Raw genomic sequence first — 72,089 nt, 5'->3', positions numbered from 1 at the left:
TTTTTTCTTTTTTTTTCCTCCATGTCTTTTTGTAGAAAAATCTTTTTGATAACCTGGATTTCAGTATCCTCACTATACACATTTTATTGTCAGTCGTTAGGAGACCCAGGCTGTGTATATACTTTTCCCCCTTGCGTGCTACATGGCTTTGATTGCGTCTGAGTTCAGTATGCTGCAGAATCAAAAAAAAAGGATGAATTTAGTCTACTTAGGAAATAAGAAAGCTTAACAAGTCAGTACTGATCCTGAGTGCATTTCAGAAAATACCTGGTGCGTTATATAATGGAAAAGTAAACTCACCTACAATTTAAAGGCAAGAGGTTCAGAGCCACGAACTGCAACACATGTCACAGCGGTACAGGTTTAATGCCTGCAGTTATATCATACAGAAGAATCAATGAGCATTTATCACAAGTTAACCCAGTAAAGTAAGATAGAAAAACATATGACTGGGTGACCTTTGTAGCTTGCATGATGTCTTTCATCTGGGAGTCTCCGAGGACTGTAAGTATTGATGAGCAATGAGAAAATGCTTTCACTTGGAACTCATAGAATTTAACACAACTTGCCCAGTCAGATGAGAAATGAAACCCATAATTCAAGTCTCTGGATTTCCACTCATATTTTCATTACTAGGCCATGTTTTCTTTCATTCAAACTTTATACAAGGCTCTCCCTCGCTAGTCTTGGGTGAACTTTTTCCTTAAATTACTTTGTACCTACTCAGAATAAAAACATAAATGAAACACAGGGCCTCTGAAAGCCAGACCTCTTTACTGTGAACTGTTAAAACCTGTACATACCCTGTATCAGAATGAAATTGTCTTCACTTGATTGATGGAGAGATGTACCATATCCATGAAACCATCAGATTAAAAGTCTAAAACTCCAGAGAAAAGTGAGTGGAGTGGGAATTTGTGCTTTGGGGTATGAATCACAATTAAATGGGAAAAACTCGGGGAGCTTTACCTTGTAATATGGGGGCAACTCTGAGTGGTGAACTCTGATCCCTGTCCTAGGGAAAGGATGTCTTATGCCAGTTTTATGATCAGAGAAATCATGAAATAGGAGAGGATAGTGTGGAAATATTTCTGAAGGTACAGACAAAAGGAAGATGTCAGGAAAGGTTCAAGAATCACTAAGAGCTTTTTGCAGGGTGACTTTTTTCCTACTTTCCTGCCACTAAACTTAGCAGGTTTAAGCCACGACCAGTACACAAGGGGATAGCCTGGAAAGACTTCCGCTATGTTTTCTGTTTTAAAAAAAGAGAGAGAGAGATGATAAAAGAGTTTTCATTCTAGAAAGAATGGTCATTTGAACTTTTTCCACACACCAGTTTGCAAGGGAAGTATTGGAACTAGACATGAGTTCTGGCACACTTAAAAGTCTCACATAACACTTTGGGGATATTGGTTATAGCAGCTGACAAATCAGTACACCACCTCTCTGCCACACTCTCTGAAATAGCTGAGACCCTCCTGAATGAAAAGTTCACTTACATTAATTCCTTCCTGGTCCAAACAGTGGCTTTAATTTATTGTGCATTGCAGGCTCTGGACAGCTGTCACTGGCATCAGACTCATAGGAGTGGCGTGGATTGAGGTTTCCCTCTCCCAGCAACTTCAGCTTAATGCCCCCTTCACCAGCAGGGCAAGCTTATGACTGAATGCTTATGAAGACTTATGCTCTTCCCCTTCTCTGACAGATGGGTCCCATCAGCCGAGGTTTCTCAAAGTGAGTACCATGGTCTAAGCAGCCAAACCCCAGATTCACCAAATTCAGCCGGGCTTTTTAAAACCCCTTCCTTTGGACTAGGTGGATTGATAGAAAAGCTGTCTTCCCTCTAGAGTCTCTTACTGCTGCTCCCAGGGCTCTGTCATCCTTCTTGATACTCCTCAGACTGCTTCTGGCTGTATCACTGATGCCCACATGAAACAACAGCAGCAGATAAGTCATTGGGCTGTATGAAGCTTGATAGTCTCTTAGTGGCACTCCTGATATGAGACCCCAGTGAGCAGCACACTTCTCTAGAGAGCCACTAGGCACATCTCTTAGAGCAGAGTCAGCTGCTACTACACCCATTGCCTTTTCTTAATTGTGCTGGTTGTTATACAGGGAGTAGATGGGGCTGCCTTGATAGCCATCAACTTAGAGTAGGTTATGGGATTTTTAAAAGTTAATTTTATTTTTTTTTCCGTAGTCACAAGTCCCAAAAAGGTGAGTGCCATGTATTGCTGTTCTCGGTATTTTGGATAAATCATGCTAGAGTATTGAATAAATTTACAGAGGTTGTCCTATGGCAGTGCTTGCAGTAAGTGAAACCATGAGGCTCTACACAGGAAAACAAGACCTTCAAGAAATCTATGCATATATGAGTATTTGTGTATTTGTTCGTGTGTGTTTGCAACCTGTAAGTTAAGCACTGTGGTATGAGTGGAGTTCCCAGGTGAGGTTGGTGGGGGCCATTAAGTGCTTCAATCCTGCTGGTACTCTCAGGGCCCTGACTCTGAGGTATGCACTGGCTTACGTTGTTTGGGAGACCTAACCCTACAGTAAGAATTTTTTTTCCCCAATTTATGTAATTTTATGAAATGAGATCAACTCTGTGTCTCTATGATATGTTTAAATACACTGAAGACAGAATGGCACTCCACATTCTGTACTTTAACAACCTTAACATGTAGGGTTTTTGGACATGAAATCTTTCAGTAGGTATTATTATAGCATCTCTATTTGTTTATAATTGTATCAACTGCCATTTAAACCCCCTCTGAAGCAGCAATGGAATGTGGGTTCCAAATTCAAAGTGGAGCAGATACACTGAGTGGTTGCGATGTAAACAGCAAGGAACAAAAGTTCCTGGGAGACTCCCCTGGGGGAGGGGGAACGGAAGGAAAAGCAAAGCAGTAGGGAGAAATAAGAAACAATTACTATGACTTCATCTTTGAAAATTCGAGTTTACTGAAAGGGAAGGTGATTGGGAGACTTGTTTTGAAAACACACTTCTGATCTGTACTCAAATGCTAAAATAGAGACATTAGGGCTAACTTGACAAGAAAAAGACTGTACTAGGATATGAAATTTAAAGTGAAAAACTGAGAATACAAGTGAAGTTGAAGTTCATGACTACTTATGTACATTTTCTGTTGCTCTGTGAAGACAAAGGAATATTAGGTCTGATTTGATAGTGGGGTTTATGTACTTTTCATTTTAGTAATAGTCACCAAGTAGTCATGGTCTGAATTTATTTTAGAGCTAGCACAAGACACAATTGCTTATATAAAAGACCATTAATATAGAGATATGCATTTGTCTTAGCTGATACTTGCTGAAGAAGGCAAATGTAGGAGATTAGAGGACATTCTGAAATGCTCACTTTAGATTTTTTTTGCAAATTAAGTTCAAACAAACTCTACCAGGTAATTACTTTTAGTTATTTATTTCAGATCCAGCCTTCTTCACCTACTTTCAATTGCTCTTCCTATAACAAAGTTGAAAGGTGGGGATGTGAAGTCTTCCCCTGACTAGATAGAACAAAATGTTTTTCATTGACTTCAGTGGGCTGGGCATTGAATGCCAATTCTCAAAAATAAGGAGTTTGATGTGCTCTGAAAAGCAGTTCTTTTTCAACCCTCTCAGGTTTTGTACCTGTACAGGACAGCACTCATATTACTTGCTGTTCTTCAAAACTGTGGCCTTTAAACTTTTAAGTGAAGTAGGTTGAAGATTCCATGGGGATGTTAATTAGCAACATCCTTCGTTTGTGTAATACAATACACTCCATTTAGTTTTGGAATTGAGTAATAGACAAGTTGCGTTTAAACGGATTTTCTTCAAACAACCCAGTTTATTTCCATTGACACTCAATGGATAATCCTTTGTTTAATAGGGATATTAATGTATCTAAATGGGATATAGATTTTGTGATGACACCCTAACCTGCTTTAAATCACAAGCAGAGGTAGCTCTTAATCTTTGGAAGTGCTTTAGCTTATGTATTAAGCTCTATCTTAAGCTACTTTTACAGTGTATTGTGCATGGGAAACTTAAGCTGCACTCTGTATCACAAACAATCCAACCGGAACACTTATGGTTGTGTATAGAGACTGTTTGGGTCCTGCTTTCCATTTGATTATTTGGCTATTGCATGTGTGTTGAGGAAAAAGAGCCTGCACTCATTGGGATGTGTAATTATGCAGATCTGTACTGCTAGGGGTAGAATTTTGCCCTCTTTGATCATCCCTTTTATTGATCAGCTTGCCACAAAGGTTAAAGGGAGCTCTTTGCTTTGAAAGCCTGGAAACAGCTCATCTGACAAAGTGTAGTACCTTTATTTGTTAAAAGCTTTTCAAGCTTATAGACCTGGAAGAGCCCCAGTAAAATCAATGAAAAACTATCCAAGATAAACAGACTTACAGATGAATAAATGCTCACTACTATTTTTAGTCTGAGCTCACAAAATCTCTTCCTGACTGCCTGGACTTTTTCTCTAATAAAACAGCTAATTCTCCAAATATTAATAGAGGTGTATTGGCGGATTTGGGGCTCGCACTTCTTCTTGAGCTTAAATAGAGGGAATGAAGCTAGACAAAACCTTTTCCAAAAAGGGTCTGTAAGTATTTGTTTAGGAAAGTTTCTGTCTCGCCAAGGACTGCTCTTTCTACAAACTCTAAGCAGCAATGCATTAGGGAAATAGCAACACTGCAGCAAATGAAAGCTTCACTCATTCATTACTTTAGCCAGCACAGGAAGGATTTCTGTACAAGTAGACATAAAACAGTCCTCTAATTTACTAGTGCAATTTTTCCAGAGCGTTGAGCACTCAGGGCTGTGGTAAAACATATGGTTTAAATGAAGCTTGGAAGACCATAGGAAGAGATTGTGGAGAGTCTCTGGGACAATCAGACCTCTTACTCAGACCATGTTTTCTCATCTGCTTTATTGCTTATTGCTTATCACTTTACATAGATTTTTTTGTGCTAGATACAAAAACCTCTCCTGTGTTAAGGTGTTGGATGTATCTCATTTGAATGACCAGATGTACCAACATGTTCTGCACTGGAAGTCTTCATTCTCCTCTCTTGGGTGGTTCAGGGCAACAGGATGCTACTGGGCATTTGTTTGCGGTTGTATCTTCCTCTTGCCCTATGTATCAAAAAGCATGGGGTTGAGTATCTTTTTAAACTACCTTGCTTTGATGTGGAAAACCCTAAGCCTGCAGAATGCAGCTCCCTTGCTGTGGCACAGAGTCAAATGTATATTTGGAAATTTTGCTCCTCTTTGAAGTGGGTATAATTTTGCCTTACAACATAGCTGTTTTTACTTGTATGTCCCTTTGTACTGAAGTAATTTGATGGTCTGATGATACGCTAGTGTGATTTTAAGGAAAAGTCTGCTATAGGGGTGCACTGTGACTGTGCTCCATCTCCCATGACCAGAATTGAGACATCTGTGAGGTACCAGCGTGGTTAGGTTGCCCTTGAACTACATGTAGGTTGGACTTCTACCTGTTTGGGTAAAAGCCAGAACTACCTTTCTGGATTTGCCTAAGCCCCTATGGTCTTGTCCGGCATTCTTGCTGGATGCAGAATGTCAGGGTTTTGGGACTTCAGATTTTTTCTTGTTCTAGAAGGAAAGGTCTGGTCTGAGGCCCTTGGTCTTTGGCATATCTATGGGAAATTGGCCAGAAAGAAAGGAAGAGTGTGAAGACAACGTGATGCTTGCCTCATCTTTCACACAAAAAAGCTTCTCTTCGCAACTTGCATTTTGTGGAGTCTTCACCTCATATCCAGGCAGCCTCGACCCTGCTTTCATTAAATGGGTGGTTTCATGATACCTCAAGAATGTATGTCGTTTTGACTAGGAAACCTATTGCTGTACTGATGGTTTATATTTAGGCATGTGCTTCTCCAAAGATTATGCACCATCTCGTCCTATAAGGATGAGGAACAGTTATGGGGATCAAGAAACTGATCTCCCTTTTGTGGGGTCTCAAGTGAGGTAGCTTGCAGGGCTACAGCAAGACAGCAGATGGGAGTAGTAGATCATAAACTGAAATGACACCTTCAGCACTGTTCCAGAATTGTGGAGGGAGGGGACAGGATTTTGGCATGAACCTCTGCACTGAGCTTCTTGTCTGGACCAGCATGAAGATAGCCTGGAAAAAAGTAACATGAATAGGAAAGATGACTCTGCCTGATTGCCTGGAGCTGTGCTGTGGTTGGCAGCCAGAGCAGGGTCCTGGAGCCTCAGGCCTTCATGGTGAAGCTACCAGCAGTCGTCTAGAGCAAGCAGTAAGTCTGCTTGTGCTGGCTGTTAGGGGATGCTTAGAGTTAATGTGTGGCTTTGTTCCTGGGATTGGTTGTCATCATCTTGGGCAAATGTGAACAATGAGAGTTTAGACTCAGCTCAGTTTCCTCCATGTAACAGCTTCATCAAATATATGCACAGAATTTCAGCTTTTCCATTTTTCTGCCCATCTTATTCCTTTTCTGGATCCTAAAGTACTATTTTGTCACCATTTCACTTTGCATCTCTGTCACGTTTCTCCATCTGACTTTATTAGCTGGCATCCTAACAGTCATAGGCTCAGAAGAAGACTTCCTTAACAAAGATGTCTCTTACAGGGCAGAAAACCTTGTATGAGCAGTCCATAGCATCTGCTGCATGATAGGGAGGGATATTAATAGGTACAAGTTTGGTAAGGCTGCTCTCCAAGGTCTTGCACAAATTTGTGTATCAGTAAATCCCAGTCATTTTCATAAATGGCTTTTAAAAAAATTTCATATTCTAAAAAAAAGCTTTAGCAGAAATGTAACTCTTGAAGGTCTTTTAACGTATTAATCCCAAACCAGTTCATACATTCTCTGTGAACTGCTTTACCTGTGTTACTTGCAGCAGAAGTAGGCACTGTATTAAAAAACACAAATCATGTATGTTTTCTCCCTGCTACCCCCTCCATTCCTTTGCTACATCATAACAGCCAAAAGCTCTGTGCAGGGCAGCACTGATGCTGAAGGAGGTTCAGGACTTTCCTAGTTACTATATAAACTGAGTTTCAAGTGTAGGCGTCTCATAGGGCAGGGTCACCTTTTGCCTGAGGGGGAACAGGGCTCTCCAAGTCCTGCACTATGCTAATAAACACTTGTCTCTTGGTTGTTGACAGCTGAGCATTACCTTCACTGTCAGCCTGGCATGAAGGCCTGGGTGTAAGGTCAGCATTTATGAATTAACTACCTCAATAGTAGTGATAATAACCGCTTGTTGCTCTGGGGGAAATCCCATAATGTAGATGAGCCCTATGCAGTTCTGGTAGTTCTGTGATGCTTTTCCTTTATCCTGTTGACAAAAAATGTGCCAGAATGTATGTAGCAGTAAGAGAACCATATCTGTGATGGTTGAGCTTCACTAAGGTGAGGTGCACAGAGATTATATGGCTGAAACTTGGTTTTGTGCTTGGTGACCTAGACAATGTTCAGCCGCAGTTTACTGAACTACGAATGCTCTCAACCCCATTTTGCACATACAAACTTTTCTCCTTTTTGGTGCAAAAAGAGCAAATGCCAGCAACACAGAGTGGGAGGGAGAGAGATATGTATTTCTGAATTTTGAGCTGCTTTGTTTTCATTGTGTTTTGTGTGGCTGCAGGTCACGAAGTTGTGCAAAGCCATTTCTGTTGAGAGCTGCTGAAAGACAAAGCTACAGTAAGACAAAGACTCAACATTTAAAATATAAATTTTCCTGCTATTCTTTTGTACTTCCAGGTGTCAATCAGTTGTTAAGTCCTTATGTTTCTGACTATAAATATCTGCATTTTGTGGCAAATGTTATTTTGATTTTTAGTGATACATCATGAAACAACTGTAAAATTAAAAGGGTTTGGTTTTTTTTTCTTTTTTTTTTTTTTAGTAAACAGATTTAGAAACAAAGAAAAGCAGTGAGAAGAGTATTCTGATAATGTGTGGAGACTGTTTTCCTCCTTCAGTATCACTAGCTCTCATGGACTGAATGTCTCATCACAGTGTGCTGGGTAGCAAACAGGAAAGATGCTTCTTAAAAGCATACTTTTTGGTTTGTAAAAACACTTACTTAAGACAAAGAGAACTCTTTACCGAAACACTAAAGCCATAAAGTGAGGAATTATGATGCAAGTCTTCAAAGGAAAAACACTGGGCTACAGGCAACACAGTCGGAAGCACAACAAAGGACTTCTGAGGCTTAGCAGAGGCACGCAGGATATGGGTTGGCTTGCCTGCCTGCATGGGGTTGGGAGAAAGGGTATTGGAACAAGATTAAAACATTGTTCTTAGTAGGATTTGTCCACAGTTTGCACAACCGACTGGGAACGCAGAGCAGGCCCAGGCTGTCGCCATTTATCTCTTTCCCCAAGTGCTGCTGGGGTGAGGAGAGTGGGAGGGCTGCTGCTGAGATGTGTGGCCAAGAGGTGTGTGCTGGCTTTGCAGCTCTTCACAGGAGGATATGTGCTTTTAAATATCTGCTCATGAATTCCTTGCAGTTATATGAGCACTTCTGCCTTCATTTAAAATTTCTGGAATATGTAATACTGTTTAGACAGTACCTTCTGTAATACATAAAATGGAAGGCAACATGGGGAATTCCTGTGTCCCTCCATAGTGTCAAAATAGATTGTGAAATGAAAAAGTACAACTGCTAGTCTGAAGAGACTTTTTTTAGGCCCTAAACCTGATGCAGTTATTGGCTTGAATGCAATTTAAACTTGGAGTCAACAGGACAACTCACCTGAAATTGCACGTGTCCTGTTCTGCAGGACTTTTCAGAGAAAAAACAGGGTTGGTTTATGTGCATAAAAACCTAGCACAGGGTTATGTCAAGATGGTGTTTCTGAATTTATCTTTTAAATTGTTTTCTCCTTGAAATGGGTACATTCCACAGGTATAAACTCCTAATCCTACAATGGTACTGATACTTCAGTACTGAGATACCTTGTCTTCTCTGTGTGAGCATTAAAATGTGCATCAGTAAAAGCTGTTTGAGCTTCTAACAACTGTTTTCATCACTGTGCTGACAGCATTCTTGAAGCAAAGACCTCTGAGCTACTGTAGTGTGAAACTTCACCCATGATCCTGATCACCTGTTGTCACTGAAAATTCATTAATATTTTTCATAGCAGGAAGTTTACTAACTCTGATGTTTGGATAATTACATCGTGGCTACATGAAGTATTACACCACAGTATTTTCTGTTGGTAACTCTTTCCCTTCTCATCCTAAAATACTCTAGGTAGTCACAGTTTTTTCTAAAGTATTTAAATGTACTTTTATTTGCTTCAGTAACTTTAAAGTGCACAATTAGTACATGCCCATCTTAGTGGGTTGATTGGGTGTTGGCACTGGGTAAAGCTACAGTGTTTGTTAGATTGAGAAATGGGCTATCTGGAGAGAGTGGGCGCTGTGAGGCATGTCCCATGACTTTTGTTGAGGTGTCACAGCCCCCTTTGCCTCTTCTTCTGAAGTTAGTCATAAGTGCCTTTGAAATTCAGTCTTGAATTGGTGCGGATGTGCCCAAGAGCGAGAGAATTATTCTTTTTCACCGCTTCCCCATTTCAAGTTTTAGTCTTATGACTTGCTTCATTAAATCAGGTTGTGCAGTTAACTTATCCGTATCCTGCCTTCACTGAAATGTCTGTGACCATGTTGAGGTACCTTAAGCACAACAGGAGTGTGTGATGATTTTTGAAAACTGATGTTGAGTATCAGTGGCTGTTTCTTGAGTTTACGAAATCTAAGGCCAGCTTCCACTGTAGTGTGTGATGATTCAGAGAATGACAGGGTGACTTTGTGGTTTCATAGCAGGAACCGAGACTACTTCCTTTTCTGAAAGAGTGATTGTCTCATCTTAATTGCTAAATCTGGAGCAGCTCCAGGCTATCAGAATTCCTATGAAAGAAGGAAAACTGAGGTGGTGTTTGCAGTGATTGAAACAACACTGGAACCAGTGAAAGCTGTTGTTAATGATATCTGCCTACTTTTTATCATGAAACAACATATATTTGTGTATTGTGCTCAGGTGTTGCTGTAGGTGAAAAAAATAGTTAAAATTGTGGGTGCTAACAAACAACAGATAACGAGTATATGTGGGTGAGTGTCTCAACTTCCAGAGTCAAACATGCTATTCCCTTGAAGATGATGGAGGGTTGGATTAGGATCATGTCTGTGTGAAGAATCTAGATTCACGATAGTATTTTCTCTTTTAAGCCTTTTCTGGTGTGGCATTAAACATAAACATTAAAGATAGGCCTTGAACATCCAACAACTTGATGAACATTGGTTTCTAAGCCTCCTTTTCCTGAGTCTGTATTAATTCAGGCAGGCACACCCAGTCTTAACAGGCCCTCTTCTTCCCCCAGTGTAGTGTTTGTGTGTGGCCTTCAAATCTGCTCAAACTCAAAGGGAAAATCAGATAAAATAACTGATGGAAAAGTGAAAGTGTAGCATGATTTAAATGCACTGATAGAAGAAATACGCATGAAAATATATTTGAGAGGTGTTCATAGTAAGTCTGTACTTTAGACTGTGCAATGGCTTTGGCATTTGCTGTTAGAGAAGAAATATCAGGAAAAGCAAAGAAAACAAGGTCTTTTCCTCAGAGAGGAGAAACAAAATCCAATTGACAGTTATCCAGCTGTATGGATGGATAACCAAAGCCAGGAATTAGGAAGGAGAGAGATAAAGAGGGAAGAGGGACGATTAATTTTAAAAATATGGAATAAAATCCAGAAGAAATGCTGGTGAACATAAGGGTGAGGAAAGGCACTTGGATGTGAGGGGGAAAAAAACAGACCTGAAAAGACATTGAAGAGCTTCTGATGCAATTAGTGTGCTGTAAAATGTGTATTACTAATTTCTGCCATCTGACTCTATCATATTTGAAATCCAAATGGCAAAAAAGTTGTTTTACTTTTTGTAACCTTTGTTTAAGGCAAATGGCTGTGCTGTGTTGGGAATTGGAGAACAAGCAATTCATCAGTGTGTATTACAAACTGTTACGCTTTTACACTCTCCATCAAGACCAGTCTATTTGTCACTCCCTGAACAGAAGATACTAGAATACTTCTGCACTTTCTAGTGCAGTGATAGCACACCCTGCTTACACCAAGCAAGGAAATTTGTTTACATGGCACATATATAGAATATGCTTCAGATTCTACTCTCAGTGTACTTCAATGAGGACTCTTTTTAACCTAGCCAACTGGCATCTTATCTTCTTTTTTTTTTTCTTTGTTATTCTTTTTAATTTTTTAGCTTCAGGTTCTTCAAAGTGCATCCTTTATCTTTTATTCCTCCAGCTGCAAACAAAAGGTATGGGAATTTTTTTGTGGGGCAGTCCGAGCTAGCACAGTTTTCGTATAGCACATTAAATGTACAGATTTCCATTCCTGATTCCAGTGACCGTTTGCCTGATACAGACACAACTCCAACGCAAGCTTCTTTAGTAATAACTGTTTGGCTTACAAGCAGCAGGATCAGGTTTGGACACGGTGGAGTGGCGGTGCTTTCTAGTAGTTGTAATTATGCTCTCAGAGAAGTCTGTCACCTGCAAAGCAATAGGAAAGTGGATTTTGAGACCAGTGAGGACATGTATGACTAGATCAATGTCTATCTGCTGTCCACCACTTTCAGTGGCACTAGTGTGTACCATTTGCATTTTCCTCCTGGGGCAGGGATAACTCATGGAAGGGGCTGGAGGCTTGAAGTGAGATGAGGGCAAATGTAAAGAGCTGGGATATGCCAAAATCACGGGGACAAGCTTCTCTTTCCCACAAATACAGAAGTGGGAGAAAGAAGAAAGAGCACAGGTAACTGGAGACAAAATCTACATCCTCATAAATCTACTTCATTCCATCAGGGACACTTCTGTTCCTTGCTGTAAATATTTACCTCTCTCCTTTCTGTGCTGTTGTATTGCTGCTCTCTGGTTTGTTGCTGGTCTGTGTAGCAACTCAGGAAAGTGACTTGCAGGCCAAAATATTGAGACCTGGCCCAAGGATAAGACATCCATCTGGTAAACAGCCTCCAACAGCCCCCAGTGTGACAGGTATTCAAACAAAATGCTGTGATTTATGCAAATAAACAGGCTAGATGATGCTAAAGTGGAGCTCACTCCAGCAGTGGCTGGAATTTTCCATCCCTTAAAGAAACTGGGAGATCCCGTTAGATTTGTTTTAAAGTTATGCTGTAATTTCTGGGGAAAACTCTTGTGTAAGCTGCTGTTTGTGGCCCCATGACTTCTCAGTAGCTTTCAGGACCTGTTTTTTGGGGACTCCTGGGCTGCAGTTGTTTCTGGCACAGCCATGTCGAGGTAACTCACACAGCGCAGGGAGCCATGTCAGCATCACAGGTCAAGGAGAGAATTTGAAGAAGTCCTCTTGTCCCTCTCGCTGTCTGCTTTCCATTCCCTCTTAGTCCAAAGGCAAAGACTCAAGGCTGGGGAAGCTCTAGGAGAAAATGTGTGGTGCCATATGAATTTAGGGTGATCAGAATCTTGCGGAAATAGCAAGAAATTTGTTGGATATCTAAATATGGGAGGCAGGAAAGAGATGTTTGGAGGGAAACCAGCTTTCTGGTTTAATATGTCTGTAACAGCCATTTAAAAAGTGTTTTTCCATACTCAGGAGTCAACATGTTTTTTCTAACCTAGGTCTTCCACAAATGAGGAGCTCTGGATTTTCAGTAGTTTCTTGCTACCTTTTGGTCTCAGAGGAGTGGCAGACTTCTACTGGGGGGTTTAATGCAGTGCAAGCTCTCCTGGTGAAGTCCTTAGCTCACTTAAAATACATGGCTCCCATGAGTGAGAGGAATGGGACTACTCTGCTTTTGCTGGCTGAACTTTATTTCATTGCACAGGACCCACCAAAATCTTCATATTCCACAACAGGCTGGAGGGCACGCAGTGCTTTCCAATGTATTGAATAGACTGAAGAAACTGACATCTGATATGTTTCAGGTGAAACAGATCCCTTAATATGGGGTGTTTTTTTTTCCTCAGAACTTACTGGACATCATTCTGAAAAAAATTGGGAGGGGGGTGAGAGAAACCATTCCCTTGTGCTGGGGCTATAAATATATTTCAAAGGTAGGTGCCTTTTAGAGATGTTTTTAATATCTGATGTTAGGGTGATTGTTATTTGTGGTTTTACTTAGCCCTAGAGGTGTAATACTTAATGTTGTCAGAGCAAGAGCTTGGATTCCACCTCAAGTCTGAGCCTGTAGTCTGCCTTTCCTACTTTGTGTTTGGGTTTTTTTTAAATCCCTGTTTGTTTTGACCTGCACAGGCAATTAGTATGACTCTTGTTAAAAGTGGGGCGTGATGACTTTGTCAGGCTGGGTGCAGCATGGATCACCACACTTTTCCTTACAGCTGTAATACAGGGGTCAGTTTCAAATCCTCAGAGAAAACTTGTCATGATATTTAATAGGCTTTGCTTATATGAACAAAAATGACTCATTTAAACCACTATCAACATGATGGCTTGGGCTCTGTTAACAAGATGAAATAATCAGATCGTAATCAGGAATTTAGATGTATTAAGAGACTTCTTTTTAGAGTCATGTCATCAGACAATATATTTAGGAGTCTAACAGAGTGAGTCTAGCATAGAGGTATGTAGCCAGCTTTTTACTGCATTGCTTTATTTTGAAAAATATGGAGAAAGAAATAATCCATAAAATCTCAGGCTATATCTTTGGCATATGTTGTCATTCGCAGACGTGGCCACCCAAGCTGATGATTCTAGCTGGTAATAAAACTATCCTCCTAAGCGTAATTTTTGACTGTGAGCCTATAATAGCTCTCAAGAAACTGGTGCAAAATCTTTGCTATTGCTTGCCTTTTTTTTTTTTCTTGTCTACAAAAGATAAGAACAAAAAAAACCCGATTCTGACCTTTCCCTGAGTATTAATATTCCAGTCCCAGTGGCAGCACTGTGAACAGGAGCCAAAGCTGGCAAATAGCTCCTGCTTTGGAAGAGAAATACACCAGCCCCATATCTTTGAGGCTTCCCCTGGTTTCAAGCCCTCTGGTACAGTCTCCACCAAACTTGCATTTCCTGTAAATGTCTACAGAGTCCTTCATCCTGCAACCATGTTTAAGACCGTCCCAGTCTTTACAGTGCTAAATAACCAATGCCACATCCCTTCCAGAGGCCCATCCTGCCTCACATGAAGATGTTGCGGCAACCCAGGTGATGTTCCTCTTCCAGCCAGCTCTTTCACATACTATTATGACCTTTTGTGGACCTGTTAAAATCTTTCAGAAGAACAGTTTTTTAGATCTGCTACAACAACAACAAAGTCCCATCCTCTGATGCCCCTGCAGAAGGAAGCTTCAAAAAGAGAGGACATAGGAACCAGAGTGCTTCTAAGTGACTGCATGATTTGAATTTTGTTTTTCTCTAGTAGAAAATGAGGATGCATCGCTTACATGCACAAACAGAAATGTGGATGGTTTCCTGTAAACTTTTTTCAGGAGGCAAACCATGCTGGTTTTTGACACTGTACTTGAAAATTTTCTATGATTAATGTGACTTCCAGTTATTATTTATGCTATATTTTATGCTGCATGCTCACTTGTGCTGAGTATATTCCTCTTTACATCATTAGGATTGCTCAGCAGACGTAGATCTGAACTGCAAAATTGTGTTGCTGTTTTCTTACCGAGTAACCGCTAACACACGTGCTCTGAGGACATAGTGACATCAGGGTACTAATGTTGATTACATACCACCTCAAAGCCAATTGTAGCACTTGAAGCTGATGTAGTCACTGGATAGAATCAGCAAATGCCTCCTTTCCATGCTTTGGTGGAATACATCATAGGACACTCAGTGTATTGTCAATACTGAAATTTAGCATGAAAAAATTATGAAGACCAAGTATGTAAACATATAAAGGCATGTTTTGCCTTTTCTATTCAGTGTTTTTTGTAGCCCAGAATTATAATTATACCTCGTGGTTCCAGGTATATCTAATACTATGTCATGTTGCGTTTGTGAAATGAAAATGAAAAAAAATCACAAATTAGGGACAGTTGCAATTTTTAAATAAGAAGAGGCATGAAAGTGAATAAAAATTAGCACCTCCAAAATCAGTCTTCTCCTTGACTGCTCCTTGTGACTTGTGTGATTGCAGTCCTGCAGGAGCTCTGGCTGTTCTCAGATGGGTTGACATCACCCTTGGCATCTCATCCTCTCCCTTGCTGTGTACTTGAAAGTGCACATTGTCCAGTTCACATGAGGTATTAGTGGTATGGAGCAGTGTGTGAAGTTTCCCTTCCCGTCCCCCTTCCCCCCGCCAATATAAAAAGGCAAATAGCTGGGCTGGGTCCTAATGTTTTGTTGTGTGACCTTCTCTTGTGGTAATCTATCTTCAGAGACCTTCACTTGGAACCCCCTGATTGTCCATGGCCCACAGCCCTCTCTGAGATATCTTCAGAAGTGTTCCCATCCCTTTCCTCCCTGCAGCTGGACTTGAGCTGTCTTTGCCTACCTCTGATCCCCTTCCCATGCTGAGACCCTCTTGGATTTCTTTTCTTTCTCTTCTCCAGGTAAGAGGACAAAACATAGGAGGTATTTTTATTTTGAATGGAACATTGGTGTACTTGGCAGTGTTAGCTTTACAGCTGGACTTGATCTCAAGGGCCTTTTCTAACCTGAATGATCCTATGATCCTATGACTTATTTAAAATCACCCTGAGGGTTTGGCGCTGTGCAAGAGCTGCAGAGGTGGCAGGCAGGACAGCAGCACAAGGCTGCCGGTCATGCTGACCTATTGCAGTGATCCTCACCAGGGGACCGTTGTATGTCCAGGAGCTGGTGACCCACATAACAGCTGCCTTTGGTAGGCACAAGCTTGTGCTGTGCTGTTAGAGTGCTTGCCCAACCTGGCCTTCAGGCTGTGCAGTGCTGCACAGACCCATTGGAAACAGGATCACCTCAGTCTGCTCATGGCACTGAAGAAGCCTATGAGTACCTCCCACTCAGAACCACCTGCCAGGCCTAGCCTTGCCTTTAAATATGCAACAATGAGTTCTCAAGCCAACATCCTTCTTGTTTGACGCCAGAAATGATGAAGAGGTTTATTTTCTTTTAAGGAAATTATATAATAGCTAAATAACCAGAAAGGAGGAACCTCTCTCAATGGATGGTATCTATAGCATGGGAAAATCCACCCAGGATCTGTCTGATGCTGCATGAATGTGGGGTTCTCAGAGTCTTAAGAGTCACAAGACATACTTGCTATCTATATCTATATCTTTTTGCTCAATCTTATTAAACCAGTTATTTTATTAAGCCATTTGTTGCTGGACCTTCTTGCTATGATCCAGAAGGAGCCCTGCGCCTTACCCCCATCGCTGAAGACCTAGGCAGCAGAGCTTGAAGTCATGACAGTGTGAAAGTGTGGGTGTTGTGGGATTAAACCTGGGGGCAGCTGGCCTTTGGCAGGAAAAAAGAGCCTATGGCTGAAATGTGGGTCCAGAGTGCGGTTTTCAAACACCTGCACCTGATGTATGCCTTGTCTGGGTCCCCCTCCCTGCGCTGTGGTTTCCTTGGGAATGAAATGTGGGTTAGTTGGCAGACAAGGAGTCATGGCACACTCCAATCATATCCAGTGATTCCAGTTGCTCCCATGACAGGCAAAGCAGTACTACAGAGCCTGCTGCAGATTGCATCCGCTTCTCAGTACAAGCAGTTGTGACTGCAGTGGGGTTTTGATGATAGCTACCTGTTAGCTGAGGGCTGGTGGCTTTTAGGGAGATGATATTGCTGATCTAAAATATATAAAATGTAGTTTTGCTGGCTTGATCTGAATTTGTGACTGTCCACGCATAAATCTCTGATAAAACCTGTGTTAGTCTGTGAAGCTTTGTGCCCATAAGCTAGAGCTGAAATGTTTGAAATGGGTATGCTGTGACCTTTATCAGTCATAACAATGACTCATTTTTTAAATATCATCAAGGAAGTGCTGAGCTTAGGTGCTTGGTATGCTTTTCCACACATGTTCATGAAGTGCGTGCAGCAATTCTTGTTCTGTTTCCAGCTATCAACATGATAAAAAACAATTGTCTAAACCCTCTTATTGTCATGTGCTCTTTTTCATCTTCATTCACAGCCTGTACTTCATGTAAATATTCCTCGGTTAGTAAAACACGTGGAAGCATTAGTTACTTTTAGATCTCTGCTTGCAACAAGAACGTGAGGTAATGTTTATAATGTTCCACAAATTCGGTGTGATGTTACAAGCAGAAGCGTGGGGTGTTTTTTTCCCTGTGTTAATGCTTTGCATTCAAACTTTACAACAAACACAAAATCTCAAACTAGCAGGAAGAATATCTTTTAAAGCTATGTTGTCTCATCTTGGTAGGGTTTTCTGACCGAAATAATTATCCACTTAATGAGATTTTAGAGTAAATGCCACTATAATGGGCCAGTAACTACTTTTTGGCATCAGATTCTGGTGCCATCCTCTTAGGCACTTTTGTGACTGTATAAAATTTTACTCTGAGGAATATTTCTAACCCTTAAGATTCCAAATTTAGAACTTTGTTTTAAATGTTTAGAACTTGATAAGAATTGTGCTAAATATTTGCTTAGATTTCACTGAGATTGTGTCAGATTGGATGAGATCAGAGTTGTGTTGAAAAGCCGGTGTGTAATTCTTAGCTTCTCAAAAGAACTAATCATTTATATACGTTTTTCTCAACTGCATCTCTTACTTCTCTTAGTTTTCCTATCTGGGATCCCTCACCACTTGTGCACAAACGCAATAGTTTGTGAGACTACCTGTAGGAGATACCGACCAGAAAACTGTCCAAAACCCAAGGTAATGATACCCAAAAAGCTGAGATTAGTGATTCAGGTTACTGCATGATCCACCAAAGAGTTATAAGGGGTGGCATGACTAAGGGGAGGGCCTTTGCATGGGGTGAGCAGCAGGAATGCCAGCTGGGGGTCAGGACTTCTCCACAGCCCACATTGCCACCATGGAAGGCAAACTGTGTCCTCACAGTTCAGTGGATGTCGTTGTGCATTTTTATGGGGTTGAATATTGTCCTCGTAATTCTTGGGGTAAGCTACTGTGGAAGTTGTTCCTCTTGTTTTACACAGAGGAAAGAAGACCATGTCAGTTTTTGTCATCAAGAGTATTTTGGGATTTTATAGGCTTCAGACTGCTGGCTCATGTAAGGAAGATTTCATACCCTAGCTTCACATTGCAGTTGATCAGAGCAATTTTGGAGTTATGAGAGAAAATTCAGTATCTGCATATAGTTTTGGATCTGTGACAGTTTAGGTTGGCTCACATGTTGAACTTGAGAAAATGAGATGGGCTTTTCTAGGACTCTGGGTGTGCTTTTGCATGATACTGACATAGAGAGCAGGCTATGGTACTAGCAAGTATCACAATGAGACCATACACACTTTACCAATAATATCCAGTCTGTTGTTTTGGGTGGGTTCTGGGAGTTTCTCTACGCTCTGCTTTACCTCGTACTCCCCAAATAACCCAATCTCACAAGTAGGGGCTGAGAATGAAGCTCAAAGATTTAATTCTTTGCTGGAAGCTGGACCATGCTGTGACAGTGGACCGCCACCCTTTTTCCTAGCTTTCATAGGAGACTACTCAAATCCCTCTTCTCAGGACACACAAAATTTATGCATATCACACAGCTTGGGATACTGAGACAAGACTGCTGAGCTGGTGGTACCATCAGTGTTATTAATTTGTGCATAATTTTGTATTTCATACATTGAGAAATTAAGTACCACCAGACTGACAAATACCTAGAAGTAATAAAGAAATTACATCATATATGTATGGGAATCACGCATGTCCTTCTTACAAAAGAACCTCAGAAAGACCGTATGGGAACAAAGATCAGATGGCATTGTCTTGAAGGAGATTTGCCTTTTCTCTCTGTTCCAGGTAAAATGTTATTGTTGTGACCCTGCTGCAAGTTGTGTCATGATATGTTGCCTCAAGATGTGTTGCATTTTATTTAGAAGGCAAAGTTGAGGCAATATAGCCATAGTCTCAAGCACTGGTTCTGCAGTTTTGCTCAGACCCGTTTAAATGAGGTTCTTCTAGGGATGCAGAAAAGCTCATGTGGGGGTATTGTCTCCCGAGTGGCTCAATTTCTACTGGGAGAAAGGTCAAGAAAGCCTTGAAATGTGGTGATTTTTATTATTTCCTGTAATTTACACACTTATTTCCTGTACCAAGGTATGTTTTGCCATCTGTTTCCAAGGTACTTGACTGAAATGACTTATTCACCTGCTACCATTTTAACATGAGTTGAGGGGTAATTGGTTGTTTTTACTTAGCAAGTTTAACTTTTTTTGAGTCTAAGAATTACAACAATAATATCACTGCACATTTATTTTATGATAGAATAATTGAATGTTCAGTGGCTGAGTTATGAGGCTGGAGAATAAGTAGTTTATCACAACTGAATTGGACTACTGCTTTGCAGAACACAGGGGCAATGATGTTATCGCTTAATTATACACTTCTAAAACAATCTCCTCAGCCTTTCTTGTTTAGCTTCCTGAGGCACAGGGCCAAATGTGACCTTGAGATCTATTGCTTGAGAGCACCACGGACTCCTGTAATGCATTTCCAGCTCTGTGCTTTGTATTGCTTTCAAGAGATGCCGCTTGTCCATAGAAAATAACAGTCACTTATTTTCGTAATTTTATTGCTGGGAACAAATGAGAAAATGTTTTATGCTCACAAAACTGTTATTAAACAGGGGATAAGTAAAAGCTGAGATGGGCTTGAATTATCCACTTCCCTTAAAAATTGAGAAACATTTGAGATCTGTTGGAATTATGGTATTTTGAAGGGGAAAAATATTGAAAACTTGCCCCACTGACATTCAGAATTAATGATGGAAAAAAACATGTCCTTAAAAGAGAATGTAAAGTTTTTCTAGGTTATTATTACTGTCACTTTATATGAAGAACTATGGATGCACAGACATCCCCCCACGTGAATGATTATTAACGTTAACAGCCATAGTTAGTGGTATGCAGTCGCTTTCCTTTTAAGTGTCTTCCCTTAAAGTTTAGCTACCTTTTTCTAATTTCCCTCACCTGTAGATATTTGAAATATAAGACAATGGTTGTTTATTCCAGAATAAATGTATATTAAAGAATGTAATAGAGAAATTTCTGTTTTCAGACCAGATATAGTAGAATAGTAAGGCAAAATCAGTTTGGAAGGAGATGTCATATTTTCATATACATCACAGGGACAGATGCAGTCATAATATGCTATGGAGGGTGGTGGAATGGAATGTTCGCTGCCCTCCCTCTTCTGCCTCCTGCCAAACTGTTTCTGCTTTATCAGTCAAGGTTCTCTTTAGTTTGGTGTAATAACTCAGGGTTCTCTCTGAAATATGTACAAGCATGCTTGGCAGCACACATGGTTGTACAGTGACAGTGTGGAATCATGAGTGCATGGTGGTTCATAGTCATGGGTATACTTTAGAAAGAGAAGGAGAAGGAGAAGTATTTGAAAATTCCTATTTCATCTTTGGGTGCATTTTTGGAGCTGCACATCTGCTGCAACTGCCCCCTAGAATGAAGGATGCTATGAACAGGGATGTTGTGAAGCTAACCGATCCTGGTTTCTGAGGGTTACGCTACTCCTGCATAGCCTGACAAGAGCACCTTCTGATCAGCTTGTCAGCAGTCTCTGAAACAGCTGTTTGATGGCATTTGACACTGTGTCAGACTTCTACAAGTAGCATTTTTGCAGCACGCTATTTAGGCACTTCTGCTTTCCAGAGATGTGTCTGGGTGTCTTCATTAGTATTTTGTGTGCAGTGTTATGTGATATGACTTCTCTCTGTAGGTGGGGAGCAGTGTAAGCCCCACAAGCTTTAGAAAGGAAAGGCTGAACACTCATCATGTGGGATCTGCCTTGCAGGTAGGTATATGTTGGTGATGACCTGGGGGAGCAGAATATTGATTATTACAGATTCCACTGAAAGCAGCCAAACTGGCCAGTCCAAAATTTTTCCGTAAGTGTCATCTAATGAAATTCTTATCTTTTAGTGGAAGGATCGGGGGACACTGGTTTCTATGTGGAGGCTGAAACGTAGGAGAAATGAACAGATTTAGTAGCTATTGTACAGCAACTGTTGCTTAGAAAATTTATAATGTTACACTATGCAAACCAGATCAGATTGTACTTGTGCATACAAACCCTACTTAAATCTTCTTTTAAGCAGTCTGAATCTGGGCGTAATTTATTGGGGTTTTGTTTGTTTGTTTTCCCCAAGTATTATGGATTGCCTGGTTAATAGTACCTGGAACTCTGCCAGCATCAAGTATAAACTGCACATTCCTTTTAACTGGCAAATTTATAAAGATTTACAGACTTGTTTGATGACAGCTAGCAGAATTTTCAACAAATGCATTCTATTTTGAATTTTTTCTGCTGCATGTTATTAACTTGAAAGGATTTCACAAAAAGACATTTTCATCTTATTTAATTCCTGGAATACTTTAGCTGGCAGTTACACTATTCAGCTTACTCCTTACTTTATATTCTAATAGGCTATATGGTCTTTCTGACTTTAAAGAGCAACTTCAAGGGGGAAAGTTGCTTAATAAGGTTTGCTTGTAGAGATGCTCAAAATTATGAGTTTGCTGGAAGCTTCTTTATCCTTCTCAAAATAAATGAAATAGAATGCAGAAAAGCATTAATGAGTGTTTAAGTGGAGTACTGAATTGAAGGATATAAGTGATGCAATGTGGAATTAAAAAAGTTAATTTAAGGGATTGTCACTTGTAGCACCTCTAGCATGTTCCATTTCTTACAAAGTTTTTTCATGCTTAGACCAAAATTAAGCCACAAAACAGTCTGTCAGCAATGACTGTGTGCTGAATAAAATGTATGAGGAGAGAAATGTTTAGAAACTCATTAATATAGTAAATTCCTTCACAAGATGTTAAAAGGTTAAATACTTCATGCATATGCAGCATCACATAAGGTCAGTGGGCTGGCAATGGCTGCAGTTAGGTCTTTTGGTTGGGGTCCTCTCAACCACTCCCTTTCCTGCTTGGTACTGCCTTCCTGTTCAAATGGACCCTGTACTGATGCAGCATGATGGAAAATACAGTTGAATGATAATGGGTACCAAAACTGGGACTTACTGTATTTTCTTTTTGTACAGTTTCAATGTCACTGTTAAATGTTTGAACAAAACTGGGTTGTTTTCTATCTTATAAATCAGGCGGTTCTTCAAGATTGGACTTGAGACTGGAGCTTGGTCAGTGTCAAGCTGTGAAAATTAGGCTGGTGAAAGATCATATAAATAAATGTTTGCTGCTGCTATCAAAGTTTTAACAAAGAAGCTTCAGTGCCTTCCAGGTTTTCTCTCTTATGCTCCTTGTAGTAATTATCAAGTTTTCTAATGTCTGCGTACAAGTATGTTGTTTGTTTTGCCATACATATCAAGATGCTAATGTTGCCTTGCAAGAACCTCTCTTTGTCTTGTTGTTAATTAGGAAAACACAATTCCATTGACTCTGGTTTTTATGTTACCCAGCAATTAAGCAGCAAAATATTTTTCTTTCTAGTGCTTGTTCTTAGAAGCTAGAGAGCTTGGAAAGCTGAAGATGGCTATTAATCTTTTCAGTTATTTGTGAAAGTTATTGTATCTGTCCTTCTCTCCCCACCCTCTACCACCACACTCCCCCCTCCCCAATTTGATCTTTTTCTGTAGAACTGGATGATGGTGTTTTCATTTTACTTTTTTTGGGCTGGAGTGCTGATGCTGCTCTTTGAGACTTAACAAATAGACAGATGTGTTACGCCGACAGTAGCATTTCTTTTCAGATCACATCCTTTCATTTCTGTGGAAAACTGTGTTTTGTATGGAAATATATTTGTCTAATGCTTCCAAGGCCTCTGCCCATTTGCTGTACTTTTTAGCTACTGATTGGCTTTTATTGTACGTTTTGGGTCACTGATCAAAAGAATCATTGCAAGCACTAACTCAGCACTTGAAAGAAGAAGGTAAAGTGGTTAGTTTTTGGTTGCTTTTGTTTGTTTGTTTTTCTTTTTAATAGTATTCTAATTGGCAAAACTCCAGTTCCAGAGCCTATACTCCTCTCTAGCATCCAGTCCACAAAAGTGTCCTTGAATGGGCTGATGTGACTTACCTAGTCTAAACTATACGCGTCAGCTTTCTCCAAGTGAAACAAAATGTTTATGGCAGCCTGCTGAGAGGACACTTTCAAATCCTGTCAAGATCTTGTGGCGTAGTACCACTGGCTGCCTAAATAAAAACTTGACGGGATAGCTCAGTTTATTGTTTTCTGGGGATTAGTATTGTATCCCTGATGATTTAACATAAGTGATAAATGCACTCAGAAAACCTGTGGTATTTTGCAAGTGATCTCAATCTTTGCAAGGCTAGAATGATGCTGATGAGACAGCTGAAGGCGTTCTGGTCATCAGCTGGAATGAGGGAAAATTTCAGAGTGGTAATTCACATTGCCTTGATTTCCCCCAGCTAATCCTGTACATGTCTGCTTTTGAATTTTCCTCTGCATTACTTTTCTTCTGGTTTAGACAAGCTCCCCACTCTGCATGCTAAAATGTTAAGTCAGGAATCAGAAATGGTATGAAAAATATGTATGAACACTTTTACTATCATGGGTAGTTATTTATGGGGGATGGAGAGGAAGTTGGTTAAGGAAGTCTTAGCTACAGGTCAGTTACATCCAGCTGTGTGAGCTTGAAAAACCTGTGTGCAGCTCCAGTCTATGCCTGTCTGGGGTAGATCCCTGCAGCCCACATGACTTATGACTGCACTAGGATTTCCCAGCTGGCTACGGTCTGTTTGTACATATACCTAAAAGCACTTTATTTCTATTGCTTTTTGGCAGCTCGTGTCTAAGACCTGTCTCCTTGAGGATATTTGATCTGTTCGGTTTCATCTGTTAGGCAGATCAAACACATCAGTGCCTATCCAAACATAGCCTTGGCTATTTTAGTACACAGACAAGGGAGCAGTGAGAATATGCCTTACCCTAACAGTGGGGGTTAACAGCTGAAGTAATTACTAAAGACGTGGGAGATCTGCTGTGCTGGGGACAGGCTAAAACTTACTCTTGGCACAAAATCTTTCTGTGATAAGGTTAGGAAATTAGAAGAAGTCTTCTGAGTATTTGTCTTGAGGAAACTGTTCCAGCCATAATTTCAAGAATGATGAGAGAAAGGAAGAGTGGGGGAAAAAAAAAAAACCCAAACCCTGTCATATTGGCTGGCACATCCTCCTGAGAGTCACTGGATACCCTTAGTACCAGGTTGTGCCTGTGATAAAAGTCTTAGCTGTAGAGCTAATATTTTTCCTTTCCTGCTGAGCTGCTTTGAGATTTTGTTCTTGCTCACAGGGTTAGGACAGGGATCTTTATCATACACATTCTCTAGAAATGATCATTCACCTGAATGTATGGAGGATGAGCTATCTTCACCATTCTTCCATTTGGGAGCATCCTGAATCTTTTGTATGCAAAACCTCATTTTGTATGGAGCCAAACCTACTCATTACAAAAACTTTGATGCTGATATAGGTGATAACATCAACTCATGATGATGGAGCTGGCATTTAGTTTGGGTCACTGCATTAGCTATTCATGCCTTTTCAAGTGTATTTTAAGAAAACCCTCCATTATTAAAGCTAACCCTGCTGTGACAAGAAAATTATTCAGAGGTGAAAGAATGATTTGTTCTTACTCCTTGGACAGTACTGTGTGCAATCTCCCAGATGGGTGAGGTATGCTGTGGTTGTATGAGGTCGTTTTGCACTGCTAGTGCCTTTGCATTCTCACATTTCAACTGTGCACAGAGTGAGTCCAGCATGTTTAACATAGTTGCTGTTGTCAATTCAAAACTGACTAGCATTTAGGTTTCTTCTTTATGAAAGGCATTATAAAAGCCAGATTGCTACTATTAATAACATATGTGATCTACCTCTGGCACATTTCAGAGATTCAGTTCACTAATCTATCACATTACACTCTTATGCAGCATTATTCTGCAAGTGGAAGAATGAAGTACAAGATGCACTTTGTATTATGTTTGCTTAAATACGGGGAGCTTAACTTGAATGAATTTTATTTATATAAAAAGCATACAGTGGGAGATATATATATAGGGATATATAGAAAAATATAGTGGGATATATATATATCTATCTTGAGCTACTTGGCCTGATGGAAGGTGTCCCTGTCCATGGCAGGGGAGTTTGTAACCAGGTGACCTTTGAGGTCCCTTACAATCCAAATCATTCTATGATTCTGTATTACTTTTATTTGCACAGCAGTCTCTCTACTAAGGATTAAGAAGATATTCTTCTAGGTGTTGTATAAACGCAGTGTGCTATTCCCCTACTCCAGGTCACTTCAGCATTGATAGAAGTATGCTGAGATGGGGACATTAGGTAAATGTGCAGAGAAGATGAATTTTGTGTGTTCCATTTCTTAAGTCCCATTTTGGGTTCCTTTGCTGTATTTGCTCTTTACAAAGGCTAAGGCTCTGGAAGCAAAAGAAATGATTTTGGCAAGATGGAATAATTGTGAGGACAAGCTTGTGCTGTAAGGTGCCCTCCTAGATTTCTTCTTGTTTTCCTTGTGAAGGTTTCAAGAATGTATTTGATGGGTAGAGGGAATAGACTATTTTTGCTTTCCAGGTGTAATTCTTAAGTGGACTTATGCTAACGTTAAAATTCTGTCCTTACAAAATGTAATCAAAGATAGGAATGTTTTATTCATAGCTGGGACATAATTTAGGACCAAAAGGGACCATTATGATCGTCTTAGCTAACCTCCTTAATTATTATTTGCTCTTGTGGAAAGGAAAAAAAAAAAAGAAAAAAGAAAGGAAAAAAAGGAGAAAAGCAAACTGTACTTTTTTTCAGAAAAATCAGTATAAGCCAAGCAAAGTTAAACAAATTTTAATGCCTTACCCTGTAATTACTGATTTAGATATCATCGATTACAATGAAATTTGTGTTCCATAATAACACAGGAAGTACCTGGAGATAATTTGCAAGAGTATCATGTACACATAGTGTAAAGTAGCATAGATTAAATTTACATGCATGCAGTGGAATGCATGAAGTAATGCAGTGTCACTATATAAAATTAGGGTAAAGATTTATTCTACACTACCATCTTCTCTTACAATGTTTTCAGTGAGCTGATTTTCATTAAGGTAGGATTTTTGGCGAGGTCCTCTGAATTTGAGGAATACGGTGATTTATTTCTTGCTATCCATATAAACCACTTAGCTTTTAGCACAGCTTTAAATGGCTGTTTTCTGACAAATGCAATAAAGGTGCATTTGTTCACTTCCCACAAGTTCTATAGATATGAGTTGCATTTGTGGGCAGAAAATTTCAAGTAGAAATATAACAAGAAAATATGAGATTTTGGTGGTTATCTGAAGATGTAGTGTCAAAGAAATATTTCTCTGTGTAGTTAAGACCCAGCTGAAAGGTCGGTGTTGTCTGCACTAGAGATGGCATTTTATGGAATTTAGTTGAACAGTTCCTTTTCAGAAGCAAATCTTCATATAGCAAACCTTCATCACCCATGGTAAGAAATTGTATATGGTTAGGGTTGCTATCAGTTCTTTTTTTTTTTTTTTTTCCTGGCCATGCCCACTTTTTCTGGAGCTGTGTTCAGGCAGATTTATGGGAGATTTGGTGCTTCACAAATGGGTATTTCACAGTTCTTGCCAAAGGAAGGAACCAAAGTAGAGCTTCTGCAGAGAGAGCCAGAAAGCTTTCAGGCTTGTTAGGCTGTGGTGCCCAACATGAGGATGAGAGTGTCAGCAGAAGGCTGCTGTTGTGTATGTGGAATATACTGAGCAGAAAGTACCTTTGGGAGGTCTGGTTTGAGAGGCATGGTGGGGAACAAGGAGAGGAGTAAGAGAGCTCTGTACTGAGTAAAGTCTGCATTATAACCTGGTTGACAGGGTAATCTCAATTTTCCAACCTTTTCTTTTTACCTTTGTGAAGTCCAGTCCTCACATATTGTTCCTTCAGTTCTTTAAGCTCCCTGTCTCAGGTGAATCAATGCTGGGTTTCATACACCCATTGCTGGAAATGGCAATTCTGACCAGTGTTCCCAGGCTATGTCACATACCAGGCCACCCATCACTCTCCATCTACCAAAGCTCTCTATGGACCTGGTGTGAGGGCGAAGATGGAGGTAGGAGGCGGTCAATCATGGAAATTGTCACAGATGGCAGTGTGACAGTAGGGAAAAAAGGAGCTGTTTCCACCAAACTTCTTTAATCATCCCAAATGCAATCCATTATAAATCATACAGATAGAAGCTTAAATGATATAAATCAAATTAAATCCAAGGTTGAAACACACTGCAAATGGATCCACACAACCTTAATTCTGCTCCTTGGTGGCAACAGAAATAGCCACAATCTGCTTGTCATACAGCAAGTGCTGTGATCCTTTAAAGAACTTGCAAGCAAAGATGCACGATCAAACAATCACCCTGTAACCCCTGTGCATGGTTCTCTGTGGAAAGTGAAGCTTCTGGGATCATTTCACTCGCCCAAACAGTATCATCTGCCAGCATTCAGGACAATAAGCACGAACTGCTATATGCATCAATTAGCATGTTTAAAAAAAACCTGTACATTAAATAGCGAGTAGTTTTGTATATCATGTTATCATGTCTATCTCTTCATCTGTTCTGCAGCCTGAAATTAATTTTCCTTTCAATATCATCACAAGATTTATTTTGTGGGTATATATTTGTGTATGTGAGCACACAGTTTAAGAAATATCCCCCCCCCCCCCGAAATTAAACTATTGAATGCTTTCAAAAGTATAGTCAAGTATCTGAAAAGCAGAGATATTTTTGACTTATTTATTAGAGAAATTGATTGAGTGCTAGCAAAGCATTTTAGCTTAAGCAGTTTCTTTATCACTGAAATGTGAACACAGTACTACTCATTGCACTTGAATTCTGCTTGTAGGTGTTAACTAGAACTGGAATTACTTTTTTGATATCACTGGAGAGCAGAGGGAATGGATTTTATTTAAAAAACAAAAATTAAAAAAAAAACCCAAACCCAACCCAACAAAAAAACCCACAAAACAAAACCCTCTCTTTCCTGTGGAGATCTACACATAGGATTTCTGAGAAGCTTTACTACTGCAGTAATATTTTGAGGCACTGCCATAGTGTCTGAAAATATGCCTTGCTCTAGGAAACAAGCCAGGAACTAATTTACAAGGTCCATGAGAAATTTAGCATCTTTGGCATTTGTGTTTCTAATGGCTGAAAAGACACAGAAGAGGGAGCAGAGCAGGGAAAAGCAGAGGAAGGAATGGAGAGCATGATACACTGCTTGTGCTTTCTTTGAAAAATTATTTACATCAACTGTAAATTACTTTGGTTAGGTGAGAAACTGAACAGACTGCTGAGAGATCTGTGCAGCAGTGAAATTTGCTTGAATCTTTCCTGGAAAGATTGGAAATACAGGACAAAAGGGATCTCAAGAGCTATTGAGCAAAATTTCCTGTCATCACCAGCTCTGTCACTTAATCCTTCCTAATCCCATATTTAGTGTTCTTTTCTATTTAGAGGTTTCATTTTTCCACTAACTTGCTTAATTCATCCCTGTCCCTAACTTTAATTTAACCTGTCCCTACTTTTAATTTCATAGACACAGTTGTAATGGGCATTAGTCTGCTGGGGTTTATCCTGGAAGACCTGCAGCTGATTTTTAATCAGTATTTTTATTTCTGCAGCATAGCAGTCATTCCTAGGAAATATATAGAAAAGCATTCTGGTGTCAAATGGAAAACCTGATTCAAATAGGAGTTCTTTGTGCTCTATAAGTTCTCTACGTTAGGAAGCAATTTTATTTATGATTTGCTGAATTGCTTTAGCGAAAATTAAAATGTATAATATTTGCTCTTGATACTTACAGCTTCTATATTATGTTTACCAGTGACTGATTCATGACTATTACAAAGTTGAGTGTACTTTCCAAGCTCTTTTATTCTGTTGGTTGTCACTTTGTCACTTTAGAGGCACTTAGCCACAAAGCTATAACATGTAAGAGTATCTAGAAACTCTTCTTTCTTTTTTTTTTTTGTTTTTTTCTTTTTACTTAGCAGAAATAATTGGCCTTTGCTAACAAGGGCTGTAGGCACACAGCAGTGCAGGAAGGAAAGCTGCCTGCAGCAGGAGACAAAGCAAAGGAATCGGTAACTACAGTTTGTCCTTTTGTGATGGGTCAGGGATGCTGTCAAGACTTGGAACCACAGATACTGTTTCCCTTTCAGTAACCTCTCTGTTCTACCAGGGAGCTGCTGTTGAGCAACATTTGTGACGCTATTTCGACTTATGTGATTACTATTTAGCAGGCAAAGATTATTTCATTTTTTTGCTACTTGAAACTTAAAATTGCTTCCTGGCTGCTTTTCTACTTAGCCTGAACTGATTTTAATGCTGTAACGAGTTCAGAGTATGAGCAGAAAAATATCCCTCTTGAAAGGTCTTTTATTTTTTGTTTTTTTTTGTTCTTCAGTCAGTGAGCAGAGAGGCACTAATTATTTGATGGTGGTTGATGACTGGTAGGACAACTTTCAAAAGGAACAGAATATCACAGGAAATTGTCCACCAATAAAGAAAAAGAGGAAAGAAGCAAGCGGTGAAGCTCATTCAGGCTTCAGAAGGGTAAACCATAATCTGAACTGGCTGAGGCAAGGTCAGACGTCTCTGCTTAGCAATGTCCTAATTAGTGAAGCTACTGATGAACGATGAGAGCAATGCTGCCTGTCTAATGTTAATCACATGAACCTAACTCACTTAATTGGATTGTGTTTTGCCACTTTGCAAATCCTAATTATACAAAGAGGCTATTTAGCAGCAAGCACGCTTTAACCCTACAAGAGATTCTTTTTTTTTTTTTTTCCTGTCATACTGTTCTTCATTAAAATAAGTCTCTTTCAAGAAGTATGCTTCTGCTCAAGTTAGACGGCTTAAATGATGATGGCTATTGGGACTTCATTTTTTCATCTTAAGTCAATATTTACTGGTAAATTCTGGCCAATGGAGTGTTTCTACAGTTTCTATAGAGTTGAGGTATGAATGGAAGAATGCTGTTACAAGGCAATGATCTCCTGGCAGTTTAGAGAAACCAAGGCAAAGCAAAGTTATTGATTGCAAAGCAGGGGGAAATTGATTGTATGACAGTGTTTTCTTACAACAAGGTTGTAAGATACTCTTTATTTCTGTTAGTTAAAATGAATAATATAGATTTACCCATATAGTTATGGGGGTGTTTGTGCAGAAGTGATTACCGCACTATTACTATTTGTATTCTCTTTGAGCTATAACATTGATTGATTTGGGTTTGTAAAGGTAGAGGACCTAAGACTCTTCATTTCCATTGTGTCATTCAGCAAATCAGGCTATCTCCTCCATAAGGTTGTGTTAAGAAAAAGACTATCATCTTATCTCTTTAGGTGGTATGTTTTTGTGATATTCAAGGATCAGAGGAAGTTTAGTGGACTTTGTTTCTTCTGGATTCCTAAGCTGGCTTTCTCTCTAATTTTTGCTTTTTTATCCATGTGTGTATCTTGCCTTAGAGTTTCTGATCATCTTGCCCAGCACCTCTTACATGGCAACTGGCCCAGAGACAGGGTATGAACTTCCTTTTCTTGATGGTGAATAAAACAATCTGGAGAGTGCCTGCTGTATAAATGAGATTACCTTCCTGACAGCCAACATGAAATCTTATCTTTTAAATTACTGCAATTGTTTGTTCAAACAAATGTCCTGCCTGGTTGTAGCTACCTGCAGGCTCACTGAGTTGGGGTTGTCCTTTCCATCATCTGTTTTTTTTTAAACTTTTTTGCTTATGCTGAGAGTGTTTGGCCCTAAATGTTTGTGTTTGTACAGTGGACTGATTAAAAACTGCAAGTATTGGCATAAACTGGCTCCCACAAGAATGTTGCTCAAAGCCTTGTTGAGCCTGGCCTTTGAACACTGCCAGGGATGGGCACCCACAGCTTCCTTGGGCAGTGTGTTCCAGTGTCTCTCCACCCTCACAGTAAAGAATTTCTTCCTTATATCTGACCTAAATTTCCCCTGTTTAAGTTTTAACCCCTTGTCCTATCCCTACAGCCCCTGATGAAGAGTCCCTCCCCAGCATCCTTATAGGCCCCCTTCAGATACTGGAAGGCTGCTATGAGGTCTCCATGCAGCCTTCCCTTCTCCAGGCTGAACAGTCCCAACTTTCTCAGCCTATTTTCATACAGGAGGTGCTCCAGTCCCCTGATCATCCTCGTGGCCCTTCTCTGGACTTGTTCCGACAGTTCCACATCCTTTTTACATTGAGGACACCAGAACTGCACACAACACTCCAAGCGGGTCTCACAAGTATGAGATTCAGTGCAGTGTGAATTTGCCCCAGAAAGCTGGGTTTCATCACTTTGATAGCTGTTGTTTCTAGATGCAAATGTATGTTTATTTCCACAAAAGGTAAAGGAAGGTAAAGGTCTTTTTTTTTTTTTTTTTTCTTTTCCAGCAACAAAAAAGAAGATGACAGCTGCCATAGACAGCACTTCTGGTAGGCTTCTTCTGTTCTCAGGAGTATCCAAATCTATTTTTTTCACACACAAACCCCAGAATTCCTCTCTTAGATCTACAAGAGGACTTTAAAGGATTTTGAATATTTATGAAAGAAAACCAGCCACAGTCAGCAGGTAAAGAAACACAAAAAGACTTCTGTGGGTTTTTTTTGCTCGTTTTTTTCTTTTTTGGTCAACAACTTTTTTTTTCCAGAACAGATATTGGAAAAGTTCTGCATAAAAGCAATACAAGTTAATTAAACAATCAAAAATTAAGAATTTTACCATTTCCTTTTTTAATGGTTTAGCTTCACTCTTTCTTTTGGATTTTTGAAAAAGGCCAGAAATTCTGCTTTCCAGTGTGGTTCTTTTTCTGTAAAGAAAGTAGCCCTAAATATACCTGCTTACTGTTTCTTGGGTTCCTCTTTATCCTGGTCATTGCTCACTGAGCTGCTTCTAATGGGATTGTTCATCTTTTACTGTTAAGAGATTTATAGCCTCAGAGGCATACCTAACTGTACCCTCCAAGTACCTTAGGCTAAAACAAAATTGTAAGTAATCTAAGGGAGGAGGGTGAAAATCCATAAATGGTGGATTTCCAGCGCACTCTGAAATCCCTTTCTCTTTCTTGGCCATGTGCATCGCCAGTCTAGCCAGGGAGTGCCACTGCTCATTCCTAATCCAAGTGCCTTGGTTTCCTGTCCCTGAAACCTGAGCAAAGTGAGGGTGTAGGAGAGCAGAAAAGTGTCTCTTTGGTACAGTAAGCTATCCACATCTTATCCTGATGGAGGGGTTTAGATGTTCTCTTGCTGTCTACTGTCTCAATTATAAATGCCCTCAGTCCTCAGACAACTGCCAGCCATCTGTGTCTAATTACATTTTCTTCTCTTTAGGTATCTACCTTTCATTTTTCATCACATACTACCAATATAATCTAGTCTATGATATTTCAGAAGAATTTCTCACTGAAACATTTGAAATGCCTTACAAAACTAGATGTGAAGAGGGGCCATGAGAGGTAAGAATGAATGAGGTCAATTACTTTGTCCTTCCTTTTCTCTTTTCTTCCTTGTTATATTCAGCTTGTTATTTCTATGGAAGGTTCCCTCAAAAATAATATGTGGATTTTGGTCTCTGAGTATTAAGTACAACAGAGCTAAGTGTGATCTCCCTTGGCAGATCGCTCCGTATCTAATTTCCTGGGTTTGTAAATGATGTTATCAGATCATGAACAAATGACCCTCTCCAGTTGTGGGTTCTCCAAGATGTATGATGGTGTGTCTGAAAAGCAATGGATTAACCGCTTTTGTGTTATTGATGAGCAATAATATCAGAGTAACCCCAGCCCCTCTCAGATCCCCCAGATGCCCTCCTAAAGAGAGGAGTTAAAAAGGAATAAAAAGAAAAAAAAAATTAAAATTGTAAGGTACATACCCATATGTTACAGTTGTATTATAATATTGCTTAGGAAATCTTCTGGCATTTTGAGAACTGGACAGTGTCAAGGAGTTCCAAATCCACATGTACCAGAAAAGACCAGCCATGAATCCACTGGACAGGCGGGGGGGGGGGGGCAGCTGCTACTGCTGACACCATTTCCACCCTCGAGTTTAGCGCTGGGCTCACTGCTAGAGGTCAATATGAGATAGGCCTTACTGACCCTTTAGTCTGTGTCTGAAACTCGAGGTTTAAGGGCAGTGGTGGTTTAAGGGCTGAATGTGAATAGTATTATCATAACATGTTTAGTAGAGGGCAGCAGAGGAGTTAAACATAGCACACTATATGTATTTCTGCATTTATCTACCCACGCTTTGGGAAGTGAAATATGGATCAAAAATAATTAAAAATTCAAGCACCTTGGGAAAGCAGTATCCTAACCCAAAATTAATCACTCCTAAATAAAACTGTATATACTTCTGCATTTTTCAATACTGTTAGGGTATTGGATTTTGTTTTTTTTTTATATAAATCATGTGTTGAAAACTACCAACACAGTTATAGGCTGCTTCCTCATTAAGGTAAACAACCCTTTCTCCCTACCCCCAAAGCAAACAGGCTTTTGAGAGCAATAAATAATTTATGGCAAAGAAGCTGTAATCACAGGTAACATTTTTGCCTTGTTAGTGTAAAAAAGGTAACCTCTGTGTTAAGAGAAATGGGCACCCACATGACAGAAACAACCAGTACCTCAGGAAGTGATGCAAATAGGTCTGATGCTAAATACTGAGCATAGGAATGGGTAGTTCTAAATTGTGGAATAGAAATAATTACTACCCTCAGGCTTCTGGATACTTGTTTAACTTAATTCTTGTGAACATGTATGTGTAGAAGCACTTACTTAGGCAGTGTCTGGGTTTCCAGTGCTTCTGGGGTCAAGTGTTTGACAGTATTTGTATGGTGATGCACAAGGACCACAGCCAGAGCCATGGGCTCTCTGTGGGTGAGAAAACATGAGCTGTAGAAAGCAGTCTGAGCTGGAGTGTTTTGTTGTTAAGTTTTCATCTCTCAATTGAATTCACTAAAAAATGTTGGCTTTTGGAAGTATGACATAGGGTTATGAGGCACCTAGGGTCAGTTCGGTAGGGGCGGACAGATTTTGCAGTAGCAATCAGAGCAAGTGAAGTAGTGGGATATATCAGACAATAACACAGTAAATATTTAATTTGTGTTATCTAAACAGAAACATATCTTTCTCCTAACCTTGAATTAGTTGCATTACAGCAGAAGGATATGGCAGAAATAGAAGTGATTCAGAAGGCAATGGGAATTATTAGAGGCAGAGGGGCTACTAAGCAAACAGGTATTTTATAAGGCTTGCCTGACCTAGTTAAGGAAGGAGGACACAGTAAAACATGTTAGGAGTGTATAAAATATGAACTGGTATGGAGAAGCTCAATCAAATGCTTAGCTTTTTCACATAACAAAAGTACAAAGGAATATTGAAATAAAAAGGCAACGAATTTAAACCAGATAAAGAAACAAATTTTCATGCAACATTTATTTAATCCATAGAAATTGCTGAGGCAGGAGGACGCTGTTGCCAATAGCTTATTTAGGTAATAAAAAATGACGAGACACACAAGAAAAGGAGTTCAGTTACACAAGCCAGGAAAAAAGTTACATTATATGAGCAATTAATCAGGCTTCAAGGGAAAAATAATGATCAACTGCTGGGTGCAGGATGAAATATCTGAGCCTTGAGTTCTTAAAAAGGAAGAAATTCTCTTAAATTCAGTAGAATTTGGTCCAATTAAGGCCTTTGTGATTGGCTTCATCATTCTGCCCTCTCCACATGATTGTATAATTAGGAAAAAATATATTTAAATAAATACCACTTGGTGCCTAAACACAGTATTTAATGCTAACATCTGTCTGTTTAGCTTCCATTGTTTAGGAAAATGTTATTGTGAAAAAGTCAGCTAATGCTTGTCTTAACATACCATACTTATCCTGCCCTGTGATGTTAAAGCCAGCTTGCACTAATAGCTTCAATTGGGCCATACTTTTACAGAACAGTTTTAGGCAAGGATCTGGGCATAAAGACCTGTGTAGAGTCATGCTAATAGTTGAGGCTTCCTGCAAGGATGCAAAGCCTCAGGGGTTGTAAGGTAGGAGGAGAATATTTATTAGAATATTTTTGCTCCTGGGCTACACAAGTTCTGTCATGTTGATATGATACCAACATTTTAATTAGAGAATTCCAGAATGAAGGCTTTTAGCAGGTATATGCTGTAGTATTATGCTTTTATTCATATAAAAACCCCCTACATTTACCTACCCATGATGTAAAATCCGGTGAAATTACACTGGAGGAATATAGATCTACCTGTAATGTGTTAGTAATAGCTGGTGTTAAAAATTATTTGAAATATTTAAATTATTTTGAAAGGAAATCCACCATATTCCAGTTTTTTTTGCAGTGTTCTTGGAACAAACAGTTAAATAAAAAAGATTCTGTCCCTTATTGTCTCAGGTATCCTTTATATTACCCTGTCTAAAACTTTTTAAAACATAGTTGGTTTATATCAGAAGTATTTTTGAAGCTGATCTTGCATATTTAAATCCTCTTTTAAGTTTTCAAAGCATTTTTCTCGTGAGGATGTCATGCTGGCTGTTTTGTATCCCATGATGGTCAGTAGCAATTTAGCTTTCTACCTCTAAAAAGACTTTTCAGGACCTAATTTTGTATAGACTTGTGAAATGAATGGGTGTGAAAATTGATGTGACTGCATGTATGAGAGTATATATCAAAGATAAAATAGTCACTACTGGATTTCCTCTGTCTGCAAAACAAGAAGGTCTCACATTTGACAGGCTGCTCACTTATATCTGATAACTGACGATTTCTTCTCCCTGTTCGGTCATACCATGAAGCCTTTATTATCCTGCTATTGTCTTGCAGGTCAGAGGCTGCAGAACAAATTATTGTGATAAATGTCAATAGTTAATTTAACTCCCATTAAAATTTTCTGTGTCGTAAACCTTAAATTAAAGACTAATGGAGTCTCTTTTATTATTCTCCATGGCAGTAAAAACAGTGTTACATCTGGCTTTGGCTTGCAGGGAAAAGATGGAGTGACTTGAAAAACTGTTGCAAAAAATATAGGGGCAGAGAGTGATGGCCTACTGCTTTTCATGATTACCTGACACTCTGCCCAGCACTTTTGATAAGAAGGTGGCTGATCTGCTCAGCCAGATCTTGACCCTGCTCAGTGGCCAGTGGCCTTGCAACACAGCTTGTCTCCTTTGGCACAGGTTGTTGTGCAAGTACTCAGACATCTCAGAGCTGTTTGAAATTCCTGAAGGTGTTGCTGTTAATTGCAGTCAGACATAATGAACCATGCAGAAAGTTTTCTCCCCTGTTCCCACAATGAGATGGAAAAGAGAACTGATTTTTGCTTGGACTTTTGTTAATGACAGGGCCAAGGATAACGGGCATCTCATTTTACAAATAACACAAAACCTCAAATTTTTACTGGAGCCACTCTAATTCTTATTGAAATTCTAACTCTGTTTGCTGAGGATGGACTGGAGCCAGGTTTTAAATCATTTTTATCTATTGCCTTTGTGCAGTATCTGCCTCTGTTTTGAAGAACTGTATTTTCAAACTCTATCCTTCTTAAAAATAAATGTGTTCTAAGAGGGTGATCCCCCAAAACTCTAGAATGTGGACTAGAATGCTTGTGTGGAGGGAAAAGGTCTATGAAGAAATCAGAAGTAAGGGAGCTGGACGAGATGGACAGGGATCCTACTTTCCCCTTGGCATTTCTGATTTTGTGGCCTCCCTGTGACTTGGAGTTTCCAGCAGAATGGGAGGTGCTTTTCTCAGTTTAATAAGTAGCGTTTTAAATCTTAATGTTAAGGTCTACCTTGGTTTTAATGTAGTCACTTAGAAAATGTGAATTTAAGCATGTGAGCAAGGCATTGCCTAATAATATGAGCTTATTTTTCACTTACAGTTTCACTCAGTATCGAAGAGCCATAAGGCCATGATTCAGGCTGAAGATATTAGGTATGACTGTAGGTCACTTTGCTTGATTGAGAAAATCCTGTATGGGGAATGCAAGCATGTAGCAATGGATATTTATTGTTGACTTGTCGTCTCACAAACTATATGTAATGAGGCTGACAGTGCTGTTAGCAGCTACAGTCAGATCTAAATATTCTTGATTATAAGCATGTAAAAAAAACAGGAAAAAAAGAAAAAGAAAAAAACCCACAAAAGAAAAAAATCATGGAAATGAAATGTTTATGAAAGGCCAACAGAGGCATTCCCTTTCTTTGCAGATGACAAACCCTGACCTGGCATTAGATGGTCACAGCAAGGAGATTGTGTGTCTAAGTTTTTAATGTTTGACATTAAACACAGAAAACTTAAGAAAACTTCAACTGTACTTAATGTTTAGATAGGCAGAAAATTAAAACACAAAATAACCAGCTAGGCCTTAAGTCAGTGCAGGTATCCTAAATCCTTTACTGAAAAAAAAAAAAAAAGAGAAAGCTAAAATAACCATCACATTAAAAAAGATAACTTTAAGTTAACTTTAAATTTCCTTTCAAAAAGTAGTTAATTACTAACAAATTATCTGCATCTGTTAAAACAGTAACTGCATATAACTTCTCAAAAACTTAATTACAAGATACTTCATCTCTAACGTAGTAACATAAACAAGAGATGATGGAGAAACACATGAACAAGCCATTTTGTCCTTGAACCCATAAAGGTGACAGATGACCACCACTGGAGACCACAGTGGCAAAAGATAATCTGATAGTACCGGTGCAATGTCATAAGAAGACACAGCAGTGTCACACAATGTTGATTTTTCTTCTCTGTAAGCTATCTCTGAGGTAGCTTGATAAAGCACATGAGTTTGGAGATAAAGGCTAAGCAAAAAGGAAGGAATACGGTTGTGAATGGTTTTAATGCCACAACTTTGTTATAGCTGATGTTATATCATTTTCTCATTGCCTCTCCAAGTGCCCTGTGATGATGAAAGGTTTCATTTTTCTGTTCTCCAACCCCATAAATTCTTTTTTGTCAAACTGCAGCATGTTTGTGAAACAAGGATGAAGCTCTCAGTGGAGTGTTAGAGCAAATTTGTTTTGTGAATCTGAAAGGTCTGAAATAGAGGAGGTCTATTTGGCTTCCTCCAATGTGTCTCTATTGAGTTGCCAGGAGGTCTTTAGTCAGTGTTTTTTCGTCTTTTTCCACCTTCAGCCTGTTCAGAGGTTCAGGGCAACCAGAGTGCTCTGCTGGTATAACTGATTTGTTGTCAAGCCCAGAAGGAGTTGAAGAAAATAAAGCAAAAATCCATTAAAAAAAAATAATTACAGGATTTAGAGGAAACAGGTAGGAAACCCTGTTTCCTGTATGTGTGCATCCCGTTGACACATCTGCTTTCTGTGTTTTCCCTGCTATAAAGGGAGATCCTCATCAGCTCTTTAACTTTTAGAAAGTTTGAGTTCTGAATTACTTGTGTAGCCCCTGTGTCATGCTGCATGCAGACCTCATAGCAGCCTTCCAATATCTGAAGGGGGCCTACAAGGATACTGAAGAGGGGCTCATCATCAGGGACTGTAGTGATAGGACAAGGTGTAATGGGTTCAAATTTAAACAGGGGAGATTTAGGTTAGATATAAGGACGAAATTCTTTGCTGTGAGGGTGGTGAGGCACTGGAACAGGTTGATCAAAGAAGTTTTGAATGCCAATTCCTGGCAGTGCTCAATGCCAGGTTGGATGGGACTTTGAGCAACCCTCTTGTAGGAGGCGTCCCTTGGCAGGGACTTCTCTTCCAACCCAAACCATCCTATGATTCTATGAACTGATCTCAAACTGGTAACCTGGTCAGTTGTCTGTGGATTTTTTTTAAGTTGTTATGCAGGAAGAATTTTTAAAATGTGGAAATATGTCAGTAGGTTCAATTGTGTGGGTTTTATATGTTTGTTTTAAAATACAACATTATGGCAGTATTAAATTTTCAGGAGACTTGGAATGATTGATCTCAAAATGAGATAACCTTGGAGTTATCTCATAACCTGAAAATGAGACCTTGGATTCAGAGTAACTGATACTGGAAGAGGATGAAAAAATAAATACTACAGAATTTTTGTAAAATATTTTGATATTGTGGATAAAATATTTCTGTGAATAATAACTAGGACTAGAGTTTTCTCCGTGTTTGAGCTTTTTATTTCTAATGTATACATTCTTCTTTTGAAATATTCATGAAAATTACTAAGGTAGTCACTTTACTCCACAATCTATTATTTGAAAAAAGGCAATTAGGAGGGCAAATAATTTAATATTACTTGACAGATCGTTAGCCTGTAAGCCTGTAATACAAAAAGGAAGAAAAGGCAGAAGCCTAAGGAAACAGCAGTTATATTTGGACATAAGGAAGAAAAAATATCTTAATAGTGAAGCTTGGTAATAGCCAGAGCATAGACACAAGAAAGCAGAAAATTGCTGGTACACACAAAATTTGGATTGTGTCTTGCCACTGAAGCTGAGTCAGCTTGAACCTGAACACTAATTGGCACTCACGGGTTGCTCTCTGTACTTCTCCTTCATGACCTGGACTTGTCTCAGGTGATGGCATGTGCTGAGTACCTAAGTGAATGACAGTTGTGATGGGCAAATTTGGGTCTCATTTCCCAGAAAGCTGTACCTTCATTAGGGAAAATGTTCTTTGAATGACTGAAAATAGATGCAAGTTCTGGTGAAGACAAAATAGCTGGAAGATTTAATGTGCTAAGATTAGACTCATACGTCCTCCCATTTCAGGAGGAAGAAAATGGATGTGTGATGCAGTGAGGGGGTACAGCCTGGAGCATGAGAATGAGACGGACATTTCATGAAATAGGAAGCTGCACTGTCCCATGAGTAGCCTTGTAAAATAGAGATTTTCTTTTAAAGAGTGATTTAGGACTATCCCAAATCTATAATTATACTCCTTGGATTTCTAGATCACATAATTAATAGTATGGGAACAAACTTATTACAAATCTTTCATAATGAAGAAGGAAAGGTATAGGAAATACCTACCCATGTCAAAATTCTGCCAGACCTGTGAATGCTAATACATGCACTAACTGTGTGAAGACCATTCCAGTATATAACAGCAGTAGCAGCAACCAGAGATGGATGTCCGAAGGCAGGGAATAGCGCTTTCAGCAAGAAAAAAAAGGATATATATTTTTCTTGCAGGAATTTACAATGATGTCACGGTAAAGTCTGGGCTGGAACTAATAACTGATCATTTACTCTAAACAAGTCAGTAAAATGCAATCTATTGTCAATTTGGAGGGGGGTGGGGGGGTAATTTTATGTATGATAAACCTCCAACTGAACAGTCACTACCTGAAAAACAATTTGCTAAATATTACATTGTGATTTTGGATGGCTTTTAATTATAACTAGATAAAATAATAAATTTCCAAAGTAGTTTTCTTTTCTTTCACTTTTTTAAGAAGAAAGCAAAAAATTTTTAATTAAATTAAAATAGAAGAAAAGTTTCTTCTTCCACTTTTAGTGCTCATTCAGAACACTAATCTTTGGTTAAATTTTCTCCTCTTCTCTTTTGTCCCAGTATTAATGGTTGCCTTTAATTACTTTCCTTTTCTTCATAGCAAATTATTAGCAAGTAAAATCTGTAGTAGCGATTGATACAAATGTGAAGTTTCCTGTATTATCCTAGAAACTTGGATTCTGAATAGCTTAGAATAATATGTTATTCTTGAATACTATCTAATTATATATGTGGATTTTTTGGGGGGGGTTTCATTTTTTTTTTAATTTTATTTTTTTTTAAGAAATCCCTAGGAGAATAGGATCACTGGTCTCTTTCTTTATAGTTTAAAAGTTCTTATCCTGCAGATGTTTGCATAACAGTTTAGTAGCTACTAACAGTTTATGAACTATATACACTTCTGAGTTTCAAGTTCTTTTTCAGAGAGGCCACTTAAGATGTCTTGCAGATTGCTAGTTGAATATTTAGTTATGTGAGAATCTTCTGTAGACACAGTTTAGTATAAATCCCAGTAAAAATTATAAATATATATACACATGAAACATTTCCTTCATTTAAAGTGAGGAATGGAATTTCAATTATGTGTTTGGACTGACTTTGCATTGAAAAATGGAGATTAATAATAAACATAGATTTATGGAAGAAAGATATTTTAGCTGGAGAACAGGTGAAACAAATTTGATTAATAATAGAGTATGTCTGTTCAAAATCCAAACGGACTGTAAATAAGATACAACATTTGTGGAAAAATATGGGAGAGATCTTCTGAGCCATATGGTATCTGACAAGGCTAGGACCTCTCAGTAAGACTCTTATTCTAAGTTTTTCCTTCTGTTTCATATTCTCCATGTGTATATTTAAGATTGATGGAATCCGAGACTTCTGTGCTTCAACACCTTCTGGCAAGGTTCTCCTTCAGCTGCTTACCCATGCCTCCTCTCAGTCAGAAGAGGTCCCTGCTTGAGGAGTGCTTGCAGGTGCTGGGATTCATCTTACCTGACTTCAGGTGTCTCTGACAGGGGTCAACACCTGCATCAGAGGCAGTCACCCTAAAATCCCTGTGGATTTAAAAGAGAGAAACATGTATTTTTGTGATGTGATTCCCCCAGCCACTTTTCAGTTCCTTCTGACCTGTGCACGTTTTCTTTCTATTGACTGTAATGGAAGTCCAGGATGGTATAGGATAGCACATGTAGGTATATCCCACTTGCCAGAGGCATGACATGTTTCTGTATGGTAATTTACATTTTTAAGCCGTGTTGTCTATCTGTACTACTGTCACTAATAGAGGATAGCAGAGGAGAAGGCGAGGGATCTTTTAACACCAATTTTGTAGGAAACGAGATCATCTAAATAGGTAGGTAAACAAATAATTTCCCCTAGAATTTAATGTGAAATTAAAGTTTTCAAACACACCTACCTCAGCTTGTGATGCTTTTTTGTGCACATGTACAAGGTTTTTAATGCATAATAAATGGCTTAGGCCCAAATGAAATCCTACAAATTTGTCCTACAACTTTCTTTCCTATGTGTTTGTGGGGGCCAGATTTTCTAAATTCTTTTGGGTTTGCTCAGGTGCAAAATACAGGTTCAGAGAAGTACAAAAGTTCAAGGTACCCTACAAGTGTAGACTATAGCCACAAAACAGGCGACTGAGTTGGGATTACAGATGACTGAAGTCTTCTAGTGAGTGGAGATGGACAGGGATGGTCTGTACTTTTAGTTTCAATTAAGGATAATTAAAAATTCCTTGTCTGTTAATTTTTGAGCTATAGAATTATCTTAAATTAAAAAAAACATAAATCGGACAACTTTGCTGAAATACTGCCTCAGTGCTGGAACCTCCTGAGCTAGTCTTAATGGAGACCATTAATCAGTATTTTTGTATTTAGAAAACTGATATTTCAGGCTGCAGAGATTTACCCTTTGTGCTTAGAGTGAGCCCAATAATTTATGCTTGACTTAGAGACAGCTGCTTTGTTACAAAAATCTCTTGTGACTGGTTCTGACTGGCTTATGGCAGTCTCTTAAAGATGCTGTTCTCCACAATTCTCCACTTCTGTCACATATAAAAATAAATTTCTTGTGTTTTAGTTGTATCGTGGATTCATATAAAAATTTTATAAAACTGCAAGATAATTGAATGCCTATTGTAAATGTCATTCATCATGACACTTTTTGTGTCAAAATTAGTTTCACCACTGGTTTCTCTCCACGATGTCAGAGAAGTACGTGAGCTATTAACTAGTGACAATATTTCATCAGGGACCTTTGCAGTTTTCTGGAAGCTCTGACTTCTGGAGGAGAAACCCTAATTTTTTATTAGAAAAAGAGGAGAGTGTGTGTTAGATCTCTTGGCTCAGCTGTTCTGCAGGGAAAAGCCTGAAAATAAGAGCATAATTCCTCCTCAGTGTCCAGACACCACAAGACAAAGGATCCATCATGAGAAAGATGTTTTTAAAAGGCATTTGAGGAAGGGTTTTTTTTTCAGAAGGAGTAAAGGCTGACTGATGAACTTATAATGCCTAGAATTGGCAAGGCTGCCTATGTTCTGGAACCGAGTTCAGCCTGTACAACTGGAGACACAGAAATGACTTCTGCCTTTTATCTTGTGTGTGACAGCTAACAATTTAATCTCCTCTGTTTGTTTTGCAGGTTGGATGTACTTCCAGGTTAGTGGATTACAGCAGGAGAGAAAAGTGCCTGTGCTTGCAAAATAATTACACTGATCCTCCAATTGTTTATGTGTTATAAAGAAAGGTAATCTCTCAGATATTATATAGATGCATTTAGATTTTGAATTACTTGATGCTCAGCAGTGTGCTGGGTGTTCTGATCTCTCAGTTTTAGACCAACATTTCATTTAGAAGTCGCCTTAACAGAAGGAGGTGTCATATGACCAATAACTTGTTGTGCCTCTTTTATCAGTTGCTTGTGTAAAGTTACTTTATTCCCTTTTAAATAAAGTTCTTGATGAAGTACAAGGTATGAGGTTTGCAGGAGTCTTGGCTAATTCATGGTTGGCTATTGTGTAAAATAATGCTGGCCATGACTACAGTCTCTTCTGACCCTCTTACCTCCTATACCAGTTTGTATAACTTGAGCAGAAATGTGTGAACAGGGAGGAGTTGACTGGAAAGGATCGGAGCTGGATTTTCTTCAGTGCCTGTTTGTCCCAAATGCGACGACTGCAAAATGAGCAGTATCTTCTCCCCTTTGACAAATGGGGAGAAGATAACTCTTTCTGTAACAGACATTTGTTTCCTTTGAACTCATCTTGTTTGTCAATTTAGTTGTCCCCTTCTCATCATGTCCATCATTTTACAACAGTTTTGATTCAGTTTGGTTGTTGGTGGACAGAGAAGAGGAAATGAGCTGTCATGTTGGGGAGGGAGGACTGGGCTGGCAGAATTGCAGCACTGCTGGCTGTGCAGGTTGTCCAGGCACCGTCGGCTGATGCTGGCACTGCCAGAAGTTTTAGAGAAGTTGATGCTGATAGCTTTTTACTTTAGTCCAGGTGGAGACTTAATTCTCATATAGATGCATGTCATGATGGCAGCTGAAGCTGTTCCTGGCCTGCCCTCCTCCTTCCTGAAGAGCCCTAGTGGCTACTGCCCTCTGAACCAAATCCTTCCCCAATTACTCCCACAACTCCCTAATAAGCCAGTACAGAACAGGTATCACACTGGCTTCACAGGTGTGTGCTTGTGATGGAGTGCAGGCCTTCTTCATACCCTATCCACTCTCTGCTTGGGTCAGGTTCTTTAAAGGCAGGTGCTTCAGTATTCATTCACTGGCTTGTTCTCTCTGCATCTCCTTTTCTTGCTTTTTGAAGGGTATCAGCTTATATGAGAAGATGAAATAGACATCTGGCCCCATTAGAATTGCCACACAAATTGGCACTGTATCATTTCCTTGTTTATGCCCAGATAAACTTTCTGTCAGACAGGGTGAATAAAATCTGACAGTGTAACAAAACACTTGAGACATGAATAGTACGCTTTAACACTAGGTTGAATTCACTGGTTCGTTAAATAAAGGATGAAAAGTGTGTGCCAGTCCAAAATCAGATTGTCATGTTTGCAGTGACTTGGATGCTCTGATGCCTCTGTGTCTCTATGCTTTTCAGGGAGTGTTTAAGTCGCAGGTAAACCACTTTTACTTGAGCACACCTTGGCTTCAGCATTGCTTTGGATGTTTAACCCCGAGTAGCTGGAGCTCATATACTCAAAGTCTAGCAAAACTCATTGCCTTTGTAGCTTCATTTGTTCTCATTAGTATGTCTCTGATATAGAGATTAGATATCCACATGATTAGAAAAAAGGCTCAGCTCTGTGCAAAACTATTCCTTCCCCTTGAAGGGTGGTGGATTAGTGTTGTCTAGTTCCTTGGCTGGCACTCTCTTTTTCTTCATCTTTTCTCCTTGATATTTCACTGTCAAAAGAGGGAGTTCAGGGGTAAACATCACTGGCTGAGGACACTTAGTCCAGATAATTTTGATTTTGTGGCTTAACATAGTTTTTTAGGGCTATGTTTAAAACCAGCGAGGCATATAGATGGTTGGAGGTCCCAAAGGTCTCAGGATATGGTTTAATTTTTCTGGAAATGAATCAGTTGCGATAGGAGTGTGAATATTTCTTCTCATCAATATCTGTAGTCCTTGTGCTTCTGAGGAGAATGTTTGACGTTTCAGAGAAGTAACTAGAAATGCAAGAAAGTTTGTTCTTTATGTCAACTGGGACAAGCCAGCAACACAATTAACTGATTTGTGCATGTTGTCAGATTCATGTGAATTTGTTATAATTTTTAGGTGGTGTTATCCTTAAAATAAGTATAGTTGTTTCTAATCAGTTTATTTTTTAAAAGCTGTGATCAGTTCCTCTCTAGCTTTTATACTGACTCCACAGACATGCTGCAATGAAAAAACTTGGTTTGTTCTTCCAAATACGATCAGTTATAGACAGGATAGGCTTCTGACCTGTCTGATATATATATATATATATATATATATATGTACAACATATATATTTGTTCTTGATGAAATAGGTAACTCTTAGCTGTTTTTAGTAAGCCTCACTCATAGTCCCATTAAGTCTTTATTTCAACAGCCTGCAATAACGACTGGCTGAAATCACAAGACTGGGATCAGAATTAGAAAGAGTATTAGGAAACTGAAACTTTTGTTACTTCCCTCGCTTGTACAGAGCTCAGAAGGGAAAGCTGTCTTGCTGAGGCTTGTTTTCCTACTACCTCACCAAAAGCAGCTCTGAAATAATTTTTATTGTGTTGTACCTGAAGACAGTGATTAAAAGCCTCTTTGCAAGTACATTGTGTTAAGCAGGCAAAAGACAATGCAAAGACTCTGAAAATAAAGATTACTAAATATGCAACTCACACACTGTCTTCGTCTTCTCACTACAATTACATACTCTTACACACATGCCATCTTGTACAGAAGACCAGTTTTCATACTAATAAACTGCAAAACCCTTTCCAAAGCTCCTGTATACAAGGAAAACTGTTAGTGATTTATCTGTAATTCCTTCATATCAATCACTCGCTTGTATCTTGCGTTTATTATTCATACGAGGGGTTGTAAGGTGGGCCCACTTTTTTATGTAGGACAGATTCATTTACTGGTCATGGAGTATAAATATGAAGGGCTTTTGCTTATAAACCCATTATGTAAACTCCTCTGCCTACTTATAGCTTATGGAGCATTCTCTTCCCACTTCGACTGCTGTAACTCACAGGAATTCACTTAAGTTATTCCTGGTTTACAGTACTGTAAGATAAGAGATGGAGAATACTTAACTTTAAGAAAATGGAACAGGTTTGCTATTCCCTAATACCCAGCATTATGCATTCCTAAAACCTTAAAATTACATGTGTGTTATAAGAAGGTGTTTTTTCCTGTCAGAATGCTGCTAGTGGAATTTTTTTTTTAAATCAAGAATCCACACCATTCAAATAGTAAGCTTCCAAGTCTCCCACCTTTGATTTGAAGTGCAATGATGTCTGAAGAAGAGTATTTATTTTCTCAGCCTGTACTGCTTATGGTTGGAGCTTTTGGATTTCCACTAACAAGGTTTGCATCCTGATGTCCATAGAAAGGAAAAAGATGTGCAGACTTTATCCAAATTAAATGCAAATTTGTTATGTGCTGATATTGCTTTTATGAATGCTGCTATGAAATTGCCTGTGTTTTGTACAGTACTCAGTTCTTCACAGGTCTGGGAATGGTGGGATATGGAGTCTTTTCTCAGCTGCTACTAAGCTGACTTGGTTAATGGACATTAGATTCCTTGAGAAATCCCTCATGAATCTTTTTGGTATTATCAATATCTGTTGGACCAAAGATTGAATTAGTGTGTAGACTGTTAGGGGTGACAGTGAGTTGGGTGGCATCATCTGGCTGACTTGCCACCATTTGTGCAGTCATTGCCATGAGCAAGGAATCTTCTACTCCAGATCTGGCAGAACAGCATCATTCACATTCTCTCCTTCTTTTTCTCTCTTTCTTTTTCTTGAGTTGCCTGTTTTGACTGCACAGATCAGGGGTCCTTCAGGAAAGCCTCCTAGAAAGATCATCAAAACACTGACTTGTGTTAATAATAAAGTGAGAATGTTAGTAGGTCTGTATTTTCTGCAGGAAATGCATAGGGGGCATAAGTTTCTGACCACCTGGAAGGATGTTTAGCTAATAACATTGCATCATTTTCGGACAATCACTTCTCTGACTAGTGTGTAGTCATTTCATGCTTGACCCCTGTATCCTACTGGTCTTCTTGGTATGTTTTTCCACCATTACTTGTGCACACAGTGCTTTTCTGCTGCATTATTAATGGTAACCTTTTCCCTACAGGCTGTCTTGTTAGTCAGCCATTGTTTTGACCTCCTGGCCTGAGTTATCCAGGAGGAAAATGTCAGTGGACAAACTTGTAGCTTTTTTGGTGTCCCTTCAAGAATGCTTTTGTTGTTTTTTGATTTTTTTTTCCTAGCTGTGGTAATATATAGCAACTGCCATCCTCGAAAGTGCAGAGCACAAAGGTGAGCTAATTATGGCTAAAGGCAGACCCCTGAAATGGTGAGTTTTGCCTGAGTGCTGTGGTTTGCATCACAGTTTAAAACAAGGCAAGTCTGTCATGTAGGAGAAACAAAACAGCAGCAGGAGCCCATAACCAACAAAACAACTGACCAATAAAAACCCTCACTTGACCCAACTCGTTTTCAGAGACATGCAAATGCAAAAGCTTTCTTTGGAGAAATGTTTGTGGATGGTAGCTAGCATTTGTCTTGTATCATTGTATATAAGCATAACTGGTTGATTGAGGTTTGCTTTTTTTGTCCACAGGAAGTGTGTGATTGCCTGATGGTCACCTGTGTTTCTTGCAAGGTAGCTGTTCACCTGCTGGGAATTCCAGTTCAGAATAATACTTGCAGGATTATCCCAGCTCTCCTGGACAGTGTTACTTTCCTACACTTCCCTGAGATTTGTTTGAAGTCTTTTGTGAATCTTTTCCCTAGAAATCAAAAGAAATACTTGTTTTGCTCTTTCAGGAATCCCTTGATAGGAGAAGGGTTATGAACATCAAGTTTTCTACCTGGACATATTTTCAATCATTTACTTTTGCCATTTTCCAATAAACACTTCATTGTAATATTATAGAAGATTTAGGCATATGATCACAAGAAGTGGCAATAAATATCTGGAGCTTAATGTTGAGCTGATCCAGAAAACACTGTTTCATCTTGACTCCAGTAGCTCTGGATCATGACCTAAGTGCTCTCTCAGGCTTTCAACGTCTGCTCATCTATCCAGTAAAATCTGATGACCTTAGAGTAGCAGAGAGGCTGAGAGTATTTGAAGAGTAAGAATAAAAGGAGGAACTGAATTATTTGACAGTAGATCTGATAGAGAAGGAAAAGAATAATGTTGTAGGAAAGAAGATGTAATCTTAAATATTTACTGCTCTGTTGTCAATGTCTCTGGACTGATTTAATATAGCATTATAAAAAAAAGTAAATTGTGCCAGACACACTTTCATTTTATATGAAAAAATAAATTTAGCTCCAACTCAGTAAATGTTTAGGAAAGTAACAGATATTGTCTTGTATAAAGAACCTAAGATCAATATCACTAACTTTTTAAAAGGACCTAAAGTTGCACTTTTATTACATGTTATAAATAATCTTGTCCTTAGTATTGTGTCCCCAAGCAAACAGATCAGGAACTCTTTAAGTAGGAGATTGGAGTTCAATGTGCTCAGGTTTTCAGTACCTCTAAGTTCCGCAAACTTCCATATCCTTATTGTGTTTGGGTTTTTTTCCCCCCAAAAATTAACTTTCTTTTTTCTGGGATGGCTGTTTTTTCCAGGGTTACTACTTTGCCCTTGGTTTAGATAGGTATAGCTAAAAACAAAACAATGCCTTCAGATATTCCTTTTAGGGCTAAGCACGGATACAGTGCCTGGGATATTATATGGAAGTCAGGCCTTTTCCTGCTAAGCACGCAGCTGTTGAAATAAATGGGTAGGTTGTGATTTCTGTACTGCTCAGATGGTTTTTGGGCTTCAATTGATATGTAGATACAGATATTAATATATTATTTATATATATAATAATAATATATAATATTATTATATAATTATATAATAATATAATAATAAAATATTAAGTTTATTATTTCTCCTTGTTCTTCTTAAAAACTCACCATAACACTGAATTATAGCATAAAAGGACATGTGTTTTGAGTCAAGTGTGTGCTTAAAGCAAGGGCTCAGCATCACTGTAGAGTTTAAATCTCCCTGCCCCTGTGAATTCTTTCCCAAATCACTGTCCTTTTCGGAGCCTGGAGAGATTTACTGATTAGGCACAAATTGGTTCTTAAGCAGAGAAAGCCAAAACGCCCTCCTCTGCTGGGGCTTGCTTCCAGAGGGGACCACTGCCATTCTGGTTCTCTTGCACAGCTGGCCACTCAGTAGGGCCAGCAGCTTTGTTAGGAGCATGGCTGTGAATTAGCATCAGACAGCTAAAGCTGTTACTGCCCATAGCTGTCTGCTCCACCCCGCTGGTGGTAAACCCACTTTGATGTCACGTTAACTCAGAATGCGGAGCTGAAAAGCGGTGTGAGTTAGGAGTTGATTCATGAGTGGATCAGACATCCCTGCCTTGGGGGCAGCAACATCTGTTAGGCAGGTGGGGAGGAAGGCAGGGAGTGCTATTGGCTTCAGCTGTCCAATTTTCATCTGCTGCTGCATGTCCATCAGAGCCCTGCGGTCACAAGTTGCCCTTGATTAAAATGTCCTTCCCAGCCTGAGCTATGCTGCTCCTTGTTCTCAATGGGATTGAGATTTACAGGATCAAAAGTTCTGGCTTTTCTTGACATATGGCCACAAGCCTATTGCAAAAGCAAACTCTTCTGACCATATGAGCCAGAGCTGTGTGATGCTTTCTCCAGCCCTCAGCATGAGGATAAGGAAGACTGTAGTTTGAAACTCCAGCAGCTGCCTTTTCCTTCTGCTTCTTCAGTTTTTCCGACATCTTCTCTAGTTTACTAGATTTGTCAAAACCTGCACTTAATTTTGCAAATCTCAGTAATTTTCTCTGTTTACGTTGCACTACATTTTGCTAACATGTTTTAGTAAATCTTTTTCTCTATTCAGACCTTAAAGTCAGCTGCAGTGAACAGTTAGCCATGCAAATACCATAGGGTTAGCCTGGGCAACCGAGTGCTTTCTTTTAGGATACCCCAGTTGTTCTCAATCTAAGGACTACCTGTTACAGACAGAAAACCATGGTCATCCTGGACATTGTAGGCAAAATAGTTAACTTTAAAAATTTGGGTGTAATTTGTTGTTTGTCTTTGTTTGTTTGTTTGTTTTCTGATTTGCTTGGTGGCTTGCTTTTATCTGTAGGAACCTCTATATGGTTTTATTAAAAATGATAATCCCATTTATGAATGATTTCCTGATCTCTTGCAGGCTGAGCTCTGCTGACCATCTGAAAAGTCTTGACAGCCTCTGAGAAATTTCAGTCATAGACAAAGTCTTTATTAGTAAAGCAGAAACTGCTGAAAGTTGTCAATTAGTCTTGTATTTTTTTGAGCAGCCTCCCAAATTCAAGTAAGATGGAAGAAGCTGATTTGCTTGATTAAATTAATCTTGTGGTGTATTAAAGGACTTTACATGAACTACACCTAGACTGGGGTCAATTATGGGGTATACAGGTGCCCTTAGTAAAGAAGCTATATTTCAGGAGTGGCTTGGGACACACAGAGATGCAGAACTCATGCTTTGGAGTGCATGACAAGCTTGGTAGTAGAGATGTAGCTCAAACCTCTTCTGTTTCTGCTTATGATGACAAAAATAGTGTTGCTAAATAGTCCTGCCTTTCTTTCTGGCATGAAATCCATGAAAAAGAAATGAAAGACACTTGTTCTTATCTTTTATGCAGAAGAAACTAGTTGCACTGGAAGCAGTGCTGAAAGAAATAACCTCACTGTAGGATCTTCTGGCAGTACTTACCAGAGATGAATAAGGAGTGAGAACATCAGAAAGCAGAGGATGTATGGGTGAGTGGGACAAGCCATGTCATGAAAGCTTTCATTAGAAACTGGATTTATTCTCCGGGGTTCTTTTAATATTTTTTGTTTATTGTTTTCTAATAAACAAAAAAATGCCTCTTATATATGTGTATTAGTGGGAAACACAGGAGTAGTACTGCTGGTACTCAGCCTGTGCAAAAGTGCAAAACCTGCAGTGGAGCTGCTTTCAACTCCCATTCACTCTCAGAGCTGGAGAAATAAAAATACAGATGCCCAGAACAGGTAGAAAAAAAATTAAAAAAATTAAAAATCTGTAGTTCTGTAGTCCCAGTAAAACTCACCGTATACTCGCAAAAACTTTGCTCTATCAAAATTCCCATGCTTTTCCTATAGCCAGTTCATAGCCCATTATTTTACAGTTATGAGATTATTATTCTTCTAAGGTACCAAATCAGATATATACCTTAGAACAGGAAAATATTAGAAATGATGTATCCCTTCACTCCTTTTTTAGTTTGATGATAATGAGCCAAAATTGACTTGGCTTTGTAGAAGTACAGGTCTGGATTCAGATTAGTTATACGCTACATACGCTTTCGCTGTAGGAAAAAGTCTGTGCAAAACTCCTGAAAGAAGTTGCTAGCTCTCTGAAATAAAATGTTCCTCATCCATATTTTCATTTGTTCTCTTTCTTTTTTTTTTTTTCCTCCTTTTTCAGACCCCCTAAATGAATGTGGGATTGTTTGTTTTCTGTTAATTAAAACTATTATCTAAATTATTTCATTATCCCAAGTTTATTGACTCACTCTGGTCGGGAGTGAGTAAGAAAGATTTGATCAGGTAAATATATATAGCTGAGGAAAGTATGCGTTTAATGTGGGACTTGGCATGGGTTTGTGCCAAATACTATTTTAGATTTATTTTCTTTTAATACAAAAGATGGTGAATAAAGATAGTTATTTAGTCTGTTTTCTGTTTCTCTGAAGTGAGTGCTAGTGTTGCATTGATCAGGTACAGGGTTGGGTGTGTTCTTGCCCCTTCCATTGCTTTCCTTACTCCTTTCCTTCCGATCAGTGTGTCTCTCTTGTTCTGCCTCAGATTAGTGGATGAAGGAAATCAAAGCAGATGCTGTCTCCTGTGGGCTTGCGTACAGTTTAGGGTGGAAAGCGGATTACAGCCACAGAAAGACTTGCATTAGATCTTTAGCAGACTCCCTCAGACCTCTTTGCTTTGCTACACAGTATGTCCCAAAGCGTCTACTTGCAGTATAACATGGGATTAAAAACCACAACTATGACCTGCCCCAGAAACAGACTAGGGAAGAGGGAAAGTGTTGCCAGTCCCAAAGTACCCTGTGTTTCTGAATCATATCCTCCTAGGCAGTGTTCTCCAACTCCTGTTTTCTTGCGTTCAGCTCTGTGTATTTTCAGCTTCCACTGTGAGAACTGATATGGAGGGGATGTAAATGAAGTTGTCAACCAACCGTTTTCATTATCATCTTTGAAGTTTTGCTGTTTCTTACCCTCTATCATTTTTCTTTCAAATCTCTTAATCTAAGCACATGCCTCAGGAAAGCATTAAAATAACATATTGACTTCTGCAGCTCCTGCCTCTCTTCTAACAAACATTTATGCAGGTTTGAGACCAACACAGGGTGCATGGAGCCATCACAGTGATGGCTGTTGAGCTGGGTTCAACTCCTAGACTTTTGTCTGCTAGAGCCTGCTCTCAGACTCTGCCTTGCTCTGACTCTTGACTCAGAAGTGCCCAGGGTGCAGGCAGAGCCTGATGGCTACCTACACACCTCTGCCTTACCTCTGGTCTTGGTAGTCTGTTTCCATCACGCTCTCAGTTCCTTCCTAATAATTCCTGGTTTCAAACATATTCTGTTTGAAACAGAAAATGTTTCACTTTGCTGTCTTCTCTGTTCTCAGATTTCTGATTTATGCAGATTCTTGGGATGCAGAATAGAGTGTAACACAGACCCTGCTGGTAGTCTCCCTCTGCTGCAAAAACTGGCCCTTTCTTTTAACTGGTTATTAATCTAGGGAGGGGTCTTTGCTCTCTCCCAGGTATTTCTGTATTTTTTTGTTTTGTTTGGAGTTAACTGGAAGTTCAGATGTAATTGAAGGTAAACCTTTGGGTCCAGAGGAGGAATTTAAAGAGGACTGAGGGCTGAGAGAGTTGGGATTGCTCACTTTGGAAAAGACAGCGCTCCGGGGGGACCTTATTGTGACCTTTTAAGGCTTATAGGAAAGATGAGGACAGACTTTTTAGTAGGGCCAATAATGATAGGACAAGGGGCAAGGGTTTAAACCAAAAGAGGGGAGATTTAGACTAGATATTAGGAAGAAATTTTTTACTGTGAGGGTGGTGAAGCACTGGAACAGGTTGCCCAGAGGTGGTGGAAACCCCATCCCTGTGAACATTCAAGGTCAGGCAGGACAGAGTTCTAAGCAGCCTGATCTAGTTGAAGATGTCCCTGGTCATTGCAGGGGAGTTGGAACTAGATGATCTTTAAAGCTCCCTTCCAACTCTAAAACTATTCTATGATTCTAAATCAGTTATGAAAAAGGAATCTGGATTGTGTTTGTCTTGTCTTCTTCAGGAAAGAAGTTGTGAATGGGGTAGAGCTTTCAAAAATCATGAAGGAACAAGATGATAGCCTGTACAGGCAGAAGAGCATACCTCTTTCAGACGATTCAGTCTTTGTTGTGGTGTCTTGGAAATAGCATGCGTAATTCTGCTAAGTGCACTGAATCATTAAATACTGTAAGCTCTTTCCATTATTAATTGTTCTCACATTCTATAAAGCAGGAAAACAGCCAAAGGTGCATAATCTTAATTCCCAGTCTCCTTATATAATTTAACTAGTGTTCAGTGACCTTTATCTGGAGAATGATTTTTTAAAAGCCTTTTCAAAATCTATTTTTTTACATGACATCCATACTTTCAGCTATGCCTGAGGTTTTTTGCCAAGCTTAGGGGAAGGTCAGGATATTATATGAAACGGATCATCTTGCTTATAGCCACGCTCCAATAAAGAAATAAAAGAGATCAGTAAAGCATGTTGAAGCCATGATAATCCAGATTTTGGAAATTCCTGTTAGCAGAACACTTGCGGGTATTAAGAGAAAATATGTTTTCTTTAAGGATGAGTACCTGCAATAGCTGCTGTCACTCAGCGACTGAGAGCTTTCTGTGCATGCGGATATCACGCCCAGCTCAAAAAAGTGTTGTTCACGTGGCAGTCTTGATATGTGCCTTATTATGGTCAGATCAGTTAAAGGAGAAATATGTCAAAACTGATCACCCTTCAAACTACATTAGCCTTTTTTTTTTTGGAAACTGGGAGATTTTTTTCACTGAGAAGGTTGTAGCTGCTTAGTCCTGATTGGGCAACCACCTTTTCTCCCCTGTCTGTTAAGATAAAATGTGAACTTCTTTAAACTTTCTTTGCTTGAAGATACTGGTGGACAAATAACAGATAGCTAAACAAAATCATCAAATTCAGTAATATGTCACCAGTGATCCAAACAGCAGAATTCATTGTTCATTTTAAATAAAAGCAAACCAAAATCCTTTGTGTATTCCAGGGCAAGGTATTCCCCAGGGAAAAAGAAAATCTAGGGAGTGCTTAATGCTTGATGTGCTGTGGTATATATCCTATTATAATAATGAAAAATTCCACTTGTCACCTGCTGTATTTTCTGACTGTTCACCTTTTAGATACAGAAGTCTTCAAGGGCAAGTTCAGGAAATTAAGATAGAAGAAACAAAACGAGATCAATATTTGCTATCTTTTTTTTAAAAAAATAAGTTTTACTTGGATTGAAGAGATCCTGTTATAAGGTATGTATAAGGTATGTCCGTATGTTGTACATTTTGAGCTACATCCTAGGCTGATCATACGTATATCAAAGCAATGAAAAAGTGTGTAGAAATATGGGCAAGAGAGATTGATTTATTAATTTTTAGGGGAACTATTCTATCATACATTGTTCATATGAGAAAGTAAACCCCAACTGTGAACCAGTTGCAATGCAGTGAAATTTCCTACCAAAAAAAGAAAAAAAAAGAAAAGTTTAAATCAGCTTAAGTTTTGCATAGAAAGTATTGTTCAAATTCCTGTCCTGGTGTTGCTCATAGAAATGGAGGCAAAATTGTATTACTCAGTTGTGAGAAAGCCAGGACTGGGTAGTCATCAAAACAAATTACTGATTTCTGATTAATTCTAAAGTAACAGAGATAAAGCTGCTATAGAACTATGTGTTTATTTGTTTATAATGTTCCTGGCCAAAGTGTTTCACTGAGCACTGACCTGTTGGGTAACTAACGTTGTAGGTCATGTGTTACTTTCTGTAGCTCTGGTAATTATAAGTTTAAGAGGTATATCAAGCATTAAAATTAACTCCTCCTGCCAGGTGAGGGTTGTTTTCCAGAGCAGACGTTGTACTTTCTTATGGTATTTAATATCTTAAGGGTTCAAGCTTCTAGAAGACCATTCGAGTCTGTAACTGTGAGAGCAGGAGAAACCTGGCAAAACAAAGAAGTCAAGCAGCATCCCTTGAACACATGAGCTGTGGGCAGGAAATATAGTGTATTTTTCTGTTCTCTATTTTATCCCATTATTCTCAGCCTTGTTTCACATTACTTCTTGAAATTTAATCCTTACACATACAGGTAGTTAATCCTAGTGGACAACTGAAGGGTAAAGCATTATTTACTAAAATGTGGTGTCAGACCTTGAGGGTATAAAGTGGGAGTATCATTCTGTTCGTCCTCAGGAGAAAATGGGCACAGGCAGTCCTATCTTAGTGTTGTGCTGGGAACAAAGTACATGACTTTCATGTTCCTGTTCTAATGCCAAAGCCTAAATTTATAGGTAGGACTGACAGTTGCTATAGATGTAGTGTTGTTTGTGGAGTGATCAGATTTGCTCTGGAAACTGCTGACATGGATCTCTACCTCAATGGTTTCTGAAGTTAATTTTTTGAGTGAAGTCTCAATATAACTGCTGGAGATTTTAACTTGCAATGGATTTGTCACAGGTTGGAGACATTCCTAAGAGAAATGCCCTCTAGATTTTACATGATGTCACATCCAAAACATATTCCCCGAAAATGGACACACTAACTTAGAGGAAACAAATACAGAGAACAGACATTTTTTACTATTTATTAATAATTTTAACTTCAAAACTCAAGTACATTTGAAAGAGAAAAACACATGCTGCTCCAATAAAGATCCTCAAGTAAGTCCTTCTTAATAACTATTGTTCATACTCTCATTAGCACTTAAAGCAGATAGAAATGAATCTTCTAAGTGACAGAGAAAGAAGATTAGGAAAACCTTTACTGTTGAAGTCACCAGTTACAAAACGTTTCCTTTTTAAAGCCCATCCAAGCATAACAGCAGTTTCTTTCTCAGTAGATTAAGTAATCTTTTTATTTGAAAGACTTTATTTAATTATATACTGTTGGAGGGTGATTTACTGTTATCCAGTGTTTATAGGGATTTTCATTGCAGGAAAGTTTTTAGTTGTTGGCTTTTTTTGGTAGGATTTTTTTTTTTAATTCACTTCCAGAAAACTTTAAATGTGGGGTCTTGTAAACTAACCTGTGTTTTCATGAAGAGATACGTAGACAGATACGTAAACAGACCTGTGTTGTAGAAGTGAGGTATAATGATCTATAACTGTGAAGTTAACACTCTGTCAAGCATTAGGCATTTTAAAAAAAATAAGTTGTTGTTTGCCCTTGAATATCCAGAGGTATTGAAATACAGGTTTTGCACCAGTTTAAAAGTCCAATTCTGCAGTACCAGTGGTGTTTATTTACTTTTCCTTGTCACATATTTTTTAGTATTATGAATAATACCTTTTTTCCAGACATGTAAAATATAAATGAACCTTGAATATATATGTCTGAAAGCATTCTGAGAGCAAGCGGTCATTGTAAATAGTGCATTAGTGGGCCTCACTTGAAGCTGAATAGTATCCAACTGTTTATATTCAGCAAATAAAATTAAGATACTATTTCCTGATATAGAGGAGCATTCTTTGTGAATGTGGCATTGCAAGCAGAGCTGTCTGGAAAGCAAACTTAGTGCTCTGAGTGCAGCACTCTGCTGCTCCTGGATCCCCGACTAATTTTGCTATGTGGCTCTCTGCTGCTGTCTGTCCATATGCCAGCTCTATACGTCACCACTAACTCAGGGATCTTCACTCAGCCCACCTCTGCAAAGTGGGAACTTGCCCTTTCCCTCTTTGAGGGGGATTCATTTGCTCAAATGTAGACCTTTATGGTGTGTCTCCATCTGAGGAAACTGCTAAACTCAATTTGCAGGGAATAGAACAAGGATGAATGATCCTGGGGCCCTAAAAATGCCTTTCTTTGTTATTAACAGAGCCTATGGTGCAATCTATAGTTGAATGTTATGAAGCACACCTTACGTGACCCATTAAAGTTTAGTCATCTGAACCTAAATGTTGGCAGTTAAATATATGTTTTGGGGAAATTCAGACTAATCATAAACCCAGGAGTAGTAGTAGCCTGAGGAGCATAAATCTGTAAATTTTCACCTACTGGAGGTCAAGGCTTGCTTGAAAATGTTGGCCTTTCTCAGTTACCATCTTATAAAGTATAATAATACTGATTTTTAATTACAAATGATTTTATGCTCTCCATAAAGTAAACCGTGCCTAAAGCCACTGTCACATAAGAAGTACACCATCAAGGTATGACAAGTCTTACTCTCTTTGCACTGGCCTTTAAAGATCACTTGATACAATACCTGAGGTATTAATCCTGTTTTTGATGTGTGTTACTGTCTATACATCCAAGAAAATAGGATACTAATTACTTCAATAGCTATTTCTGAATGCAGAGTAAGTAAATATAGTACTTGGTACTTCTTTCCCTTCCCTTTCTTTGAAAATGTATGTATGGAATTTGTCCTAAATAGCTCCACCTAAAGAAAAAGCCTGAGGGGTATTCTGTTTCAGGATGTGTCTATAGAATAAAATTTGCATCTGTGTATTATTCGCATTATAATGCAGCTCTCTTGAATTGACCTTTTGGGTCTGGGCAATGTTAAAAGTGCTGAATTGCCTCTTAGATGCAAAACAGCAGCAGTGTCTCAAAACCAAGCTAAAAACATATCACTAATAAACAATCAACTGTTCTCTGTTAACAGAAGCAGTCTGAAGCCCTTCATCCAATTCAAGTGATACCTGTAATAGAAGTTCTCAGTTTGACCATTGAAATCTAAATCACACAGGATGAAAGCACATTAAAATGGAGAACTAATATAGCTGCTTGAGAGTGCGAGAAGGAAAAATTAATAAGAGACCATGGGATCAAGGTTGGCTAGCTGTGATTGAAAATTAGAAGTGTTGAGCACTGTGTGATTTCTTTGGTGTAAATGGAATGAAAGCAATTTTGAAAGCTTAACAAGTCTGTCTCCCTGTTGCTCTTTGTAATTCAAAGCAAGTGTCTTTGCTGGTAATTTCTGCCAGAGTCCCCTGAAACCCCAATAGTTAAGGAGAATAATTATGTTTGTTTTCTAAATGCTAATCTTTCTTAGTCCTTCTGAATATGGGATTCAGGGTTAATTTTAGAGAGGAAATGCGCGTTGAATGTTACAAACAGTGACATCTACATAATTGCAGAGGAGCTCTACAGCATTCCCTGGAGTCATGGATCCCCTTGCAAGATGCCTGGGAGAACTTGCCAAAGCTTCTGTCTAGTCTGGGTGCCTAGATTTCCTTTTTGGTGGAGTTGGGATGCAGTTGGACCATGAGCATGGAAGCTGCAATTTGATTCTTAAAATTATGCCTTGTTCTGAGGCATCTTGCGATGCAATCTGTCCCAGTCTGATACATAAATTTGATAACTAAATATACTTGATCTCAAGGGCAGTCTAACTTCTACCTGTTTAAATCCTGCATGCCTTTTTGGTATCTTGTATTATACCAATGCAAGAAGAAGAAGGAATATGACCTTTTTATAAAATGAAATGTTGAATATCCCAGTGTCAATGGATTGTGTTGGACAATGCTGTATCAGGAGTACTACAAGGAGTAGTACTGCTACAAGGAGTGTTTTTACAAGCTTACAGTTTGCAGGCAGTGAAAGACAGATAAAAGTGATTCAGGTGCTTAACTGTGATAGACACCTATAACTGCTGATACAACCTCTGTATGGTTGGCTATTGTGATACAGGATCTATGGGATACCCATGCCCAGGTGGAATGTCAGCTGAGGCAGAAAGATACCTGAAGGCATTTCAAATGAATAAGACAGTGTCTATGCATGTGAATTCCTCTTACAGCTGTGAGAATTCAACAGTGACCTCCTGGCCCTTCTGCTTTATTAAGCTCCTTAGTATGACAGGTTCTGATCTACTCTTCCCTTACTGGCAGAGTAATATTTTATGTCTTCTAGCACTTGTTTTAGAAAGTCAGCTAGGCCAAATTTGAGGATAACATTTTGGCTATAATCATTATAAGGGAATGGTAGTTGGGTTGACACATTTTAACTGTAGCACGATTAATACTTGGAACTCATGATTTCTGTAATAAATAGATTTTCATGTTGCATTGTTTTTCAGTTCACAAAGAGGGGCTATATGATCTTTAAAATTATCCTATGTTTTTTCATAAGATGAATGGAAATAAATAAATAAGAAAACATTTAGATGTTTGAGAAATTTTGATGTTTGAGGGCCTCATGAAAATACAAGCAGAAACTTGCTTCCAGACCTAGTGAGGAAAGGCAGAACTCAGGTAGGAGACTACTACTTGGAATACTACCTTGATAATTCCGTTTGCTGATTATGTGTGCATTTATTGGCAATTGTTGTTATGATGCTCCCCCCCCACCTTGCCCTGAACCTTCTTTGTCCTTCCCAGTTTTTCTTTTTAATTAGTCCTCTTCTTTGGTCCTAACATGTAGGAGAATTAAACAAGGCTCTCCAGGCTGCTAGTAAGATCAAAATCTGTAAAATGAAATGGAAGATAGAAACAAAACTTTGTTTGAACATTAAACAAAGAAAAATAATTATGATGAAGATCATAATAATGAGTCTTCAATTACCACAGCAGTCTGGCCACGAAACTATAAAAACAAGAAAGAAAAAAATCTACCCTAGCATCTCTCATTTTAATTAAACTGTGTCATTTTTAAGTGCTGCCATAAATTTTACTGCCAGGTTTATAAATCCTGACTTTAGGCCGAATTCTGATTGCAGATCAGGAGGTGCTATGTCCACACAGGTTTCCATGGATTTATTTCAAAATAACTTTGATGTAGGGAAGGACTTTTGCTTCTTGTGTAGACCAAAACAAATATAATACAAATAAAGCAGTAGTTGAAAGAAAGTCTCTGCGGAACAGCAAAATAACAGTGAACCTGGATTTTAGGTGCTACAATTAAAGTTTTTCATTTTATGTACCTCTCTTTAGCATGTCCGTGGTGACATTTAGTTGCTAGATAGGAGGGGGGTGTATAGACATGGATAATCTGTGAAGCCCACTGGAACTTAAGCGCTTCTGCCTGGAGACCAAAAAAGGCTATTTGTAAAATAAGATAGGCAATGTTACGGAAAATATACAGTAAAATCTGCTGCAAGTTATCCTATTGGGGATTTTTCTATTTTTATTGAAAAGTTTTGAGTTAAGAAAGAGAAAAGTTGTCCCCAGGGCTGTGTAAAAGTAACAAAGTCATTCCTCCAAGTGTTTATGGTGCCTTCTGAGAGAAAAACTTCATATTGGTGTGCTTATTTTATCTTACTGAGTTTCCACATCACATGCGAAGACTGAGCTATACAAATTTAACTTTGACTACCCCTGAAACGCAGATAGTCTCTTAAGAGTGTGCGATTGTATTGACAAGTTTCACAAGGGAATGGAGAAGGTGGGAAGGGATGGGATCAGGGGCACCACAGGAGCTGCTGGTCATTGACCCAAGCAGAAATTTAATTAGGATGCTCTCACTGACACAATTGATTTTATAAAGTTCCTACCTGACCTTTATTGACCCTCACTGGGCTCTGAATTTACCATTGCTTTGAAAGACCAGCTATTTTGTGTAATGACTGTCATGTGTGTTTTGGAATAATCCTAGGTGGTGGCTTTGGGATGGGGAAATGCTCCTAAAACATATGATCATTCTGGGTCATTTGTACAGACAATAGATGGCTTCAGTTTTCTCTCTTAATAAGATATCATCCTTTCTTTTATTTTCATGCTAGAAAACTGCCTCTGTGATAGTGCAGAGATGTTGCTGGTAACTCTACAACAGGTTAGAGGAACACCGGAAGGTTATCTTTTGGCTCATCACATCTTTCAGGTATGCAGGTAGTAGTTTTTCAAAAATTGCTCCTGTGTTGCAATCAGCATGTTTGCAACCTTGCAAAATGAAAGAAGGCATATGCACTTGTTCATCTTCAACAGGCTTTCATCTTTGTGGTAAGAACAACAGCCTTGCTGGATCCAAATTACCGTCTATGGGCACCGTAAAAACTCTAAGGGATTCACTTGTTAAATTAAGCCTTCAATATATGGAGGTCACTTTTTTCTGCAGCTAAGAGACTACCACATACGTGTAGGGCCAGTGAGATATCTTTTTTTAGGAAAATTCTTATTCTCCACAGGGATTTTGTTATATTTATGCAGGGGTTTTTACTCACATAAAGATAAATTCAATTTTATGCTTTTTTACATTTTTGTCATCTCATAAGCCTTCTAATGGAAACTTCAGGCCTGTACAGCCTTCTCTATTTTTGCGTATTTGGGATTAATTGGAATTTTTCCATCTTCCTCTGCTGGAATTTCAAAGTGACATCATCTTTCCCTTTCATCAGTGCTGAAAAAGCATGTTTCAACTGCAGACTTGAGTAATGACTCAGTACCCACCCTCATCTCCTGTTGTATTACCAGAAGAATAATGTAATTGAACAGTAGCATCATTCTGGAAATTTATCAGTGGGATTAAAGAGAGATCAGGCATATTTTGCCTAGCGTGTGACTTTCAGAGATACTTCATACATTGCAGAAAGTTATTAGCAGGTTATAGCAGCTATGGAATGTATTTTAAAGGAAAGCTAACTGTATAATTACTTGGCTTTCATGAAGCTCCTACTGGTGTCAACTAGCACTGATCTCAATGCTACATTGAAGAAGAATGTAGACGGCTTTGCAGTCTTCTGTAGCCCCGCAGCTAGAAGTGCTGATGCCACTGTAGCCTGATACCACTGTTAACACACAAAAAATCACTGTATGTCATAGTAAAAATAACAATAATTAAAAAGCAAACAAAAAAAGTGCAGCCAAGTGTATTAGAGATTTCATTGCCAAAAGCTGTCCACAGGATACAAGATCAGAAGTACTTATTGCCATGTCCTCGTCGCAAAGGCTGAGTTTTAGCAGTTCCCTCTTCAGCAAAAACTCTAGCATTAACATCCCTTGCCACAGAAGCAAGGCAATTGCACAGCTTAGCTTTTTGCTCTGGTTGTTCATATGTGACTAAATATTCCCTTGCATGATGTTTTTTTCCATCTCTTTTCTTACTGTAGTTATTATGATTTTACATGATGTTTTTTTCCATCTCTTTTCTTACTGTAGTTATTATGATTTTAGAGTTGCAAAACCTTTTTACCTCAGTTACAGCCTAAGCTAATCCTCTTTCTTTGCATTCTAGTCTGATTTTAAGTACCAAAAGATAAAGAGCTGGGAACATGACTACGACAATTAAATGTTCTTAAGATTTCCTCCTGCTATGCTATAAATTAGTGAGAACATGTATATGGAAAAGAAAACTAACGTTAACATGAAGTGGAGGTAAAACAAACAAAAAAGTACAGTATTATTTAACTACCTATAAGGATGATGTATAATTCTGTAACATCTTCATCTGGATTTGAAGTATGCTGAGAGTTTGATGGACAAAGAAGTGCGAACAGCAAAGTTGGAACAGGTAGAAATGCTTCCTCATGGACCTCAAATATTTTTGACTTGACATACAGTGATATGCAATTTCCAGAAAGAAAACCAGAGTATGAGGCAGCTGTCAGGGGAAAGTGAGGAATGTAGACATGTATCGTGTTATGCTCTAACCTTATAAAATGTCCATCTCCCACACTTATTCACACAGTTTTCAGCAGAGGAGGAGTACAGAAGCTATGCATTGTAATGTAGGCTTTCAGTGGAAAGCATCTTCTGGCCTATTTTATGTGTTGTTGTTAAAGTAGACCTTAAACACAGAAAGAGGCAAGCTTTAAGCAGAAGAGCTAGCCTGCAAAGAAATTCTGTAAAAACCTGAGTAATAAGGTGCTAGAGTTGTCTCAGCTTCTGTTAGGTATTTGGAGTCATATGTCCTTAGAGGAAAAAATCAGTCAGCATTTTTAACATAAAATCCCGCTATCCCTGAACAAGTGACATGACTCTGGAAGATGTGCTGTGTTGTATGGTCAAGTAGTCAACAAGTTTGTTTAACTAAGTGCTACTGGCTGTCCACGTACCACTGTTGTCTCAGATGCTATGTGCATTCTCTTAAGTCCTCCAAAGTCAGTGATGACTTTGGGGCTCATCATTGACTTCTGATGTAATTGGTGGCTTTCTTTGAGGGCAATGGCTGGGGAGAACAGAACTGCTAAAAGAAACAAAGCCAAGAACTCTTTGCAAAACTGGGAGCTGGCATTGTTGGATTGCATAAACAAGATCAAAATATTAGATGTAAAGTAGAAATGGACCTCCAGTTCTTCATAAAGCTGCAAATGATAATAAAGAGTGTATTCTGGAGATGTTCAGAAAGGGTATTCTAAAGTTTGTAGTTGAGTATTCTTCCTCTGACTTTTTTCATGCATCGACAGTTCTTGACTATTGCTCTTCCTCAGTAACTGCGGTAATTCACAAGACATCTCTGTTAACAGATGGTCTTTGCCTAGATTCAATTCTATATTGCTCCATACTTAAATATTACTATGACTTCAGAATTTATTTCTCAGAATTCTTACTACTTCTGTGCCATCACTAGTTTTTCCCCCTTTTTGCCTCATTTCCCATTTCATCAATAAACACAGCAAAGAGCATTAATGTTATTACAATTCCCTTAAGTATACTGTAACTCAATGATCTTTTGCCTTAAACCCCACTACCCTTAAGTTTTTTAATCTGTAACTGAACTTTATTTTTCTAAGTTACTTAACTTACTTTATTGCACTGAATGCAAAAAATCTGTAAAAGCTTTTTTGAAATGCTAAATCCACCTTCCAGCTTCTGTTTCTCTTTTGGGAATTCCTTGCAGTTGTCTACAGGAGGATGACATCTCGTGCTCAAAAATTTCTATCAAATGTTGTTGTATGTGCATCTTCACGCTGTCTACAGGTCAAATGGTTGTCATCCTACTGATACGAAGCAGTGTAGAGTTGTGTGTTTATACTTATATATCCTATATAAAGTACCAAGAATCAAACATTTAGGAATTTTGTGCACATGTTGGGTTTATACTCTAAAAACACAGAGAAGACTAACTGCAATGAATCTATTCTCTCAGGATCTACCCACAGTGGTAAAGACCCTACAGTTTTCTGATCCATTACAGTATTTCTCATTGTCACCTCTTGTGTTCTGAATACATTCATGCACTATTGTGAAACTAACTAGAAAGCTGGGTTGTTTTCTGAAGCTAGCTGTTTCCCTGCTTGGCTATGGCAGTCAGGCAGCAATAGGTTGTTTCTTCTTGTAATTTTTTTGTGTTCCCAGGGTCTGCTAGTCCCAAGTATGAGAAAATTGTTCCTAGCTGTGCTTATTTGGGTCCTGATATTTTAATTTTTTTTTTAATTTTTTTTTTACTTCTTGGGCAACTTCTTGCATTTTTATATCTTAACATTTTCTGCCAAATTTTGTCCATCACTGTGTCATAATAATATATAATGTTGGTTCTGTGTAGCTAGAGAGAAGTTTGCTGTAGATTTGGATTTAGCATAATATTGTCTCGATGTATTCTAGAGTACACACAATTACTTCAACTGATAGGTAACATCCATGAGAAAAGCTTTTCTTAGAGAGATGGAGCTTCAAAATAACCAGTGACCTCTGAATCTCTGTCTGGCTGCACCCGAATTATAGCTGGGCTGGGTAATGCTAGATAAGCAGAGGAAGTACACCACCTTTTGTTGTGAGGGCCTTTTGTAGCCCAGAAGGATTATATGGATGTGTCTGAAAAGCAGAGATGCTCAGGGACAGGTCAGAAGGACAAGCACAGTGGTGGGGAATGATGCAATATTTTCAGGTGGTTCTTTTCTTTACAGTAGATAGGTGTGCCCTCCAAACCCTCTTTTTCTCTTAGTGTTGTTTCCTCAGTTATCAACATTTTCTCTGTCCAAAAATATGGCCGTGCCAGTATATTTGGTAGACTACTGGCTTTAATGCTGGGTGTTGTTATGTTGATGGGTGGTCTTGTTTTTGTTATGCTGCCATTATCTGACCCTGGAGAATTGTAAAGAAGATGTACTCTGTGAGCTTACCTTGCCTAGATGACTCCTTTTACTCGAGTGTTATGGGATAGTTCATCTGGTAAAAACCTCATTTTGTCACCTCCTCTTCTGAAGGAACTTGCAATTTATCTCTCTTGTTGATGCACATACACACACGTCTTAAATGGGTTCGTAGGTAGTCATTATCTTGAAGTGGCAAACGGTAATTTCTGTATTAAAATTCTATGTAGCTTATTTGCCATACAGGATTGCAGCAGTTGTATGTACCTTGCCAGCAAGTTGATTAGAGCTGCCTTAGGCATCATCTTTCCCAATTTTAAAAAATTAATCACTCATAGTTTTCATATGAACTTAAGGAAGGGAGGAAAATGAAATGGTTCTGGGATTCTTGCAGCAGTCTGCATTTTCTGTGTCTTTTTATGAGCCCAATCTAACCTCTGTCTGCCTCTGATGACCCAAACCTGAAAGAAGACAAGGAGAAGTCTTGCAATGAATCCACGTTCTCCAGGCAGGGTTTCTATTCCTCATAGAAAAGATAGAAAAATTTTTGGAGTTGCTGAGCATTTGTCCTGACTTTGCCAGCACTGGAAAGGCTTTAGTAACATGCCACAATGTTAACATGGTGAAGGTGGAGGCACTGTCTAGCAGAACTGCAGAGTATTTGCATAGTACAAAAAATGACAAATGACATAACCTAAGCCTGCAATAGTACTCAGCAGTTAGTGAATCTGTTTCTACACCAGGGATTTTGCTATTTTTATTTGGGTTGACAAAGTGTTTTATTCTCCTTTCCCCTGCCAGTGGGTGTAGTTGTGACGGCAAACCTTGTATAGACAGTGTCCTCTTAGAAGAACAGGAATCGCTCTCAAAAGTATAGGAATTGCAGCAGACTAAAAGGCCGGTTTTGTACTTCTAAATTGGGGGACAGAGGTTTCTCATGTTATGAGGAAGTCTTTGCTTCATGTCCATCAGTAGAGGTGGGTAAGGAAACATGTTGTGCCATGTGGCTTTGTTTTCCATAGCATTGGGTCCAGCTGGGTTTCAAGAACTGACTCGTCTTGATGTGTTTATATTACAGCTGCAAAAGATGCCTTCCATGTCAATGGGCTGGTGTGGACAGAGAGTGGCACTGCAGTAAACCACAGCAGTATGAATACCTGGAATGAGAAGATACCTGCAAGTGCCCATGTACAGAGTGATCTGAGGAACTTCTCTTGTGCAGTCATTCTGTTCTGTGTTACTTCCAGGTAACTGCCCCCAGTTTATATACTGGCCATGACGTGCTGTGGTATGGAATACCTCTTTGGTTAGTTTGGCTCAGGTGTCCTGTCTCTGCTTCCTCCCGGCTTCCCCTCCTCCTGGCAGAGCATGAGACTCAGAAAGCCCTTGGTCAGAGTAAGCATCACTGAGCAACAACTAAAAACATCGGTGTTATCAGTGCTGTTCTCAGGCTGAAAGTCAAAACTGCAGCACTACACCAGCTACTAAGAAGGAGAAAAATGATTGCTACTGCTGAACCCAGGACAATTGGTTCACATTTGTAAATTAAAACCTAATCCCTGCCTTAAAGGGTTTGCAGCCTAAATCCTACTGAAATGTATGGGAGTCACTGGTAGGCAGTGGGACTTGTGATGTTAGTTGTGAATACAAGAAAGTGGAGGTGGCAGGTGGGAAAAGCAGAAGTCACACTATTCTCCCATGGCCCACAGTCTCTCGGAGGCTATATGTTTTCCTCATTTTAAAAGCAGAGTGAAAAATTCCCTTTTGTTACTCGCATGGGGGAATTTTTGAGAAAATTACCAAAATTTTATGTTAGAAAAACCGATGTACTCTAAAATAAGCTGACTTTGCTGTTTATAATTCACTACTCTGTAAAGATTTTCACAGCAAACAGTGATACCACAAGCATAAGATTTTGATGAAAGTTATGAAAAAAGCAATAAAAGCAAATAACATTAATAATGAATACTGAAACTAACAGAAAAAGGAGAGTGGACTGCTTTTTATTTAAAACAAAACAAATTGCCTGATAACCATGTAAAAATAAAGTGATCATTACCATCAGCATCTCTGTAGTTACGTGCTGAGATTAGTTGATGATTATTTCATTGGTCATGATTCTGGAATAAGTGTAGTCAAATCACATAGATTCAGCCATGTATTTCTTTCTGCACTGCTGTGCTTCCCTTTTCTTTCATGCAGCTTGTGTAGTATGATAAATAAATTTACCGTGTTCTTGACTACTACTGCAGCTGGAAGAGTTACTTTTGCGTTGGAGGGGGTTTATTTTAAGGTTCAGCATTTTCTTGATGGTTCATGACAGGTTTTTGTGCAGCCAATGCACAATTCTTTGAACAACTGGATACAAGAAGTTGCACGTGGGCTGTCACCTCCATCTCCTTCCAAAAGAACATGAAGCTAATTTTTTTCTTCCTTTTAATTTGGTTTCTTTGGTTTTCAAGGGTGCCATAAGTACCAAGAGTAATAAAGTTACCAATGTTAGTGTTGGACTGGTCCAACACCAGCTGGCGACTAAGGACTGTGCAGCCACTCGCTCACTCCCAACCCCATGCCCCTGGTGGGATGGGGAGGAGAATGGAAAAAAGGTAAGACCTGTGGGTTGAGATAAGAACAATTTAATAATTGACATAAAGTAAAATAATAATAATAATTATTATAATAATGCTGATAATAATAAAGATGATGAAATAGAGAGAAATAACCCCCCAAACAAAGACAGGTGATGCACAGCACAGTTTTTCACTACCCACTGACCAATGCCCAGCCTGTCTCTGAGCAGTGATCAGTGGTTCCTGGCCAACTACTCCTACAACTTTCCCCAGTTTCTATGCTTATCATGATGTGCTGTGGTACTGAATACCCCTTTGGCTACTTTAGGTCAGGTGTCCTGTCTTGCCTCCCTCCTGGTTTCCTGTGCCCCTCCTCACTTGCAGAGCATGAGAGACTGAAAAGTCCTTGATCAGGGTAAACACTACTGAGCAGCAACTAAAAACATCCCTTCGTTATCAGGACTGTTGTCAGACTAAAGCCAAAACACAGCACTGCTCCCAGGCAAAGCCAGGGCAATGTACAAATGTTATTTGCCTCAAAATGAGGATCTGCAAACTTTAAACCATGAAATCTGTCCAAATGCCTGTTTTTGTGTTTTTTTTTTTTGTCCAAATGCCTTTTCTTTCTTTTTTTTTTTTTTTAAACAAAAATTGCTGTTGGATATACATTGCAAAATTTCATGCTAGAGTGGTGATTTTTATGCTTAGAAAACTACCTCAATAAGGGGTTTAAGATCTCTGTGAGAACTGAATGACATTTAAATAGTTAATGCCTTAAACACAGCAAACAGGTATATCTTGAAGGGTATTATGTTCTCATTCAGGTCTGAAACATAGATAGACTCTCTGGTGACAGGTAATTGAATCAAGAATATATGAATTATAAGAAATGAAACAATTATGGTGGGAAGAAACCCCACTGATTTTATTCTGACATCTAAATTACCCCATCCTTTGCACCCATATCTGAGAACAGTGTTGGCTCAAATCAAGTTCACTTGCAAAAGGGCACGAGAAGAAGATATTACACTAAAGCAATACTCTGTTGGTTTGTAAGTACAGTGAAATCAGTCTCTCATTGTAGTAATGTGCCACTTCTCATGTGAAGCTCAGCCAACTTTGTACTTCAGGTTTTACCAAAAAAAGTGAAATACTACTTGTTTGAGCTTTTCTAGGGGAATTAGTTTGAAATATTGAGGCACTACAAAGGTTTCTGACCTAAATGAATAGTGTAAGAGACCCAGGGGTCTCTTTTACCTTTGGCTTTTTTTTTTTTTCCACCAGGAGATAGCTTAATGTAATAGATACAATGTGCTATAGTCTATCTCTTGGAGATCCCATGCAGAAATCTACCTTCCTCATCTCTGGCATTTAAATCTGACCACTACTTCCCAAGGAATTTAAAAGAGAAATGTTGAGATGTTTATAGTTGAAGTTCCTACAGATGTCAAATTGCTTTGTGAATGATGTTCAACGATGTAAACTGGAAAAAAAAAAAAAATCCTATGAGAGAAATTAGTGAAGATTAGGATTTGTTGGTTTGGGGATTTTTTTACATATTTCCTGAAAGCTGCTGAAAAATACATCTTAGAAAACTGCCCTCTAAAGCAAAAAATTTAAAGCACAGTCTGTTGGGGGTTTTATTGGTGTGGTAATTTGTTTGTTTGGGTTTTTTTTATGTTATTTTTTTATTTGTATGAGTCGATGGTCTAAAAGAAAAGAAAAACTGTCAAGCAAAATTAAAGAAAATGTTGGGTGTTTGTTTGCTTGCTTGTTTGTTTTTATTGCTTCTCCAGACTTGAATTGTCTGAAAAACTTGTGCAAATTCATGCTGGAGGTGTATTCTGACAATTAAAATAGTTGTAATTCAGATGCAACTTTTGTGTCAAGAGGTATTGGAACTGCAGCTGCAGTCAACTCTTTGTGGCCTGCAGATGGACGGTGTTTGTTGGGAAACCTGGTTTACCAGGCCTTGAAGAACTGCTGTGGTGGTGGCGTTGAGCCAGTATACAGCAGTTACTGAGGTAACCAGAAATTACTTCTTTGTTGTGAAAAGGAATGTTCCTAAAAGAGAAAGGTGAATAACATTGGCTCAGTATCAGCCACAGCCCTCTGGACTCACCTTTTTTCCACTAGAAAAAAAAAACAAAACCAACTAACCTTAGTATCTTTTTTTTCCCTTAAGATTTAGTTGAGAGCCCATCAAGGGAACGCATCCATTCATCATGGCAACACTTCAATGTGAAGAAGTATACAGCTAATTGATTAAACTATTCAAACCTAGGAAAATGATGAGATCTGTTAGTTACAATGTTTGTTTCTCCAATTTTCTTTCCATACTCAACCAACCTACTGTGTATGAATAGTAATTCTAGAACTGGGCCAAACTGTGATATCATTAATGTTTTGGAGGCGTACATGAAGGTGAAAGCTGGCCAGATGATGGGGTGAGGCTGTGCAGCATCCAAAAGCCTTATTGGATGTGTCCTTAGTGGGATTCACCCAAAGCATTTTTATTTTATTTCTGTCTGCAATGGCTTTGGATGCTAACCCAAAGGTGTTTTTCTGATTGAACAGGTTTTGTTGATATATACACGGGGGACAGGAGAGAAGGCAGAGATAAGCATGCAGTAACTGAATTGTGTAAATGAGCAGTTGTGACCCTCAGTTGTTCCAGTGGTTCTCTGATTTAATACTCTCTGCTTTGAGTGAAATTTACTACACAGTCTGTATCATCAGTCTGTAGCACAGAATTTCATTCTGCTAGATGCATGTGTTAAATGACTTCCTGCTTCCTTTGTGGGTTATTCCAAAAAGGGGAAAATATATAGAACTGGAGGGGGGGAAGGGGGAAGAGAGGGTAGTTTATTGTAGGAGAGAAAGAAAGGCGGATTAAAAATTGGAAAGAAAGAAACTGGCATTTGCTAGTTGGCTGTTCATGTTAATCCTCTTTAACACACACGTGACTTCAGCTGGAAAACCTCTCTCATTTTTCAATCTGTTGTGGTGCAGCGAGCTTAGTGACAGTCATAAGAATCTTTAGAAATCTCTAAGCAGTTTGTAGCCCCTCTCAGTGTCACTCTGTAGGCTGGCAGACTGGCACTGCTTAGAGATGTAAGACCAAATAATAAACACTATTGCTGTTTCTATATATTTAAAATAGTTTGTACCATGAGTAGTGGTTCAAAATGACATGTCAGAAATTGATGTGTGGGCTTTAATGCCATTTTTGAAAAAAGAGACTTAAACAGAACTTTTAGTTTCAAAGTGGAATTTAATAATTTGTAGTGTGTGTCATAAAATCATACTCTGGAATTCCCAGATTTCTGTAGTTGAGATAGTTCAGAGCACAAGTCCCAGAAGAACAAAGCATAGCATAAGTATGAAGATTTCCCTCTTGAATGACCATAGAGGCAATAAGAAAAAAAAGATGTAGTGCAATAGATCATTTTCTCTCTTGTCAAAGTTGAAGTAGCTTTATATGTTTTCATTCGTGGTACTTATCCAGATTAATTTTGGAGGTCTCAAGGAGCTGGATTTTATTGCCATATATGCCCAGAGATGCAGACATGTGATTATTTCAGTTTTTTTTTCCTTTACTGGGAGGTATCTTAAATGGATGATCAGGAAATATGGGCTAACTGAGAACACTTCCACAAATAATTATGGCTTCCACAAACAATGTATGACCTGACAGTATGGAGAAACTATGACAGTGGTTTTAGAGTTAAAAATGAAACTCTTACCTTTGACAATTTGGAAGAAAGGCCAAA

At 38.9% G+C, this 72,089-nt stretch overlaps 1 long non-coding RNA gene across 1 annotated transcript; it reads left to right on the top strand.

Moving 5' to 3' along the window:
* The first annotated feature begins 31,896 nt into the window (after positions 1-31,896).
* Positions 31,897-53,271, top strand: LOC134173331 (uncharacterized). Its single transcript, XR_009968209.1, has 5 exons — positions 31,897-32,219; positions 32,562-32,686; positions 50,685-50,825; positions 51,157-51,274; positions 51,966-53,271. It is a non-coding gene; the product is annotated as an uncharacterized LOC134173331 (long non-coding RNA).
* The last annotated feature ends 18,818 nt before the right edge of the window (positions 53,272-72,089 follow it).

The sequence above is a fragment of the Pezoporus occidentalis genome, unplaced genomic scaffold (genome assembly GCF_034315485.1).
Source record: "Pezoporus occidentalis ecotype Australia unplaced genomic scaffold, CSIRO_AGI_Poc_V1 ctg51, whole genome shotgun sequence".
Lineage (NCBI taxonomy): Eukaryota > Metazoa > Chordata > Aves > Psittaciformes > Psittacidae > Pezoporus > Pezoporus occidentalis.
This window is presented reverse-complemented; position numbering and strand designations above follow the sequence as displayed.